Source organism: Camelus bactrianus, chromosome 2 (assembly GCF_048773025.1).
Source record: "Camelus bactrianus isolate YW-2024 breed Bactrian camel chromosome 2, ASM4877302v1, whole genome shotgun sequence".
Taxonomy (NCBI): domain Eukaryota; kingdom Metazoa; phylum Chordata; class Mammalia; order Artiodactyla; family Camelidae; genus Camelus; species Camelus bactrianus.
The window spans coordinates 36,435,844-36,507,932 of NC_133540.1; the positions used below are offsets into that span (position 1 = coordinate 36,435,844).

The following is a 72,089-nucleotide window of genomic DNA, read 5'->3' on the forward strand; positions in this document are numbered from 1 at the left end:
CTGGCTGCTCACGTATTCACTGTGGGTCCTCCTGACACACACTCTTACTTCAGTCTCCAGGTTTTGCCCCATTTAGCTCCTGTCTTCCATCAAATCGTCCAGCTCCGCTGTAGCTCTGGTCCTCCATGTCTGGGTCACAGATTCCTCATCTCCACTCTGTCAGTCCCCATTCTTCCATCAGTGTCATTAATGTCTCCTATGTTCAGAAACCCCATCCATTCTTTCGTCGTTTGGAATTACTCCCTTTTCTGTTCATTTATTATCATTTCCATGGAGTCCTAGCTGTCTACCACCTTGAATCAAGACTTTGGATATTTCATTTCAATTTTTTTCAATTTGTAACTTTATTGAGTAAAGTAAGATTTACATACATTGGCCCTCGGAGAGATAAATGTCACCCTGTTTTTTTTTTTTAAATGGGACCAATAAAGCAACCTTTTCATTGCTGTTTTCCTTAATATTTATTCCTTTAAGTCCTTTAAAAAACCTTTATGTAAAATTTGTTCCTTAACCAGTTAAATTATATGTTATAACTCTCATAAAACTTTTTATAATGTAAGATAAATTATCTATAGTTCATCAAGTAGAAAAGTAATTTACCTTATCTCTCTATTCATCTAGCTTATAGTTAAAAAAAAACAATTTAATAGAATAGAAATTCATCTTAGTGATGAATTTTCTCCATTTAAAAATTTTTAAAATTTTGCCTTTCAATTTAAATGTTTTTTATCATTTCATGTTCTACATCTATAATAAACATAAAGAATTTCAACTAAAATATTTCAGTATTAATAATTTCTGAAAACTCAAATAAAATACTTAAAGATTTTCTGTTAGTTGATAAGCTAGAGAATAGTGTGTTTTATAATTTGCTAGTGCTTCAGCCTGCATGAATAGCCAGTTTCCTTTTACTGCAGTACACTGGGCATAGGGCAAAGTGTTTCAATGTGTTGGAGGTAGGATTGCCAGATAAAATACAGGACACCCAAATAACTTTGAATTTCAGTTAAACAATGACTTTTTGTGTATGATGCATTTGTTTTGTTGTTTTACTAAATGTGGTAAGCCTAGTTGGAGGTTATGGAAGGAGAGAGAATAGACAAATACTTCCCATCAAAATACATTAACTGAATTATTTTATTAAATACTTTTATTAAAGAATGATATACAGCATGTTTGTATTTTATTCAAAATTATTATTTAAAGTTTTATGTGTCTATTTTATGTTAAGATACAACAGAGGGAGTTGATACAACAGAGAATAAGAAGAGTATTGTCAAGAAATTTTCATGAAAATAATTACATCCTTATTAATTAATAGTATGTTATTTAGAGATGTTACCGATTTCTTATTTTCATTACAGAAAATATGAAGAAAAAAGCTTAACAAGAAGAAACTCCGTAATACATGGAGCTTCAGATCACCATGATTTCTAATGGCATCTTTCAGAAATTGTAATAATGAAAATACATAGTTATATAGAAGAGGAGAAAACAATAAACAGACTAGTAGACTTGAAAGTATTAAACTACGTCTTACATCAAGAAAAACTAGAACATTTATTTATGATATTTGTACCTTTACGATTCCTTAATATAAAAATAGTAAAGGCAGGGAAGTTTTTAAAAATTAAGAAATATATTTTGTTGACTTAGGGATGCTATCATATACTCTCAATAAGTCATTGAAAGTTCAGAAACTTGCTATTGTCATGGACAGGTTCTGTGTGAACTGGTGTATATGCTCTTATCCATTTTGTTAAGACATTTAAAATAGAAATTTAAAAAAATTTAAAAATAAATAAAACAGAACAAGTTTAAGCAAGTCTGGGTCTGGCAGTGCCACAGTATCTTCTTGTCTTTTTAGTATATGCATTTAAAACTCTAAAATTACCCCTAAGTGCCATTTGAGCTGATTACCAAACATCTTGATGCATATGTATTCTGATAGTCCTTCAGTTCTAAAGGTTTCATATTTTCTGTTACTATCACCTTCTTTATGCATGGGTTATTTGGGAGTGTGTTTTTTTTTAATATATTGGTTTTGCCATCTTTTATTGTTGATTTATCATTTAGTTACATTGTTGTTAGAGAACTTTTTCTGTGATAAAATTTGAGAATTGTTATGAATTCTTGTGTTTCATATGAATTTGAGAAGAATGTATCATCTCAGTATGCTCCCTTTAACATATACTTCATTCGTTTCTTTTTTAATTGAAGTATAGTTGATTTGCTTCTTTTCATTCGTTTTTATAAATGTTAGTTTTGTGCTTTAAAATGTCTTTAATATTCCTATTCAGGTTGACAGGGGCTGCATCTCAACATGTGCTTCCACAATCACTGTGGCAGGAAAAGGGTGGTTAGAGATGAGCACTGAGTTGAATGCTGACACCTGGAACTGACACACATCACATTTGTTCACATTTCATTGGCTAAAGTAAGTCATATTCATCCTTAAATTCAAATGGGCAAAAGTGCCATCCGGCCAGGTACCCAGAAAATAATTACCACAGAAAAAGCTAAAGTTTCACAGAATTATGTTGAATAATATAAGTTGGAAAGCCTGAAGAAAGAAATTAAGAGGATAATATTGTCACAAAATACCTCAAATAAAAATTGTCTTTTTTAACCAATAAATTAAATGCTATCCAAAAACACTCCAGAAGATGACAGCGTCAAAAGTCTAGAAATAGTGGCCTTATTACAGATGTAGTGTGAACAATATTCAGTGGTCGTGACATCTAGCTAATAATCATGTCTTGTGCATGGAGCATCATAAACTCTGTTAAGCTGAGACTCTAACGGGGATATCACAAGTCAAACATTTTATTCTTCCAATAAAATTGAAATCGTGAATATCATAGTCAAAGTCAAGATTTACTATCAAATACAAGTAGTAAAAGCTGCATGATCCAACATCTATGGGGCAAAGAAGCTTGTGACTGAATATTAGGTTTATGCTATATTTTTATTTTTAGTGTGCTGGTTTAAACGATAGGCTCTGAGGGAGATAGACCTGAATTTGACTTTGTTTCCACCATTTACTAGTCAAAGGCAAGTAATCATCTTCACCTGGGTTGTTGGGACGGTTAAATGAGATAATGTAAAACCGTTAGAGCAGTGAGTGCAATAAAACGTTATCAATTAGTAGCATTTCGAAAAGAAAACATATAATGCATTTATTATGTTAACATTTAATATACCTATATTTATCATCCACTTACTGTCACCAATTAGTAAGCCTCCCTGATGACCACAATGACCTCTCATCAGAGCATTCAGAATTCTAGGGAAGGCCTAGGTACTAACTGGATGCCGTTCAAAACGTGATTTACATAAAATTCAGGACCCAATTACGTGCACTAGGAGGCAAAACCTCACTGGTTGTAGAGGCCAGGCGCTCCGCGGGAGGGAAAAGTCTTCGGACGGATAAGGAGGAATTCCTCCAGGGCTCGACCGGGAGCCGGATCGGCGCTGCGATTGGCCGGCGCGGGCGGCGCGGCGCGTGGTCGGGAGGAAGCGCCTGGTGGGCCGCATCGCGGAGCGGCGCCCCTCCGCGGCCGTTGAGCCCCTAGTGCGCGCGGCACGCGCCTCAGGCCGCCGCCTCAACCCGGCCAGCGGCCGCACGCGCATGCGCAGTTGGTAGTTGCGGCTGCGCGGCTGCCGGCGGGATCGGTCTGGGAAGACTCACGGACCAAGTGGCAGCCACTCGGACATCTGAGCTGCCCCTGCCGAAAACAGCCCGCAAGACAGGTACGTGGGCAGGAGTCCATTTCCTCGCATCCTTTTGCACTCGGGCCGAGGTGAGGTGAGGAATCGGAGTCCTCGCTCCTTCCCTCAGGGCGGGGGTGCCTGGGTCGCGCCCCTTTCTTCGGCGACCCGTCGGGCGGAACGAGTTGGGGCTAGTGAGGGGTGGGTGTTGAGTTCGGGGATGGGGGTGCCGCCAGCGAGGTTCTTGGGCTGGAGTGGGGAAGCCAGCCCCGGGCGGCGGGAGTTTGATGCCACCTCAGGTCGGTTGGGTCCTCCAGAACTGCTGTGCCCACCTGCTGCTCCGGCGCGGGGAAGGCCGGGCGTCCCCCCGCAGCCCGGCCCGTCTTAAGCGGCCCCAGGGAGCCGAGGCCGTTATTCCAGCGGTTGACATTTCAGCCCCGTTCCACTCTCGAGCCGGGCTGCCGGCTCCCGAGGGGTGGAGAGGGGGCCCGGGTGTCCTCGGCGCTGCTCGCCCCGCCGGCTGCTTCTCACAGAAGCTCGAACACCACCCAACTAGGCTCAGCTTATCCCACCCCCGCCTCTGTAAAGGCCGAGGGACCTAACGTTACCTCACAGCGGGGACGCCGGTGCCTGGCGGCGGCTCCCTCGAGGCGCTGCCTGGAGCCCCGCGTGCGCCGCTGGGGAGGGAGCCAGAGGGTTGTGTTGAATCCGACGAAACCTTAATGAGTAGAGACTCATTATCGCCGAAAGCCTGTTTACGATCAGATACCTTAGCTGATTTTATTTATAGCATTGGCCCAAGCAACGAGGAGGAAGCGTTTTCTTGGAATTTAAAAGCGAATGGCAGCAGATACACATTATTATATATAAAATAGATAAACAGCAAGGATTTACTGTATAGCACAAGGAACTATATTCAATATCTTGTAATAACCTATGATGAAAAATATGAAAAAGATTATGTAGGTATAATTGAATCACAATGCTGTACACCAGAAACTAACATCGCATTGTAAATCAACTATACTTAAATTAAAAAAAAAAAAAAAAAGCAAAATGCGAGGAAGCTCACCAAGGGGAAAGTAAATCGAATGACAATGGGACGAACTCTGAAATTAGAAGAGAGTTAATTTATATTGAAAATTTTTGATGCGTAAGAGCCATTAAAACCCTGATCTAGCCTCATGATTGTGCTTGCTTTAAAAAATTTCCATCACTCTAGGTCATTTAATCACTCTAGGTAGCCTTCCTTTTGGCAATCATTTGACTGCTTTTCAGTTTACTGTTTTGCCTTTACATAAAATTGGTTTGACTTTCCAGTCACATTTAGGTCTTATCCCTAAATCCTTAGAAGATAGTCAATATTATTTATCTAGTTGATAAAGTTAATTATTGTGTGTGAATGGTGTATGTTGATGGATCCGTAGAAATTGAACAGTGCTATTTAGTAGCCTCATTACTTGTTTTCAGTACCTAGTAAGTTTTAGTGCTCTTATCCAGAAAGCTAGAATTGTCAATTTTAATGGACTTTTAGATCATCTAGCTTAATCCTTTCACGTGACAAATGAAACAAAACAAAACAAAGACAAAGATAAAGACAAAAAAACAGGCTTAGAGCAGTTTTAACCCCTGGCCTTTTAAAAATAATACTGGAATCTTGGTGTGATGGTGCCAAGCTCAGTGTACCTTCTATAATATTTTGTAGTTGAGCTCCTAGTCAGCATGACAACTAGAACTTTTAAATATTGATTTTTCATACACTACTTTTGAGGCATAATCGTGCTGAGTGAGTCCTCAGCCATTAAAACTGGATAGCTGAAAGGCATCTCAGTTACAAGAAAGCATATAGAAAAGCATGAATATGTTAATAGGTGAGTGTTGAGAGTGAAAGAAATGAGTCTTTTAAAAGGGAAGAATTTATGCTGAAAACTATTTAGCATTTTTATAACAGGTAGTAAAATAAGACTTTTGTTTGTTTTTTAGAAAATTCATGCTAGAGAGAAGGTGGAGGATAGATTGATTGGCAAGTCTGGAAGTGAAGAGGCAAAGTGGGAGTTTACTAATCTTTTTCAGAAATGGTGGATTCCTAAATTAAGACTGTGGCATAGGGATAGAAAGAGACATTCAAGAAATACCCAAATGCATTTAGTTACGAATGATACGGAATATCAACAAGAAGGAAGACTTTAAGATAATGGCAAAGTAACTTGGTCAATTTAGTTGATCAGAGGTGTAGTTAATGGGAGAAGGGAATTGAGGAGATGGAGAAGGGGTTTGGGAGGAAAGACCAGGTTCAAATTAATGGAGGGCTTGGGACATCCTTAAATATGGATAGTGATTTGAAACTAAAGAGTGATCTCTGTGCTATGGATAAGATATGGGAGTCCTTAGCTAGCGTTTATAGGTAGAAGTCAAGAGTATACGTTATGTAAGAAGGAAGCCTGGGGACAGAACCGTAAGGAACAGCAACATTTACAGAAGATTACAGAAAAAGCCTGTGAAGGAGGAGGATAAAATGAAAAGAATCAAGAATAGTGTCATCGAAACCAAGGGAGGAGAGGGCATCAAGAAGGAGGCAGTCAGCAAGGTCAACAGGGAGCAGGAGGCAATAGGACTGAAAAATGTTATTGATCTTACCAACTAAGAAAAGAAGCTAGAATTGAGTACAGGAATGATAAAAATGTTAGTTTTTCCTTGCTACCATAACAAATTACAATAAACTTAACAGCTTAATGCAACACAAATTTATTTTCTCACAGTTCTATAGGTCAGAAGTCTGACACAGATCTCAACCGAGCTAACATCTAGGTGTTGGCAAGGTGCATCATTCCTTACTAGAAGCTCTGGGGAGATCTACTTCCTTGCTCATTCAGGTTGGTGGCAGAATTCAGTTCCTTGTGTTGTAGACTGAAGTTCCTATTTCCTTGCTGACTGTCAGCTGAAGGTGGTTTTCTGCTTCTAGAGACCACCCACAGGGGCCCCTTTCCTCCATCTTCAAGGTCCCTATGGTAGATGGAGTCCTTCTCACTATTCAGATCTCTTCTGCTCTCACTCACTTCCTCTTCCACTTTTAAGGGTCCATGTATTATATTGGGCCCATCCATAAACCAGGATACTGTCCCTATTTTAGGGTCAGCTAATTAACAACGTTAATTCCATCTAAAAGCCCCCTTTGCCATGTGAGGTAACACAGGATCCAAGGATTAGGGTGTGGACATCTTTGAGTCATTGCTCTCTCTATCATAGGAAGTTAAAACAAGAAGGGAAAAGTATTAACAGTTAATGAAGACAGTATTTCTAGGTGCTTCTGTTAAAGAAAGGTAATGCCTAGAAACATTTACATTATCTAGCATGTGATATAGTTCCAATAGTAAGCCTTACTGTTTATCCTTGAGCTTTCTAAGAAATGCAAGTAACTTCTTACATATCCTAAAATTTGTGTGAACACTGTAAAATTTTAAAGTGTCATAGGAATATAAAGTAATACTATAAAGTTTTTAGTTTTTTTATTTTTATGTAGCTTTAAGCTGCTTTAAAATCTTTGCTGGAAGGATTTTAAAGGCCATTTAACCAGCTAACTATATGTACATGCTGTATAACTTGGATGCACATCAAAATATGGATTTTAAAATATAAACCCCACAGAAATTGGAATGTATGTGTAAGGCATGAAATATACTAAGAAAATATTGACCTTATTTTATAGGCCTATAACCTTAATGCCATTTAGTGAAGATTAAATTGTTAAACCTTCTAACCTTAGAGCCTTAATGAAAGGAACGTAGAGTTTGAAGCTAGACCTGACTTTGAGTCTTGCCTTTTCTGTTTAGTAGCATTCTGTATTCTTAAGTAAGTTACTTATCTCCCTGAGCCTCACTTTCCTTATGTATAATGGGCTACTAGTATCTTCACTACAGAGTAGCTATAATGGTTGGAATGAATATGCTTAAAACACAGTCAGTACTCAAAACAGTTCTTTCTGTTCTCCTTCTTCCACTCTTCCCTTTTCAGTGCCTTTTCTCACATGCAGCTTCCTTTGTCCTTGGCCTAAGGAAATCAGTCCTTTCCATCCCTTGTACTTCACTTTGTAAATTTCTCAAGGAGGTTTTTCTCCAACCCTTCTCCCACCATGTAAGTTCAGTTCCCCAGTTACCAACTATTAAAATTTCTTTGTCACTCATTAAAGTTTACATGTTATACCTGGGTAGTTTGTTTAATATCTGCTTTCCATCCCAGACTCTAAGCTCTTTGAGATCAGGGCCATTTATGTTTTGCTAATTACTGTAAATTCAGTATCTGACATCATGCCTGGCACATAATTGACAACCATAAGTATTTGTTAAATGAATTCATGAATGATGAATTATATTGTCTACTGACTAACCTCCCCTGAATTTCTGGAAACATGAGCTACCACAAAATTTATAAATCTCTGGTGCAGCTTATTCTGAAGCATGCTTGTTTTTTCTGTGAGAAAGTACCTGCATTTCAAATGGAATCTTGGAGCTTCTTTGGAAGGAGGCTGCTCTTTAAGATGCCACTATTACCTACCTCTTCACCTTACTTGTGATCCTTTTTTTTTTTAATGTGCTACATAGCCAGATATTTCCAAGAATACCCTTTTATTTTGGTGAAAATTTATCCAATTTTATTTTTGTGATGTGGTAACACAAAATTTTTACTTTTGTTTACTAGTAAATTATGAATTAGATTGTTAAAATGCAGCATGTCTATAGCAAGATTCTGAAATAACTCACAATAAGAGATGTTTATTTATAGATATAGAGTAAAATTGAAAAATATTATTAATTCCCCCGTATTAAATTGGATCATAAAGCTGCAATTCTAGATTGTTACCTCATTTCTCTATAGAAATGCTTTAACTGTGTTAACTTTTAACAATGTTCTAAAAAACTTCAGGGGGCCAATGTTAGAAGCATTGACATAACCATTTCTCTCTCATAAAACCATAGTTAAAGACATTTATTGTGTAAGGATTCAATCCACAAATTTTTCTAGGAGTTAAATTCTAGAAGAGGATTTTTCCCTCCAAGGATCTTGTAGACTTTTATAGACAGTGACAACTCCTTCATTTTATTTCTGGCCTTCCCCTAATTGCCTAGAACCATCTTGCCAGATTTATTGTTGCTATGCAGCTATAGCAATAAACTTATTCTGCTTGGTTGCTTAGTAACATCTATTTCCCTCCCCTCATAACCTTTTTTACTGTTATTTATGCATTCATTCATTCATTCTATGAACATATATCTGTCCCTATTTATCATGTACTAGTACTCTTTGGCTAGCACTGTGAATACAGAAATGAGAATTCTAGCTCTCGATGAGCTTGTATTTTTGTCTGTTTTTTGTTTTGCAATTTGCCTCAAGCAGTTCTTTTGGAACTATGTAGAGGTAATATAAATCTTAAATAAATATTAATGTATCATTATAATGGTTACATAACCATTATTTTGAAAATTGTGCTATTTAGTCAGTTTGAACTTTAATCTGTAGTGATCGTTTTAAAACTCAGTGCAGATTTAATTCATTCTTTCTGTAATTACTACAACCAAATAATATTCCCATATCCAGTATTTCAGCTAATCTCAGACTTCAGTAGTTTCTCAGTTTTATAGGATCTGGTGGTTTGTTGCCTAAACCATATTTTCATTGTTTCTGGGTACTTATGATTTAGAAAGAAATACCCAGTTTTAGTTACCAGTATGTATTAATTAAAGTAATACCCAAGTAGAAAATTAAAAAATCTCAGAGGCCTAACATAATTCCAGGTGTCCTGAGGAATAGATGGCTGTGATGGTTAATTGTATGTATCAATTTAACTGAACCACTGGCTGCCCAGATATTTGGTCAAACATTTTGGGTATGTCTGTGAGGATACTTTTTGACAAGATTAACATTTGATTGGGAGACTGAGTAAAGCAGTGTAGAGAACATACATAAAATCAAAGATACATGCAAATAGATGTACTTCTTCACTGCCTCCCTTCTTCCTGATGAAGGGACAAATATTTTGTGATACAGCAAACTGTATGGAGTGGGGAACACACAGGAAACTTAGAACCCTAGGCTTGCTATCTTTTATACATTTGTAAGGAGGGAACAGGGTGAGTAATAATTTTGTATATTATACCATATAAACAAATTCTTGCCGCACTAAAACTGTATAACTTAGGACAGCTACCTAGACCAATGAGGAATTAGAAGACTTGAACAACACTATAGAGCAGTTGGACCTGATAGTCACACAGAACACTTTACCTAACAATGGCCGAAATAAAAATTAATGCCAGTCTTCCTCAAACTCTTCCAAAAAATTGAAGAGGAAGGAATAATTCAAAATTCATTCTATGAGGGCAGCATTACCCTGTATCAACAAGATACTCCTAAGAAAACTTCAGACCAATACCCCTGATGAATATTGATGTAAATACATATTTTCCTTAAGTACATATGCAATATTCTCTAGGATAGACCATACATTAGGCACAAAACAAGTCAATAATTTTTTAAAAGTTGAAATTATTCAGAATGTCTTTTCCAGTTACAGTGTAATAAAACTAGAAATCAGTAGCAGAAAGAAAGCAGGAAAATCCACAAATATGTGAAAATTAACAGACTTTTAAAAAACAAAAAGGTCAAAAAAGAAATCAGAAGAAAATTAAAAAGTACCTTGAGACAAATGAAAACAAAAATGCAATAGACCAAAACTTATAGGATAGAGTGAAAGCAGTGCTAAGAGGGAAATTAATAGCTGTAAACACTTACATTAAAAAAGAAAGATCTTTAATTAACAGTCTGACTTTACATCTTAAGGAACTAGAAAACCTAAAACTAGCAGAAGGAAAAAAATAGTAAAGATTAGATAACAGATAAATGAAAAAAATAATAGATAAACAATAGAGAAAGTCAGTGAAACCAAGAATTGGTTCTTTGGAAAGATCAACAAAATTGGTAAACCTTTAGCTAGATTGAATTGAAGACTCAACTAAAATCAGAAGTGAGTGAGGAAACATTACAACCAATTCTATAGATATAAAAATATTATAAGAATACTGCTATTATTTTATGCATTTCTATTTTACTTAAATGTTATTGATAGTGAGTCTAGAAAAGCACCTTTTACTACATTATTAAGTTATGGAAGGCTCTTAAACTTTTAGAACAATGAAGCTTTTAGGGTTATTAACAATTAATAAGCAATTTGCAAATATACTTATTCCTGTGCCAATAAGGGAAAAGTTTTTAAAACTCAACCTTACTGTTACTGAGTCAAATTGATCCCTTTACACTTACTTTCTATTCCAGTTACACCTTTTCAATGACTCAAGAGAGATTAAACTCTTCTAATTAAATTGTGATTAGTATGCATCATGTTTTTTGTTGCCTGGGTGCATAAAAATGATGGCATTAACACACCTTTTAATATAGAATGTTCATATTATGGTAGAATGGTGTTAATTTTTTTAAATATGCATTTTCAAAGTAAACTTTAGAGTTGTCACCAGTGGTCTCTAGAAGAAATCAAGTCTAACTGACCCTATATTCATATAGAGATTTCATCTCATTAAAAAGAGTTAGTTGATAGATAAACAACAAGGTCCTACTGTATAGCATAGGGAACTATATTGAATACCTTGTAATGGCCTATAACAAAAAAGAAAATGAAAAGGAATATATATATATGTGTGTGTATAAATGAATCACTATGTTGTACACCAGAAATTAGCACAACATTGTAAATCAACTATACTTCAGTTAAAAAAAAAAAGGTTAGTTAAACTAACTGTATGGAAAAATACTTTTTATAGTCTCATGTTTCTTTTCTAAAAATAGCTTTATCGATATTGATTAAAAATAGCTTTATTTGCATACCTGCAAGTTCACCTGTTTAATGAGTGCAGTTCAGTGGGTTTAACATATTTACCAAGTTATGTAACCATTTCCATATTCCAACTTTAGAACATTTTCATTACTCCAGAAGGAAACCTTGTACTCCCTAACCCTTTCTTCCGACTCCTTTCTTTAGACTATCACTAACCTATTTTCCAATATTCTATGAATTTACCTATTTCTTTTAAATGGGATCATAGAATATGTGGTTTTTTTAATGACTGACTTCTTCTACTCAGCATGATGTTTCACATTCTTGTAACACATCAGTACTCATTGCTAAATAATACTCCATTGTATGAATATTTCACATTTTGTTTATCCACTCATCAGTTGATGGATATTTGGGTTGCTTCCACTTTTTGGCTATTATTAAAATGCTTCTTTAAACATTTATATTCTAAGTTTTTGTTTGCACATCTGTTTTCGTTCTCTTGGGTAGACATCTAAGGAGTGGAATTGCTGGATCATAAAGTAATTCTATTTTTAACATTTTGAAGAACTGTCACACTATTTCCAAAGTTCATTTTATTTTCCTGCCAGCAGTGTATGAGGATTCCAGTTTCTCCACATCCTTCTGACACTTGTTATTGTCTCCCTTTGATTGTAAGCATTCTGGTGGGTGTAGAGTGCTGTATTGTAAATGCAGTGTTTCTTAAGTAGACTCGTATAGGTCTGTAGATACAGGTTCTAGAGGATCTAAGAGTTCTAAGAATTTACTTTTTAAATAATTTTTTTCATATTGTTGGTAATATAACTATACTCTGGATCATCTGGATAACTGACCACCTTATAACCAAGGACTGTCACAGTATTTCAGGATTCAGATTTACTTGTTTAAAAGTCCACTGTCAAAGAAATAAAACTTGAATTTTTAAGATGCTAATGGGAGTAGAGGAGGGTGTAATTATTTAAATAGTATTTGGCTTCTACTCATCTCAATTAATGCTGTAAGAAACAAATTTTGCAGTATTTGAATAGAGAAATGGTTATAAAATTGAGTCATCATAGTGTTATGAGGGTAATAAATGCAAAAGAAGTTTGTTTATAGCAGTCAGCCTGATTGCAGTAAACCTATATTTGCTTGATTTTTTTTTAGCTGTGATTTGATTTCAGTAAAAGATTTAACACATTACATTGTGATAAAATTACTTTTCTGGGTTTTTTTGGTGTTTATATAATTACTTGGTTTTATAATTATAAAATTTCCAATTGTATGTTTATATACACTTAAGCAACATTATAACAAAAAAGTAACTTGAGCAAACATTTAGGAATCATGATCCTTTTTTCCTTTTTTTTTTAAAAAAGGGCTCCACATATTACGAGTCTGGTGATCACTGTTATCCATATCTTTAGGTTTGTGCTGTTTGCTCTTTGCTTTTAGAAGCAGGCCTTCCTTCAGCTGTAGAATCCTGTGAGATTTGAAGTTTGTATTATCACTTGTTCAAAGCATAATTTAAGTAATTTTGTTAATGATTTGTTTTAAAAGCCATCCCAGGAAAAAGAGAAAGGTATTAAGGAGAAATTATTTCTTTATAAGTATACTTACACATGTTTTTCACTACTTTGTTTTACTTTCACTGATTACTGTTAATTTCACAGATAATCAATATGCATTTCCAAGGCTTTCAGCTATGTTTGGGTCTTCTATTCATCTCAATTAATGCAGAATTTATGGATGATAGGGTTGAGATGGAAGATTTTGATGAAAATTCAGAAGAGATTGATGCTAATGAAGATGCACTCTCCTCAGAGGTAAGGTTATTGAGAAATAAGCTTTAAGTTATTCCTTTACATAATATATAGCGGTGACTAATCTCTTAAGATCCATTTCCATTTCAGTAGTCTTTAGTTTTTACGTAAGTAGAAAAACATTGCTTTTTTCCAACTCTTTGTTGCCGTGTCTTTTAGGGTGCCTATGTACTAAAGAAATTTGTGCATGGCAACTAGCAGAGTTTTATTACTAAGTAAATACGCAGAAGGTTTTTACTGTTAAACTAGGAGTATGTCACTGGCTAAAGGGGACTAAATACTTTAGCTAAGAGAACGGTTTTTAGTCTTATTTCTGACACAGCCAGCCTTTTTCAGATAAAAGAAAAAGTAGCATAATTTTCAGTTCTTCTAGAAGTAAAGTAAGTAGCTTTTCTATATTTCTCTGAGAAAAGAAAATGCTAAATAGCAAGATGAATTAGAAAGGCGAGTAATGATGAGGTAGACATTTAGTAAGGCTCACAGTGTTTCTGTCTCAGCCTTCAGATGTGTGTTTTGAGGTGGTGACTGATAGGAGTCTGTAAGACTTTATAGAGGTTTTTGTACATTCTGACAATCCATAAGAACTTTCACATTGAAGAATATTCATATCTAATATTGGAACAATCAGAAAATTTTTTCAGAAATATTGTTTGTGAGAAAACATTAATTATCTTGTGCTAGCTGCTGTTTAAAGGCCAAGGAGAGAAACATAGCTGTTATAGACTTCTTTGCCTCACTTCCTTTTAGAGTTCTTTATTTGCAAATGCAAGTGTTCTTTCTCCTGTTGAGTTTTAAGCTCCACAAGGACATTTCTTTTAAAACTTGGTTCTGTGATCCACAGAAAGTAAGTAGTAATCAAAGTGCTAATAGACTGACTTAGATACAGCTACTACAAGGGTTTCTGGGGATTAATACTTTAAAGAAATTGACAGATATCTACATTCTTAATTACATTTGGTGATAATTTGAAAAGATGATAAGGAATGGAAAAGGATCATTTTTAATGCTTCTAATTTTATAGCATGAATAATCTAGATATGGTAAAGTACAAGTAAAGTATAAAATGCTGGTGATTGAAAGGGTTGTCTAACAGATGGAAGCCTCTTGTGATACCACTGCCCATTTTTGCATAAATCCATAAAAATACAGACAACAGTAAAATTGTAATTCAGTACACTTCATAGGAGATTGGCAATTTTGGTAGCCGAATCTTGACCCTGTTAGTAATTATGTGGAATTTTGTTTAATTATTGATTTTCCTTCCTTAAACAGACAGGAAATATACTATTATGGAAGAGTAGGGACAATGAATACAGAAAAAGTTATTCTGCATCCTTTTCTCTTAAGACTGAGAGACGAAATCTCATAATCATATAGGTAAAATCACAAAGGCTGACTCAGAAAGGACAAAAATTTATTACTGTAGGTGAAATTTTATACATTCATCATCAATTTAAATTATCTTTTGATAATTTGTCAATAAATGTAATCTTTTAAATTCATTCATTGGTGCTTTCTGTATAGTCCAGTGATTAAGTATATAACTTTTAGAACCAGACAGCCTAGGCTAGTATCTTTAAGTCCTGTAAGTGTCTAACTGTGCAACAGTGGGCAGATTATCTTGCCGCTCTCTCACAGTTTCATCATATATAAAATGGGAACAATAATAGTACTTCCTGCATAGAAGTATTATGAGGATTAAAAGAACCATCATATCAGCGCCTCCACCACCATTATCATCTTTGCAGTTAAGACTTACATGGCACTTGAAACAATGCTTTGTAGGTAATTGCTTTTCAATCCTTTCTTTATTGAATCTTTTTTCCCCCCTCTGGGTTCCTAATTTCTCAGAATGGTGTCATTGTTCTCTAGGCATATAACATGCAAAATTTAAGAGTTAATTTTAAACTAATCTACCTGCTTACTAAGTTTTTCATCTTATATGCTTTGGATCATGCTATTTCTTTTGCTTCTAATGATTTTTATCCCCCAGTATTGTCACCTGTTAGAATCCTTTCAAGGCCATGTCAGCTGCATCATGAAGCCTTGACTTCCTTCCATTCTTCCGGTGTTAGGAGACAGTGTATTCTCTGTTTGTATATACTGTTTTTTCCATCATGTATCTCTTATATTCTGTATTTTATTTTGAGGTTAGAGACCATGTCACCTTCTATCTATATTATCTATATGTGCATTCCATACTAAGTTCTTAATTAGTGAGATTATTTAATTAAAATATTTGTAAGATGAATAACTTTAGCTTTTTAAAATCTGTTTTCTAGATTAAATATAAGACACCTCAACCTATAGGAAACGTATATTTTACAGAAACTTTTGATAGTGGAAGGTTGGCTGGGTGAGTATTCATTCAAGAGAATTTTTTCCTTGATTAGCTTTTTCGAAATTATTGGTTGTTAGCCTATGAAAATTGCTTCTACTGCAGAACTATAAAAAAATGTTAAATTGCTTTATTCGACGGTATAAACCAGTACCTTAACACATTTTTGTTATTGATAGAAATGTTTAATTTGAATTGTTACTCATTTATACAAAGAAAATATACAAATGAATTATGAATGCAAAGTGAAAACTTATTTCTTCATTTCTTAGTACAGATATTAATAATCTAATTTCAAATGACAAATTCAAGTTAATGTTCAATCCTAAATAATGGTTAAAAAACAACAAAAGTTATTATTTATTATTATGTGCCAAACACTGTCCTAAGTAGGTAGGTGAGTACTATCTTTATCTGCCTTTTACCAGTGAGGAAACTGAGGCTTATTGTACCTTATCAATGATCATACAGCTAATAAATTGCAGATTCCAAATTTAATTTAACTCTAGCCTTGCAGGATTATGTATAGACATCCTTATTTAGCCTCTAAGTATTCATTTATCTTAGAATGAAAAATGAGTGTTAGATAATATTTTGTTGTGTTTCTGATATGCCTTGTATCTGTAAATTGTTAGTTTTATGTTAATGATATACTTTTTTTCAATTTTATTTATAGGTGGGTCTTATCAAAAGCAAAAAAAGATGATACAGATGCAGAGATTTCTATATATGATGGTAAGATATTTATATAAATATCAATATAACCAGTATGACCCAGAGTTCACTAGCTTTTTAAAAATAGATTATATTTTTATTAAATATGTATATATGGGGCCTGAGTCCTGCCGTCCTGCTTCACAATATTTTTTCTTGTCTCCTTTCCAATATTTCTAGATGTCCCTGGGTAATCCATACTTAAGCCACCAACTAGTGTTCTAACTCTGAACAGTTGAATTTTCATTCCTTTGCAGTTAGGCTTTTACATTTCCTGAAGCAGGATTTCCCAGGCCATAGCTATTCTCTACTGTTTCATATCAAACATGGGCCTACCTAGACCAAGTTAAAACTTTTATAGCAAGATTCTCCTAGAGAATGCAAACAGGAAATTTACGAGAGCTGCAAGAAATGTGGCTACTCCTGGAGCATGCATCTCCTGGCCTGCATCCATTATCACTGGGTCTTTAATAGGATTAACCATAGAAAGAAAAGTCCTGTGTGCAGGGGTCATATTTTCTTCCCTAACAGGACTCTCTTGGAGTATGACCAAAGAATTTCTTCCTCCTCCTAGTCTAAAACCAGCCTTCTCAGTTGTTAAATCCTAAAGCAAGATCAGCCTCAGTCAAGGTAACAGATAGGGGGAATTTCCTCTCTCTCAGAGGACCTCAGACCCATGAGGATATGACCTCACACTTTGACCCCACTAGGCATTACATGAGACAGACAATAAAACAAATAACAGCATGTGTAGGATGCCAGCCGTCTACTTCCTTTTCATAGTGTTCTAGTGTGAGACAAAGATCATTCCTGCATGTCTTCCTTTGTAGTGTTCTCCATCCCAACAAATCCTCTGAGCCTGTATAAGCCTGTATACTCAAACAGAACTCTACCATATGCACAGAACAGCAATACTGTGTTCAGTCTAAATCCATTTAGAGAAAAGAAAAACTTCCCTTGAAGAAGCAACAAGTATACAGAGATACAACGCTACCTAAAGTGATACCCACAGAAATGTACACCATCAAACAGAATGCTAGACTTAAAACATCTGTATTTATGTTACTTTTCAGTTGTCTGAAACAACATTGGGTAGATATTTGCTTTCCATTTGTTAGAAGGATCCATTGATGGAATTTTCCTAAAATTAAGATACAGTCTATTTTATGAGTGAGTTTAAGTCTCTGTTTCCTTCCAGACAAATATGAGTCTTGGTGTTTAAATGAGTTTTCCCCAGCTTGAAATTAGAAATCAAACTAGCAAGCAAAAAACAAACTTTGTAACATCTAAGTTTTTTCTGTAGTCTTACTACCCAAATAGCCACAAAAATAATTTTTAGCATAATAAATTTGGTGTGGTTGGTTGACTGTTTTTAATTTCTTGAAAGCAACTTTGAAAAATATGAAATCCCTCAAAGTTTCAGGTCCTGAAAATGGCATTTTGTGTATCAGTTTTAGGAGTGTTGTTTACATAGTGGTTACTTGAGACCAATATCAGTTTATTTGCATGAATATTTAATATTTGTAGTCTTTAATCACAGCCTCTGTCAAGAGCCACTTGAGTAAAACTAATTCCTAGGTTTTCAGGAACAAGCAAATCTGTGTAAAACATTGTGTGCTGGGGAAGAAGTTTGCATTTGGAGGAGACTTATGTAAAATTTTGAGATTAAATTATTAATAAAAATATAGAGGTTTAATAAATCACCACTTCTTTAAGTGACTAACTCTCAGATATCTTATAAAATTGTGTGAATTCTTTTTGAAATTTCACTTACATTAGAGTTTATATAACCTGGCATTGTGTAGAATTTGAGTAAATAGTTAATGAATAGTTATTGTTGATTTGAGATTGGGAAAACTTGTCATTGAGGTATAATCACCTTGTCAGAGATTTTCTAAAATTAAAGTAGTGCCTTTAGATAGTACCTTTTCATAGCTAATAAATGTATGCACAATTGCAAAAAAGGCAACATAGTTTTAAAAGTCCTTTACTATCAATATCCTGAAAACCCTAAAGTTGTTACTTCTTAAAAGAAGACCTTTTTGATTTGGTCAAACCACAGGTTAGTAGTGATAATACAATTTATCATTCATGTGAGAGAAGAAAAACCAAATGAGTTCATCTTTTTAAGAAAAGTATGGTATAACCAAGTTAGAGGACAAAAAGGAAAAGAAACCTGAAAACTTTAAAAAGTGATTTTTTAAAAGACCAATAAATTAGGCACAATGATAGACCAAAAAACACCCCTCTCTGATTCATAAGTCTGTTCAGGTTCTTGCACTGTTGTTTTTTAGGAAGAAAAAATATATATAAAATACATTAGTAATTCAAAAGTGCCCATTGATATTTCATGTTGGCACAATTCCGGAAAATAGCTAATTTTCCCAAAATTGAGTTTTCTTGGAATAGGCAGTACCTCTAATTTTCAAAACTAGAACATTTTATACAAATTAAAGTAAATTAACTACTTTCTGTTTGTTTAAAACTCTTACTCTTTTAGAGTAAAGGAGGAGAGTCAAACCTACAGCTTTTGGGCTGCAGGTAACCTCCACCTAGCTTTGCACTGTATGCAGCTTGTGATCTAATTTCAGGAGCTTCCTGATCTTTTTTTTTTTTTTAATTTTATTTTATTGAGTTATAGTCAGTTTACAATGTTGTGTCAATTTCCAGTGTAGAGCACAATTTTTCAGTTATGCATGAACATGCAAATATTCATTGTCGCATTCTTTTTCATCAGAGCTTCCTGATCTTAAACACGGGAAATTGCAGCCCAGAGAGGGCCTACCTCAGCTTTGCTGTGCTACAACCTAGTGCTTATCCCAGCGCTGTGTGCTACTTTCTTGGCCAGAAGTTTTGAGAACTGGTTGGCTTAGCCTGGGTAGGGTGTTCTTTGGGCATACAGTTTTCAAAATAAAATTTAAATCCCTATGATAACTTTTGCAAAGTAAGAAAAGTAGCTGATGAATACCTTAAAAATAAATAGACTGAGGCAAACTGCTCATTTTGTATTAAGGATGTACTTTGTCTCATATGTAATTTTAAAGTATCTCATTTAAAAAATACAATGTTGATAGATTCTATGAAAAAAATCACATTTTGTAATTTCACTGATTTATAAATCTTTTAGAGAAATCTTAACTAAGCCAGCTAAGTGCCTTAATCAAATATTGTAGTGTCTGTTATTTATTAGTTTCCACAATTTTAGCTAAGAAAATGAAACCATTCTCTGATAAGAGAAAAAAAAAAAAGAGCAGACATACATACAGGTGCAGATGTTATTTCCTGATTTAAAATCTGGTTTTATTTTTCCCAAATCAGCCTTCATGGAAAAATCTTATTGGTCACCCCTGCTGATAAATCTTTTAAGTCAGTATTTTTTATTTTATTTAATTTGCTTTGTTTTATATTTTAGGAAGATGGGAAATAGAAGAATTGAAAGAAAACCGAGTACCTGGTGACCGAGGACTGGTTTTGAAATCTAGAGCAAAGCATCATGCAATATCTGCTGTATTAGCAAAACCCTTTGTCTTTGCTGATAAGCCTCTAGTAGTTCAGTAAGTTTTTAATATTATGTTTTTAATATTTTTTCTGACATTTATATTTTATGTAATTTGGTTTCTGAATATAGGTATAATGGGTATAAAATGGGCAAAAATTCCAGAATTTACTTTTCCGTATTATTTACTTAAATACACAATGTGTGTATATACACAAACAGCCTCAGGTTTTGAGTGAGTGAAAAGAAGGTTAGTTGAAAAATTATATAATATATGCTATAATATGTAACATTCCACTGCAGTAAACTGTGTAATGCATACTAAAATCACCATTTTAATTTTAACTCTTTTCTTAAAATTACTTGCTGTTAAGATATATAAACATCATTATATTCAGAATGTAACCATAAATATTGCTGTTAAACCAGTGATAAGATTCAAAGGGAGCAAATTTATTTTTAAAAGGAAATGCGCTTTTAAAGGGCACACGTTCTCACAAGACAGTTCTCCCCTCCCATGCAATGTGACATAAACTAGTTTTATTGTGATGTTGTTTGCATGTGTAACTGTCATAAAATCAAGTATAAATTCCTCAAGCTTATTTCACCTATAATGATATAAAACCATAGTAGATCTATATGAACACAATTACAAGACCAGTGAAACTCAAAACAAAGAAAAGGAAATGTAGAAATGTTACTTTCTACCTTATATCAAAAGATTGTCCAAAGTTAATTACAGTGTAAAGAAATACCATTAACTGTAAACTTATCACTTCAGAACCCCTTCAGTTTTTTGTTAACATGTTAAATATGTTCCTACCTGGTTTAACTAAAATGGCATTTTGTATTTTAGAAATTTAAAACGATATGGCATTTGGAGGGCAGGGTATAATTCAAGTGGTGGAGTGCATGCTTAGCATGCAAGATGCCAGGTTCAATCCCAGTACCACCTCCAAAAATAAATAAATAAACCTAATTACCCCACATACACACACACAAAAAGCTTAAATAAATAAATAAATAAAGTTACCTAGAAAATGTAAAGAAAAAAAGCCAATATGGCATTTGGTATAATCAGCTTAATTTTTCAGTTGTAATGCTTTCTTTGTCTCAGTTGCCTTGTTATTTCAATAAATTTAAAATATCAAATAATATCAGAGTATACACCCATTTAAACAAATTAAAAATACTGTAAGTACTTACAGGGATTAATATTTGAGCTCTGTATTATTTATCATTATTCAGAGTTTGGTTTCTTTTTTCTTGAAAATTTGAAAGTAATCTTACTTGTTGAACTTGGGTGAATATAATATTTTCTATTTTAATTTTTTGTGACTTGAATGAAAAGGTAAAGGAAAATAAATTGAGTTTAATTTATCCAGGGTAAAATGAATCAAATTTGGTATTTTCAGAAAGTAGAAATCACTGCTAGACAAGTAAGCGAAAGATAGCTTGCAAGATTAGAAGCAAAGATTGGATAACAAGTCTAAAAAATTATTAAAGCAATTATGAAATTATTATCCTGAAAAAAGAAAAGGAGAATCAAGAAGAATTGAATAGCAGTCTTTGATATGCTTGAAAAACAATTCATAGGATAGTGAATATTTGTATTTCTTAATATCGATAAATAAAATGAATTTAAAAAATGAAATGGGATAAATGAAGAAATTTTGTATTAACTACTATAAATACTATAATTTTACTCTAAAGCTGCTTTTCCCAAATTATGTACATATTAATATGCATTATGTGGTCATATAAGTTTTAGAAATTAAGAGTATCTATACCTTAGAGATAAGGAAGCATATTTGTCCATTAAAGACTGAGAAGTTCTATGTATAAAAACCTGTTTTTAACTTGAATATTGTGTTTCTCAAACATATTTGACCACAGAAGTTCAAATATATACAACAATAATTACTATTTCATGGGACAATTTAGGAAATGATAGTCTAAAGAAAATAGGGTTAACATATACTCTTGCATTCGTCCTTATTTTTCCTGTGATTTAAGATTAGCAGCTGTCCAGCTCTATGACATACATTTCATTGATCCTTGAATCCACTGTGACTATTTATACTAGGCACAAGATAATGATTTGAAAACTTTTGAAGTTTGCAGTGTATGAAATAGACATAGTGATTGAATCTAGTCATCATAGGACAGCAGAGCTATGTTTACATGTAAAGAAACCATTTACACAGTGGTTCTTTCTAGTTCTTATCTTTTCATAGAACCCTTTGTCTTAGATCACCTATAATAAAGTTGTATCTCTTTTTATTTTATTTTACTTAGAATAGCGAACATTTACTTTTAATTCAGATTGTGCACCATTTCTTTTACTTTATAGTCTTCAAAGACATGTTTCATGAAAAAAAAGTTTCTTACCGTCTACTGCTTAAGGTATTGATAAGGCTTTGAAGAAAATAAAATTTTTTATTTAGAGAATGAGAAAGAACAAAAGAAAACTTTTCTTCTGATTATAACAGAAGCTAATATTTTTGAGCATTTATTTGCCCATCATTCTGCATGACAGTCTCTAATCATCATAATAGTCCTTTGAGGTGTAGCTGTGGGCAGTGTCCTCCCTACATTATAGACAAGCAGATAGATTAAAGCTTTAATAAAGTGCCTTTAGCCAAGGTGTCACCAGAGTCAGTGGCAGAATCAAAAATAAATCTCAGGTCTTTCTGACTCCAAAGCACATGTTTTTAACCACTATTGTAGACACCTTGAGATATAAAGCAGGGTAGGAAGTAGGAAGGGGAAATCACCATAATCTCCAGCAACTCAGAGATGTTCACTTAGAATTTTACTATATTTTCTCTATTCTTTTCTATGCAAAATACATATACTAGTTGGGCTCAAATTGTCAAAGTTTTTTTTTTTTTTTTTAACTTTGTCATGAAAGTTTCTTCAGAAACACTTTAAAACTACAGTCCTTTATTAAAATTACCAATATTTCTGTTGCTTCTCTGGTTTTCATCTCTTTTTGTTTTAATTTTTTAAACCAAATCATAACCTTTTTGGTTTTCACTTTGATGGCCATTTCCTCGTTGATTTTTGTCATACTTAATTCACCAATTTACTGAAAATCTCTTCTAAATATTGTTCACTAAGTCTATCTCATTGCCTAAACAAGACAACAATAACAGAACTTTTACTGAGAGTTAGTGTTGTAAATCCATGAAAAGACTGCCATGTCAGTACACTCTTTTAACTGTTACACTGTATTTCACCTGTCTCCTGGCTTTTAAGATCTGAAATGTTTCATATTATTGACTAAGATTATGAAATCTCTTTGCTGGTGGTATTTAATGTACAACTTACTTAACATAGTTTAGGTATAGCTGAACTAAAAGACAAATTAATAGTGAACTGGATATCTAAGATCATTAGCAATTTCTTAGAAATCTATATTGTAGCTATGATCCCCATACTCTTTGTTTTGTAGTTTATAAAGAATATGTATAGTGCATACCTTATTTCAATTTGAAGTTTCTTGTTAACAGTTTAGTCAGAGTAGCTATTCTTAATTCAGCAGTTTTGATAAAAAAAATTATTTCCACAGATTGGTTGGCTTTTCTATAGCTGATTATAATCATTCTATTTTTAATATGTCAAGGATGTGCATAGAAAAGGCATTTCTTGCTTATTCCCTATAGGTTGTGGATATTCTTTGTATGAGCTTTCTGGTAATGTAAAGTGTTTATGTTTAAATGAATTAAAAGTAATACATTAGATTTTGAAGAACAATTAGTATTTTTTATTTATCAGCAGTATGATTCTTTTTCCCTTCATTTAGATATGAAGTAAATTTTCAAGATGGTATTGATTGTGGAGGTGCATACATTAAACTCCTAGCAGACACTGATGGTTTGAATCTGGTATGATATTTTAATGTTTAAGAAAACATTGTTAAAGTTAATAAGTATTTTTAAGGAGTAATTGACACAACTGAAATTTTCATTTTCAAATGAAGTAAAAAATAACTTTGAAAATTTTAATTCAACATGAGTTTATATAGCTTTTACAGTGTGCTTTCAAGTTTCGTACACAGCTGTTACTTGATAGCCATCAGTTTTGTAATCTTTGGCGACATAAAAAAAAAGTTTGCCATGTCTAAATAAAAAATAACATGGTGCTTACAAATGTCACTGAAAGATCAGCTTACAGTTATTTTCTTTACAAAATAATGTCATAAGTTTGTTCAGAGGAGTAAGATAATGGAGCAAAGCAGTAAAAACAAAATGACCAAAGAACCAAATAAAAAAGTTCAGGAGTTGGCAGTCTGCAAAAATTAACTAAGTTAAAAATGTTTTCATAGTGAAGCAGGTTATATTAGGACCATTTGAAGTTTGGAGACATTTCTTATAGCATCTTCCTACAGGAGGCTGTGTCAGGGTTTCCGCGTATAACAAAAGTAAGATAAATGAGACAAGACATTAATGAGATATTTGTCAGAACACGTGGCTATGAAGCAGATTAAAGGATTCATGTATTATTATTAGGATCCGGTAAAGGGGAGGCCATTTGTAGTATATGGTGAAGCTCTAGGTATTGTAAGGTGATGATCACTGAAGCTACAATGACAATGGTAAGGTCAAATGCCAAGTCTTTTTCTGAGCACTTTATCTGATTAACTCAGTTAATCCTCACAGAAACCTTATAAGGTACATACTATTATTATCTCCACCAGAGGTGATAAAACAGAGCTACAGGGAAGTTAAGAAATTTTTCTCAGAGCCGCATACAGCTGGTTTAAAGGCAATGGTAGGATTTGACTACCAAATATCTGACTTCAGATCTCCTGCTCTTAACCAATAGGCCATGCCAAATGAAGAGAAATTAGTAGTAAAACAGGGAGCATGTCTCTGTATCTGTTTTTGAGTCTGAATCTCTTCTTCACTCTGTGCTAAGGAGTGCCATTTTCTGGTGTCTTACTGATTAATAGTAATGGATAAGTAAGCATTGTAGTCTTAAGGTTAGAGTATGCTTTTCTCTGTCCTTAATTTTCTTAATAAAATATTAATAATGTAGATCTAAGTAAAGTAATTAAAGCTTACTATGATGTTGCTAGGGTGGTTCCAGCTTCTCTCCTACGTCTTCAGGATGGGAGTAGTGTGTCTGTTTTTAAAAAAATCTATTTTGAAATAGTTTGTCATATTTGACAAGTAGAAAAATTTGTCAGGTTTCCACATCCTTTACTGTCAACTGTGTCAACTAATTTTTTAGTAAATTAGCATTTAATACATTTTTATACACTCTACCCAATAAGATAGAATAGGGAAATTCACTAAATATTCTAATTCTGGACTAATCCCAACACTCATCTCTCTTTGAAGGAAAACTTCTATGATAAAACATCCTATACCATTATGTTTGGACCAGATAAATGTGGAGAAGATTATAAACTTCATTTTATCTTCAGACATAAACATCCCAAAACTGGAGTTTTTGAAGAGAAGCATGCCAAACCTCCAGATGTAGACCTTAAGAAGTTCTTTACAGACAGGAAGACTCATCTTTATACCCTTGGTATACCCTTTTAATTAATTAATTCAGAATATTTGCTGACTACCAGTGTTTTCATGGCAAGTGCTTTGGGAGAAACAAACATGGATCCTTTTGTTACGGAGCTTATCTTTTTAAGAAGATGAGACACACATACTTATAGCTCAGGTAGAAAGTAAAATGCAGTGTGAGATGAGGTATAGCTAAGAGCTCAAAAGCAATATTACTTCCAGTTTGGAAACTTGGAGAAAACCTAGTGAAGGAGACTATATTTGGCCTAGTCTTGAAGTGTAGATACAATGTGAAAGACAGGAAGGGAAAGGGATATTTTAGACACCCTGACATTAGTGGTGCTGAAAGAATAGAATACTGGAGAATAAGGTTAAAGAGGAAAGAAGCCCCTAATGTTAGACTTTGTTTACAGGCAGTTGTGGTCATTTTTGGCTCCTCCCTTGGTTGTGGCACATTTCTAAACTTTGACAGGGAAAGCATTGAGCAACCGTCTATTAACATACTTAGCTTTGCTTACATAACTAGGAGTTTGCGTAGATGTTGATGGGGAGAAACATTATATGGGATTGTTTCTCCTTTTCCCAAGAACATATGGTTATAGAGCTTTGGTCTGCTCATGATTACTTAAAATCACAGCATGTCAGAACCTAACAGGACAAATCCATCCAAGACAAAGATATTTCAATTTTCTTTCCAAAGACTGCAGTCACAGAAACATTTATTTTGTCTGCCAAGGCAGGGACCAATTTTAATGTCATCATTGATATCAAAGACCTTTTTCTGAAATAGCAAAATAGTACCGGACATTTTGGGGAACATTATAAACTGTAGAAATATAGAGATAATAATAATTAGAACAGAACAAATGAATTTTAATTAGACTTTGTTCAGGCCTGTTCAAAAGCAATTTGGTAATGTATATCAAAAGCTATAAGAAGTTTATGTCCTTTGATACCACAGTTCCACTTTCAGGAATTTATCCAAAGAGAATAATCCAGAAGAAAGAAAATTACCTGTGTATAAAAATATACTATACATTGGAAGCAACCCAAGCATTACAATAGGGGTTTTCTATACAATACAAAATGATAGCTATGAAAATGTTTAGCAACAGGAAAGAAATGCTTATAATATTAAGATGGAGAAACAAAATAAAATTCAAATTGGAGGCACATAATGATGACCACTAGACAAGTTATGCAAGCAAATAGAAAAAGACTAGAAAAAAACTAATTTTTATCAGTCACCTGATAGGTACTGTGCTCTATGCACTTTACTTAGAACCATTATATGAGGTGAGCAGTTTCTATTTTGCCTTAAGGTTAAGTAACTTGCTCTAAGAAACAAACATAATTGGTAGGACTGGAATTGAAGTTCAAGTCTGACTTCTAAACATTTGCTTTCTTACTGTACACAAAAACTTTACTGTATTAGGATTATTGAATGACTTTTTTCTTTTTAAAAAAACTTTCTGCAATAGTATTATATTTTTATAATATTATTCTGTAGTTGTTCTAAGAACCTTACAGGGTATCTTAGAAGACTTTGTAATCCAATGCCTTTAATTGTAGATTCATTTAAAATATTTAATAGTTTTCTAAATGGAAATTTTTTTTTGGCTGAAGATTTTGGACAAGGATGCCTTTTCACATGTGCATAATTGTTGTGTGCTTTATTTGTTTTATTGTAACTTTAAAAAATTTCATTTGCAAAATTTATTCAGAAAATATTCTTTTCAGGATTTCTCTTGAGAAATACCTTTTTTTTTTTAATTAGGAAGGATCTAGTACTTTTTTGCATTTAAGATCTTACTGTTAGTTCTACTTTAGTCTTAACTTTTTTCCTTTGTATAGTAATATAGTTTTATAATGTCAGCTGTAATAGAAGAGAAAATAGTGGAGAAAAAATAAAAGGGAGAAAATACCAAGTGTTCATTTACATTATTTGATTTTGTATATAACTGGCAGTATTTAATTTTGATATAAATAATTTGGTATTTAAAATTATTGTGACTGCAACCTCTGGAGATTGTTATTCTTCAGAACTATTTTTTTTAAGAAAGTGGTAGCCACTTACCTAGTTAAGTCAGAATGAGTCTGACATTTATTGACAACTCCTACTTCCTTAACTTACTGAAAGCACATGATAGGCAGCTGTTTCATCTATTGTTCTTTCCAAAGGTAGAAATTATACTGACTCCCCACCCCATGTTTACAGAAGGGAGAGAGAACTTTTATTTTGTCATTACAATGATAAGGGAGTGTTTTATAAAACTTCTGGCTTAGGGACTTTTAGAGCTAGAATTTACCTCAAAGCAAACATACTAAAGTCTGAGCTTGAATATTTTCAATCATCCTTAAGATATTTGACACTACAGTGTATGAATCATTGAATTTGAAATGCCAGTGAGCTTTATAGATTTCTAGGAAGTAATAAGAATATTAAGAAGTAATAAGTATATGTTAAATTCCTGATTTTGGTGCCTAGATTGGGGTTATGAAGGAGAATGTCCTTGTTTATAGGAATTATATGTACATTAAAACATTCAGGGATAATATGGATGAGGTTAGTAATTTACTGTCAAGAAATTCAAGAAAGAATAGTTCTTTATAGTATACTTGCAACTTAGAAAGTTTGAGATTGTTTCCAAAAAATTATTTTAAAATATTGAAAAAGATTGGGTTGTATTCAGTAACCATAAAAGAGTTAAGCTGACTGGTCATGTGAGTCCTAAACTGAGGTATTGAGTATTTTTTATTTGAGAAGTAATGAAGCATTTTATTAAATTATTATTATTATTACTTAAAACTTCACATTTGATTTTAGAAAGCATTATATCTAGTGATTTCAGCACATTTTGACTTAATACATTGATAATTTCTCTATTCTGGTTACAAGAAAATTTTACCCATGAAGTTTAAGGTAGTTTGATTATTTAGAAGATTATCTTTAAAATGCCTATCAATATGATAAGGGTAATATGTTTAAATTGGTCTTTAGTGATAAATCCAGATGACACATTTGAAGTATTAATTGATCAGACAGTTGTAAACAAAGGAAGCCTGTTAGAGGATGTGGTTCCTCCTATCAATCCTCCCAAAGAAATTGAAGATCCCAGTGATAAGAAACCTGATGACTGGGATGAAAGAGTGAAAATCCCTGATCCTTCTGCTGTCAAACCAGAAGATTGGTAAGCAGAAAATTTAGTAGCAAAACATTATTCTGCATTAAGTAATGAAATGTAACATATAAGTAAAATTTACAACCATGGAACTTATTCTTTCAAACATCAAAACTACTTATTTTGACTATTTGGGGTGTAATACTTCTCTAAAATGGATTTTGTACTTCCCTGCTTTTTAATTGTCTTAATTTTCTTTTAAATCAGTATTTTAGTTTTGTTGCCTTCAGTAAAGTATTTTTATTTTGTATGTTTTCAGTGTTGTGGGGGAAAAATTCCATGAATCTACAACGCCAGTACTTTAATTCCTAGTTTGATCTTTATCATGTCTGTATGTGCATACTTAAACACAGTTGCAGTCTTTTCAGTTATTGATTAGCTGGATTACAATAGCAATATCCTCTCAGCATCTTTTAAAACTCTGTAGGAGTCACTCATACCAGCTTGCTTACTCATACATTTTTCACTAGCTCAGTACTTGTGTGCTTTCCATTCTACAGGATTATGAATATTTTCCTTAAAATAAATGTATTCAGTTCCTGAGTTCCCATAGTTTAAGTTCAGATGATTGGAATTACCTTTGTATATCTCCATTTACTGAGGTATTCTTTGTCCTTCAAATATGTTTTGTAATTTCTCCATAAAGACCTTGTTACCTGTATTCCTAAGAACCTTTTTATTTTAACCTGCTGATTGGGTAACTCTTAATTATGGTTTTGCTAAGTAGGTTATCTGTCTTTACATATTTAACCCACCCCTATTAGTTACCTAATGCGGTGTAACAAATTACCAAAAACTTAGCAGCTGAAGACAACAAATAAGAACTCAGTTCCTGAGAGGCAGGAATCTGGGAGTGGCTAGCTCACTTGTTCTAGCTCAGGCTCTCCTGAGGTTACAGTCACGCTGCCGTAAGAGCTGCGTGCCTCGGAAGGTTTGACTTGGGTGGCTGGAGGATCCGCTTCCCACTGGCTTTTGTGGCTGTTGTCAAGAAATTTCAATTCCCTGCCACCTGGATCTCTTCTTAGGTCTGCTCATGACAAGGCAGATGGCTCCCCCAGAAGGACTTACCCAAGAGGGAGAGAGAGAGCACAACCACAGAAATTGCATGGCCTTTTATAACCTATTTAGAAGTGACATGCCATCACTTCAGCTGTGTTCTGTTTGTCACACAGACCAACCCTGGTACAGTTGGGAGGGGACTAAACAAAAGTATATGTGCTAAGTATGAGTAAAAAATGTTATGTGTGGGTTCTGACCGGCAGAAGTCCCACCAAGACGGAATGAATTGCTGGAGACTCTGGAAAGTCAAGAGAGCTAGAGGGACTCAGGGACCAACTCCACAAGCCTCTCAAATGCTCTCACATTTATTGTGTACAATCAAAGGAAAAATCACTAACAGTTGTGTGATGGAATGCAGGAATTTAGGGAAAGACAGGATGGGATAAAGATTGTAGAATCCACAATGAGTACAAAGGCTTAATTTATCTTCAGGGAAGTCATGGGGAGAGGGGAACAAGATACATTCTTTAGATATGTGAATTACAAAGCAGACCACCAGACCAGCCAGTTCCTTGTTTTGGGGATAACAGACGATTTAAACAGCAAGCACGCCCAGCATTTATAGCTGAGGGCCTGGGCCTTTGCTTTCCTAAGGGCAGAGTGCTATCTAAAACCTCAACTATACACACAAGGCATCATTGTCTCTACTTTTTAAGGCCAGGAGACAGGAGTGTGGAGGCATAGGTGCCTGCTAGTAAAGCAGTTACTAAGCACATTTGTTCTTCTTAAGGTGACAAGCGGCTGGAGTCTGTTACAATTTGTTAACCCAACCATGGGCTCCCACGGTGTTATGTTCTTAGTTAGCTAAGAGGGTTTTTTTTGTGTGTGTCTGTGTGTGATTGGGTGTTGGATTTTGTAAATAGCTTTTTTTGCATTTTGAGATAACCGTTGGGTTTTCTCCTTTATTTTCTTGGTGTAGTGGATGGACTACACTGATTTTCTAATGTTGGACTAACCTTGCAATCCACTTGGTCAACAAGTATTGTCCTTTTTATATTTGCTAAGTTCTGATTGCATGTTTTTTCTGTCAGATTTATTGAAGTATAATTTTTGTACAGTTAAATCCATCTATTTTAGATATACAGTTCTGTGAATTTTGACAGATATGTACAGTGATGTAACTACTACTACAATCATGATATAGAATATTTCCATCAGTCCAAAAAGGTCTCTCATATCCTTTTGTCATCAATTCCCTCCTTCCACCCTCATCTGGAAACTACTGATGTGATTTCTGTCCCTTATAGCTTTGCCTTTTCAAAAATACCGTATAAAATGGAATCTTACGGTATAGCTTTTGTTTTTGCTTTCTTTCACTCAGAATAATGCTTTCTGAGATTTATCCATTTTTATTTTGCTTGTGTCAGCAATTAGTTTTGTTTTATTGCTGAGTGGTGTTCCATTGTAGGAATGTATCATAATTTGTTTATCCATTCACATGTTGATGGAAGTTTTAGTTGTTTCCAGTTTGGGGCAATTATGAATAGAGCTGTTACAAACATTTGTGGACAAGGCTTATGGGGACATAATTTTTCCTTTTTCTTAGGTAAATGCCTAGGAGTGCGATTGTATAGTAAGTGTGTTTAAATTTATAAGAAACTGCCAAACCTTACCAAAGGGCTGAATGATTTTGCATTCCTACCGTTATATCAGTTCCACATGTTATACAGTAACAGCATTATCTGTTTTTTTAATTGGGATATAATTGACATAGAACATTGTATTAGTTTATTGTGTAATGTAATGATTTGATATATGTAGTTATTGCAAAATGATCACTACCATAAATTTAGTTAACATCCATCACTTCACATAGTTACAGGTTTTTTCTTGTGATAAGAACTTGCAAGGTCCACCCTTTTAGCAACTTTCAAATATGCAGTACAGTATTGTGAACTGCAGTCACCATGCTGTGCGTTATATCCCCTGGACTTACTTACCTTATAACCGGAAGTTTGTACCTTTTGACCTTTTGGTATTATCTGTTTCTGTTTTTCTTTGGCTATTCTAAAAGGTTTATAATGGTATCTAGTTGTAGTTTTGATTTGCATTTTCCTAATGACTAATCACTAATTTCCTTGATTTTCATTTACTTGCCACTCATATCACTTTCTTTGGAGAAATGTCTTTTCAATTTTTTTGGCCCATGTTTTAATTGGGTTATTTTTTATATTGAGTTATGAATGTTATTCTAGATACAGGTATTGTATTAGTTATCAAATTTGTGTAACAAATTACCCCAAAATTTAGCGGCTTAAAACCACATTTATTATCTCAAAGTTTCCGTGATTCAGCATTCTGAGTGCAGCTTGGCTGAGTCTTCTGGCTCTGGGTCTCTTAGGCTTCAATTAAGATGTCAGCTGGGACTGTAGTCATCTAAGGGCTCAAGTGGGAATGGATCCATTTTCAACCTCACTCAAGTGGGTGCTGGTAAGATTCAGTCTCACAAGAAACTGAATTGTTGTTGGACTGAGGGCCTCAATTCTTTGCTAGATGTTGGTCAGAGTCATCCCTTGGTTCCTTGCAATCTAGCCCTCTCCATGGAGTATCTCACAATATGGTAGCTGTCTTCAAAGGAAGCAAAGGGAGGGGAAGGGAGGGAGAAGAGAGTGCGAAGAAGATAGAAGTGACAATCTATACTGGATCAACACTGTCCTCCCAAAATCCATGCCTACCCATACCTGTAATTGTGACTTTATTGGGAATTAGGATTTTTGCAGATGTAATCAAGTTAAGATGACGTAAGACTGGATTAGGGTAGGCCCTAAATCCAAAATAACTAGTGTCCTTTTAAGAAGAGGGAAATTTGGACACAAACATATAGGAAGAACACCATGTGACAGCTGAGGCAGAAATTGCAGTGATGCATCTACAAGCTAGGGAATGCCAAAGGTTGTCAGCAGCCACCAGAAGTAAAGAAGCAGCAAGGAAAGATCCTGCCCTAAAACTTTTAGAGAGAGCCTGTCCCTGCCAAAAACTTTGATTTCTGATTTCTAGTCTCCAGAATTGTGAGATAATAAAATTCTGTCATTTTAGATCACCCATATTGTGGTATTTTGTCACAGCAGCCAAGGGAAACTAATATATAATCTTTTATAACTTACTCTTGAAAGTAACATCCCATTACTAATTTCTGTTCATTAAATAGCAAGTTATTAGGTCACACTCACTCTTAAGGAGAGGGGATTACACGTGGGCGCATGGGTACCAGGAAGCAGGATCATTGGAAACCATTTCAGAAGCTGCTTACCTCAGTCCAAGATGACTACAGTACTGGCCAGTGCCTTGATTGCAACCTGCCAGAGTCCCTGAGCAGAGGACCCAGAGCGGTAACCAGATTTTGCAATACAGAAACTGCGATAGTAAATGTTACTTTTTAAGCCCCTAAGTTTTGGAGTGATTTGTTATGCAGCAATAGTCAGTAAATACAGATACGCAGTATGCAGGTACTTCATCTCGCTCTGTTACTTGTCTTAATTTTCTTAATAGAGGAAGTTTTAAATTTTTATGAAGTCTAGTTTGTCAGTGTTTGTCTTTGATGTTTTATGCTTTTATGCATCTTACTAAGAAGTCTTCCTAAATGTGACAAAGATTTTTTTTTTGTTTTCTAGAGAAATAATTTTGACTAAAGCTCTGTTCTGAGTTGTTATATGTAGTGTGAGGTATAAATCAAGATTAATTTTAAAAATATGAATGTCTAATTGTTCCAACATCTCTTATTATCTATTTAATGTCTGTGATTGTCTGTATTGATGTCTTTCATTTCTGATGTGGTAGTGTTTTTTCTTGAATTGCTTAGCTAAAGGTTTATCAATTTTATTGATCTTTTTGGAGAACCCCTCTATTGGCCTTTTTGTGTTTCGTTATTTCCTTCTTCTTCTTACTGTGGACTTAATTTACTTCTGTTTTCTGCCTTATTAAGGTGGTAAATCATTTCTGATTGAAGCAGCTGTAAATTTTCTCTAAGCATTGCTTTAACTATACTATATAAATATATGTTATTTATGAGAACATTGAGTTCATACTGTTTTCCAATTTCCTTAGTGATTTCCTCTTTGATTCATGTATTTTTAAATATATTGCTTTGTCAGTTATTTATGGATTTTCCAGATACGATTTTCATTTTGACTCCCAATATAATTCTGTTGTGGTCAGAAAACATTCACAAATGTCAGTTACATCAGATTGCTTGAAAAGCTTTTATATTCTTAATGATTTTCAGTCTATTCTCTTACTGAGAGAAGAGAATTAAAATCCTCAACTATGTGGATTTGTCTTTATCTCCTTTGAGTTCTGTTAGTTTTTGTTTCATGTGTTTTGAAGATCTATTACTGGATCAATTCAAAGTATTTCATGACCTCTTGAAGACTGACCTTTTTATTATTATAAAATATCCTTCTGTTACAAACTCTCATACTGCTCTGTCTTGAAGTCTACTTGGTCTCATATTAAATCAGCACTCTCATTTTCTTTTAAACCTTGTTTCCATTGAACAGTATTTTGCATTGTTTACCAGTAACCTATATATATGCCTTTATTTTTCAAGTGATTTTCTTGTAGGCAACTGCATTTGGGTCTTGCTTTTTAATTGGAGTGTTTTAAACCATCTGCATTTAATGTACTTACTGATATGGTTGGTTGTAAACCTACCATCTCATTACTTGTTTTTTGTTTGTCCTATATATTCTGTGGTCTTCTATAAATTTTTTTCCTTTTTTTATATTGAGTTATTTTATTTTATTTGAGTCTTCTATTTTTTCTTCTCTATTGGTTTATTGGCTTTTCTTCTGTGGTTTGTTATTTTAGTGGTTGCTCTTGGGTTTACAATATACATCTTAAACTTATTTCAATCTACTCTCAAATCATTATGCCACTTTATGTCTATGTTAATAGTATGAGTCTTATGTTTTCTCCCTTCCATCCTTTGTGCTGTTATCATGCACAGTAAATATATATGAAGACCACACATATTTATTCTTCAGTATCTTTTAATCTGAAAGTTATGAGGGGAAAAGTCCTTTTATTTACCCACATATGTATCATTTCTGGTACTCTCCTTTTGTGTAGGTAGAAATTCCTATCTGTTACTTTCTTTCTGCCTGATAAACTTGTCTTAACATATTGTAGTGCATGTCTGCTGTCATTGCATTCTCTCAACTTATTTTTCTGAAAATTTCTTTATTTTGCCTTCATTTCTGAAGGATTTTTCACCATGGGAAATAGATTGATAGTTATTTTGCAATAGCCAATCCTTGTCACGAGGCTCACACTGATTCCGATGAGAAGTCATTTGTTATTCTCATCCGTATTCTCCTTTACCTGATATGTCATTTTATCTCTTTGGTTTTAAGATTTATTTTTATTATTACTAGTTTCACCAGTTTGATTTTGTTGTGCCTTGGTGTCATTTTGTGTGTGTGTGTGTTTGTCTTGCTTTGGGTTCTTTTAGTTTTTTGGAATATGGTTTTATAGTTTGTATTGATGGGTAATATTTGACCATTATTTCATTAAATATTTATATAAGCCTCCCCATCCCTTTTTTGGACGCACCTTAAATGTATGTTAGGCTGCTTAACATTTGTGCTGCAAGTCACTGAGGTTGTATTTATTTTTTAAACCAGTTTTTCTCTGTGCTTATTTTGGGAAGTGTCTGTTTGTATTTCTTCAAATTTTTCTTGTTTGTAAACATTGGGATTACCACCTATTCAGAACATAGACTGTTGCTCCTGGATAACCAGAAGTGTTAACTTGTTAACTCTTGTAGATGAAGAGGGGTAATGATTAGCAATGAAAATGTCTTTGCCTTCAGGAAAATAATATAATATGAAAGTAACTTGTGCTAGGAATAATAATACTTTTTTTAAAAATTAATAAACCACTTATTAATGCAGCATTTCCATGAATTCATACTATCAGAAAAGGTAGGATGCAGTCCCTCCATATGGGCTTTCTAACATTGCTTCGTATTTGTTTGCCCATAAAGGGTAAGGCTGGGAAATAAGTTTGTCCTTGAATGAGAGAAACTGCATAACAACCTCAGTCTGGTTGGTGATATGTGTCAGAATTTATTTTCTGAAGTGCTGAAAGAAATGTGCCTTTAAATTTTAAACTCTACTTACTTTGAGCCCTCAGAGACTTTAAGATAACATTGATATCAGGCAAATACAAGTCTTTATATATAAAGAGTTGATTATTTCAGTTTGTTACTCAGTCTTTACATATAGAGTTGATTATTTCAGTTTGGTATTCAACTTTTGTTTGGAACATCATGATGTAAATTGTTGTTTAAAATTTCCGCTTTTCTATAAAGATGAAAATTATATTAGTAATTCCATTTTGTACTTACTATGACTATGTTTATATACTTCAGAATTTACTAAGTATTATTTTTAAATGAAAATATGAAAAATTACTAGAATTAAATATGGAGAGTTTTTAAAAAATAACTTTGGAGTAGGGAAGACCTTTCCAAATATGACAAAATTGAAGAACCACAAAGAAAAATATTAATACATTCCAAATACATGAAAATACGTTTTTTTATATAGCAAAAAACCCCACCATAAACTACATAAAAAATACATGAGAAACTCGAAAAAAAATTTCGATTCATGTAGCTGACCACTAATTTCTTACTGATTTCTAATATATTCCAGGATATTAATTATAGCATTATTTGTAATAGTAAGATTTTAAACACTAAATGTCCTCAAGAATAGATACATTAAATAAATTATGGTATATTCACAAAATAGAAAACTATGCAACTGTTAAGAAGAATGAAGTAGATTTATATTTTTATAAAATAGAGTGCCTAGATCAGTGTTGACACGTAGTAGGCATCCCATGTATGTTTGTTGAAGATTGAGTTTTTAAATAAACGAAAGCAAGATCTAACATACTCTGTATAGAATGCTATCATTTATGTAAATTGTATAAATCATTTTTGTAAAAAAAAATATACATACACATAAGTGCTTGTATGAATAGAGCATAACAGGAAATTTATACAAAAAAGTGTATAGCAGAAGATTTAGGTAGATGAGAGGTGGTGGAGGTAGTAGGCACAAAGACAGAAGGGTCAGAAATATGTTTTGGTACCTTCTGAATTTTGTAATGTGCATTTTTAAACAGTTCAAATAATTAATAATTAGCATGGAATATTGTATTTATAGGGATGAAAGTGAACCTGCCCAAATAGAAGATTCAAGTGTTGTTAAACCTGATGGCTGGCTTGATGATGAACCAAAATTTATTCCAGATCCTAATGCTGAAAAACCTGAGGATTGGTAAGCATTCTTCATATTCAAATGTCAATTTCATGTTTCTTACTTGCTTTTTTGTTCCTAGTTTACATGACTGACAGGAGAGACTTGAGGTTACTATATTTGCTTTGTTCTAATATCCTAAGGAATGAAGACATGGATGGAGAATGGGAAGCACCTCGTATTTCTAATCCAGCCTGTCGGATTGGGTGTGGTGAGTGGCACCCTCCCATGATAGATAACCCAAAATACAAAGGAATATGGAGACCTCCAATGATAGATAACCCAAACTACCAGGTAGTAACCACTTGTTCCAATCCCACAGTAAAGTTTAAAATGTTGTGCTATTTGTATTACATGTCTAGTTATTGGTAATGTTATATTAACTTTTAGGAATTTGATTTGTAATAGTGTGCCTTAGCTATCTTAAGACATCAAAGAAAAGAGACTTCAATTAATTTATATTTAAAAAGTAAAAGTAAAAAAAAAAAGTAAAGTATTCTTTATTTAATTTTCTGGTGGAATAAAATGAAGAACTAAAGATCAGTCACTTTATACTATATTTTTCCCTAGTAATCAACTGATGATCACTTTGGAATCAATTTTATTTTAGAATTAAATATAAGAAATGAGTTCTGATCAAGAGAACTCATATTATACATTTTAGTAATTAAAATCTGTGCTTAATGTGCTCCTTACTTTCTGGTGTTATTAAAATTGTTTTTTTCCTAATATAAATGAGATATTTCTTCAGTATACCTAGTTTTGGGGGTAGAAATCCTTACATTATCCATTTAACCCTGTAGATTTATCTAATTAGTCATTGACATTTTCTAACATTTATTTTATATGTACAGTTGTATATTCTAATGGCTCATTGTAGTTCTTCTTCATAGCATTTATCACAAAATGCTTATTTTAGTAACTTTTTTGTTTAACATCTGTCTCTGTCTTTAGACTTTAAACACCATAATGCAGGGACCATGTTTGCCTTGATTATCACTGTATTCTAGCATCTGGCATAGTGCTTAGCACAGAATAGATATATATGATGGCAGAATGAATCAGTGAGTGATCCTATCGTCCAGTTTGATTTGGTTAAATTTAATCACGTAAGATCTAATGGAACTTATGTGTTAAATAATTGTTTTGAGATTCAACTATGATTGACTATTGATGCCTATCATGGATATATGTTAAAAGGCACAGTTCCATATAGTGATCTCTCTGGTTTGAACAGTTTTAATGACATCTTGCCTTCAATATCTTTACTAAATGTGAAAAAAAATTATCTGAAATAGTGTCACTTGTGAAATTTCTGAAGCTTCTGTGTGTGTTGGATTTTCACTCTGCCTCTTTTTTTTCCCCCAGAGTTTAAAGTCAGTGTTATTCATAGGGAACATCATGTACAGGATAGGAAGAAACAAGATTTTACTTCCAGTGAATTCGTAATAAATTAATTATGAGTTTAAGTTTTCTTTTTTCCCAGTTAGTGTTGCTAATTTCATTCAACAGCAGCTCTTCTTGAGGAACATTTATAATGAAATTATTTTATTTGAAAATATCTTTAAATTATTTTTTCTTCCAGGGTGTCTGGAGTCCTCGAAAAATTCCTAATCCAGATTATTTTGAAGATGATCATCCATTTCTTCTGACTTCTTTCTGTGCTCTTGGTTTAGAGCTTTGGTCTATGACCTCTGATATCTACTTTGATAATTTTATTATCTGTTCAGAAAAGGAAGTAGCAGATCGCTGGGCTGCAGATGGTTGGGGAGTGAAAATAATGGCAGAAAATGCTAATGAGGTATAGTATTCACCGTATAATAACAATAGGACTTGGTCCTGGTTATAGGTTATACAAATGGCCTTAAAGGTAAATAAATGTGCAATAATTACTAAATGCTAAAGAAACATATTTAAATAAATTTATGTAGGCAGAATATTTAGCTTTACCAAATTATGATATAACTTCATTATAAACTAGGTAATGAATGTAAGTCTTTGTTTCATTTATTAAAATATGATAGCATAATGGGATTTAATGCCTTTTGGTGTTTATAGAAATGAGACTCCTTAGTATCTTTGTCACCTTGTCAATTCAAGGCCTAAGTGAGAACAGTAACCTAAATATTCTTTATTCATTTTAACTACTTTTCACTTAGAGGAGTGCAGAAACTTTTTAAATTTAATATTATTTAATTATGCTCTAGTTTCAAATTTTAACACTACTTAGAAAAGATTAAGCTAAATATTTCTACACAATGCACCTTGGAGAATATAACTTTAAAACTCATTACTATAAAGAAAAATTCATACCTTATATTTGGTTTCTTTGGATATTAGCAAAAACCATCAAAAGAGTAAGTAAAGGTAAGGGAATTCTAATTTAACTAAAAGATTTAATGATTTTAGTTTTATTTTAATAAGAGAAACAGTTTCCTTCCTGAAGGTTGTGTACAAAATTTGTTAACAAGAAAATGAAAACACAGTAATTCTCAGGTTGATTTTTTTAAAGTAAGTCCTTTAAAGTGCAGAATGAGTTATCAGAGAGTTGTATAGTTCTAAATGAACCAGATAAAACATCCATAAAGAGTAGTTCTATTGTGAACCTTACCAAAAAAGAGAATTGTCCTAATTCTTGCTGGTAGGTTAGCAATATCCACCTATGTAGTATAACATACCTCCTACTATAAAGTGTCAAGCAGTGATGCATGCAAATAATTAAAGATTGTTTAAAATTTATGAAGTATAAGACAGGAAAATATTTTTAGCTTACAAATTCATGACTGCTTAATATAAAACATCTAGGTGAAATTCTTGTTTTTGTAAGTTGTATTTCTGATTGAAGGTTTATAAAATCTGAATTGCATTTTTGTGCTTGTTTCTTCTTTAGCCTACCGTGTTTAAACAGTTGATGGCAGCTACTGAAGATCGCCCATGGCTTTGGCTCATTTATCTTGTGACAGCAGGGCTTCCGGTGGCATTAATTACTTTATTTTGTTGGCCAAGAAAAGTAAAGGTAAAGAAAATGAATTTCCTTCAACATTAAAAAAAAAAATGTCTTAGTGTTTAGGAGTTCTGTGAATAGAGCAGGTAGTTCTTAAAAGTAATAAATTGCCTGTAAGCTTTTACTGATAGTTCACTGTATATGGTATCAGTTATTGCAAAAACTTTTTTAGTAGTGCTTTGCTTTTAGTAAGAATAGCTTGTGTTAAATTGCCATAGAAAAAATATGAAGATGCGGAGTTCAAAAAAACTGACATATGTAAACAACAAACAAAGGGAGCACTAGAGCAAGAAGTGAAGGAAGAGAAAGCAGCCCTGGAGAAACCAGTAGACTTGGAAGAGGAAAAAAAGGAAAGTGATGGTGAAATTCTTGAAAAAGGTAAGATGATGATGGTGATTTATAATGGCTACCCTGGGCAAAGCTCATTAAAAATAGTAGATTGTCTGGTAAACCCTAGTCGTCACACTTGTTTATTGTCATATTTATACCATCGGAATCCCCAAGAATGCGTGACTATGGCAAAGAGGATCCTTGCCTGGATTGGTCCTGAGCAGGCATCCTACATATGATTTTTGTCTTCTAAGGAGAAAGAATTGTAAAAATTATTCAGTTGCTTCAGAGCCTAGCAACTATGAATCTCATATGACATAGCTTTTTGCAAAGATTTTTCTTGCCTCCAAGAATGTAGTTTAGGTGGGAGGTGCAGACTAGACCATGGCTTCTGTAGAGGAGTGATCAGTTTAAGGAAGGTGATTGCAACAGAGTCCACACCAAGTCTTCCAACTGCTGTTGTTTATCAGATAGTTTATCATATTGAACAAATAGTACTGTCTTTTGAAAGGATTGCTGAATCATGTCTGCTTCCCATCTTCTATTAAATTCCAGAAGATGTTAAAACTGAAGAACTGAGGCTTTTTGGTGACTCCATTGAGACCTCCTTATACACATTTAGGTAGCAGTAAAACTATTGATGTTTGCTAGATATCACAAGCCAAGTTCCAGATTCAGCCCTTTAAAACTTAAATTATATCTTGAGCACTATTTTTAACTCAATAGTTGATGAAACAATTGACTTAGAAAAAATACTGATTCACAACACACACATACATATTTACATATATATGTGTATACATATACACATACACATACGTATATATATTCTTTGGTTTTCATTCTGCATACAGATTGAATGCCTTAAAAATTTCTAAATCTGTCCCTTTCCTCAGATATGATTTGTTTATAAAATGTGGTTAAATAGTGAGTATTTGTATTTCATTTAAAAACATTTCTAATGGAAATTGCTTTTAAATATTGGAATTTAAATGCATCCCCTGACTTTTATGTAATACTTTTCAGTAGCAAAATGCTAATTCATCAAGTCTTTGCCTTTAATAAAAATCTGTGTTCTAGAAGAGGAAGGTGAACCTGAGGAAAAGAGTGACGAAGAAATTGAAATCATAGAAGGACGAGAAGAAGGTAATAAATCAAATAAGTCTGGATCAGAGGATGAGGTAAGCCACTCTTTAACAGAAAATAAACTAGTTTTCTATGTATGATTGTTAATCCATAAAAAATTATTTCAATAAAAGCAGCAATCTGGTTTGTGACGAATTTTTTGCTGTATTTCTCCCAGCTTTCTTTAGAGTGCCCATATTGTTTTAAAATGTATCAATAAGGAAAGCATGAAAATACTATGTTATATCATCTTAATGCCTGATGAAACAGTGTAAAGTAAGTTTACACTATAGTTTACAAAATATAAAGAGATCTGTGTCTGTGAAAAAATTATGATTATCATTAAAGTGTTGTGTTGAAAGGTATAATAAGCAGACCATCTGAATTTTTAAGGTAATTCTGTTTATTACAAGACAATTTTATTTATAACCATTGTGAAAACATTCTCATTGTCTCAGTAACTTACTTTCAAAAGATTTCATTCATTGGGTAGTTGAGTACTATCTACCTGATAATGGTGTTTTTCTCAAATCTTTAGTAAACTAGTTTTCCCATTAACTTGGTATGTCTGCCCCTTTTTCCATTCTGAGGTATAGTAGGACTTTCTACAGTGCCTCTTTTTTAAGTTGGATATTATGGAATCAGAAACTATTCAGGATATAATTCAGAACCAGAGCTTCCTTTTTTTTACCCAGAATATACCCACAAAAGCCCATTTTCTCTACCCTTCTAGCCCTGTAAGTACTTTATAATCTTACTCTCAGAAGTCACCATCCTCACCACTCTCATAGCTTAGAGTTAGGTAGGGTAAAGATACCCTGGCTTGATGCATGTGATAAAATAAATTTTCTATTTTGTCTGTTTGAAGAAATCTCCCAAATAAACTTGTTTTATTATTATTGTTCAATTGTTTTCTAAAGTTTATGCAGTACATATACCTGGTTACTGGTTCTAAGTGCCTTGTGAGATATTTAAATGTGTTTTGTGGATCATTATCTAGTATGAATATCTTTATTTAGAGGGAGTTGGGTGAAGATAATTTTTTCCAGAACAGAGTTTTAAATAGTCATTGTTTCCTGCTGTCACTGTCTTAATAATAATACTTGGAATCATTCATTGAATGTATACTCTAGTTATATTTTGCTTTATAAAATATTTTGTGTATCTTTAAAAATGTCTTAATTCCATCATTTAGTCTTATGTTTTTTAGTCTTTTAGTCTTACATGCTTGTTAGTGACCTAAAATAAATCCATTTTTATATAATATATAATTATAACTATCTTGTATAATACCTTCATTATTTAATTTTGTTACACAAGTTTTTAATTTATGTCAAAATGATTATTCAAGAAAGATAAGAATTAAAGGAAAGAAAAACCCCAAACCATAAATTTGATGTTCCCTTTTCTTCTCTCCTAATTTTTCTCAAAGCACTACATGCCAGAAATTCTGAAAAAGTCCCGGTAAAACCAGCTCAGCAATTTATTACTTACAGAAACATTGTAATGTATAGTTAACGCTTAATATCCCACAATGAAAATATCATGTAACCTTTAATTAACTATGAGATTAGATTAAGTTCTAAATCATAAAATCATGAATTGAGTTGTTAGCATTATTCCTTGTCAGATGCATATTTGACAAGCAGAGTTACTCTAAAAATGTAATAAAACCCAAAGATGAACAAATTGAAACATATCAATGTATATACACATTTTTGATCAGTTATTAAGCAAAGGAACATAAAGATAAAGCATGTGATTATTTGAACATATATTTTAGATAGTAAGAAATACATTATTTACTACTATTAGTTGCCTACTGTATGGAAATGGACATTTTCATAATTTTTTTCCTAGATGAAAGAAGCAGATGAGAGCACAGGATCTGGAGATGGGCCAGTCAAGTCAGTACGCAAAAGAAGAGTACGAAAGGAGTAAAGTATATTTAAGTATTTTTCATTCCTAAAAGAGAGAGTTGGCATTCTAAAGTTGGTGTGCCAGAACTGAACTTGAATCAATCTGCACATCCTGTTTCTTCTATCTAGCAATGTTATTCTTTCAGACATTTGTTTTAGTCTTCTTTTTCAGGAAAGAAAAAAAAAACACTTTGAAGTTACCTGGTCTTTGAATTTAGAATAAAAGAAAGGTGCATGTTACATATCAGATTTTAAGAGATTAATATCATTAGAAGTTACACAGTTTTAATAGTTTGGAGAGATTAGTTTCTACAGAGCAAAATAATATGCAGCAGCTTCACCGCTGTTAGAAGAGTCAGTTATTGGAAATTCCTCTTAAATGGCTATACTATAATATGACTGGTAGTTCTATAAATAAATGACAGTTTGTTCTGTTGTACAGGGCTAAATGCAATAAAGTTCCTGTATGGTTGTTTGATTCTATCAACAATTCAAAGTGTTTGTATGTGACCCACATTTACCTAGTTTGTGTCAAATTATAGTTATGGTCCATTGTTCACTTAAATTATAGAATTCTTTAAAGAGGTGCTTTGTTGACAAACAGGTCAACAAAACAAATGTCTATATGTCATTCATAGAATCACTGGTTAATAGTGCAGCGTATTTACATTTGAATACAAAGAAAAGAGGTTTATCAAAGTGAAATGGTGTACAAATTTTTTTTCAAACTTTTATAGTTGTTTTATGCCAGAATGGCTTACCCTATTCACAAGATTGCTTATGCCTACATTGCTCTTGAAAATAAAATTTAAATATTTTCTCATCTTTAAATGATACCCTCTTTAATAGGTAGATTATTATTGGAGAGTCTTTATTTTCTTTGATTAAAGAGATTCTAATGGCTGATAAATGTCGATCATCATGCTTTGTATTTTTATCTTTTTTCCTGACAAATTCAAATCTGTTTTCAGTCTGTTGTCTCATCTAGCTTCAAAACCGCCTCTACGGTAGATAACAACTATGTCGTTCCTCTTTTTAAAGTACAGTTGACCCTTGAAAGCACAGGTGTGAACTGTGTAGGTCCGGTTATACACTGATTTTTTTCTTCCCAATAAACTCTAAGGTTCTATATGATGTTTGGTTGAATCCTCCAATGCAGAATCTGCAAATATGGGTGGTCAACTATGGGACTTGAGCGTCCGTGGATTTTAGTATCTGCCACGGGCCCTGGAACCAATCCCCCATGGATACCAAGGGAAGACTGTAGTTACCAAAAGCCACAGAACTACATTATAGTGGAGCTGTATTGTTCCATTTAACATATACTAAGAGTTTTTCATGTTTGGGTGACAGACGCTTTGGAAGGTGATGTAAATCTTTGAGACCATGGAACTACTTCACTACTGTCTAGAGAAGTCTATACTAGTTGGGTAATGTTTCGGATTCCTTCATAGACATACAACTGCATCCTTGGGCCCCTTCCCATCCAGCCCCCTTCCCAGTAGTACATTTTAGAGCTTATGTATAAGGAAAATGAGTCTCTAGCTTCTCCTCTGACTAAAGGAAGCCAAATATAGCCAGTATAGTCACTATTCACTCTATTTCAGGGAGTGAATTGAAAATGAAAATAAGTGCTTTATTCCATTGCTGTGTTCTGAACTTTCCATAAATTAGTGATGGAAAATCTTAATACACAGTTAACCATACTTTGTATTTAATACTAACTGAACTTAATACATCTTGCAAGGATTCCCTTTCTTACTCTGCATTTGGAATGTCGAAGTGAACTAGACATTGAGTAATTCTAGATGAGAATGTTTCTGAAAGTAAACTACTACTTCATGGGGTAAATCCGTTCTTATTTTTATGGAAACCTCCTTTCCTGGTAAGTGTCTTGTAAGTGATCTTTTTTTAAAGATTTATTAAAGCTCTTTTTTACTTTCTTGGTTGCAGATTCATTTTAACTTTAACATTTGGTTAAACTCCATGAGCCTGCAGTGGTAAAATCTGAGCAACCGGTTTTGCCAGTTCACTGCTCCTACCTGTGGATGTCCCCTCTGTGGATGCACCATGGCTGAAAAGTTTAACCCGAACTTAAACTTTATAAATATGTGTACTAGGTCCATGTAGTAGACAAAGCATTGTCTTCCTTAATAACAGGATGGCTTTTTCCTTTTACCACCCTAATCTGACTTTATTAAGATGATTTAAGTTCTATCCTTTTCTCTAAAAAAGGAGAAAATGAATGTATTTTGCTCTTTATTTTAGTTGGCTTTTCTAGAGGCTTTTTAATTTGACCAAGCAAAGTAGCTTCCTTTTTCTTGAACATTTTTTTAAGGTAGCCTTGCTTTCATTGGTCATTCTTTAGAAAGATACATATTACAAGAACTAAGAGCCAGTCTACATTTCCAAGAGACAGAGGATGAAATTGCTTATTACATGTTTAAATTAACTATTAGCAATGAATTTAATGTACCTTAGCAGTTCAGAATACTACTTTAGAAAATTAATAGTTTTCATTGAAAACTATTATGAATAGTTTAAAATATTAATATATTACACTCTAGGCATCTATGAAGTTTATTCATTCTCTTTTCAACTGTGGCTATGTTTTAACTTCAGCAGGATTTAGAGATGAAATATCACATGGCTGATACCAGATAACTATTTAAATCTCATGTAAAGAATTTATTTAAACATAATAATGGCATTTCTACATTAATTTTAATAATCTCTTCCCAAATTATAGCTCTTATTCCCTTAGTATGACAGCTGTGAGGAGTTTAGGAAATAAAATTACCCCTAATCTGACAGGTCAGATGAAGTAGGTTGATGGAAGAGAAAATGTATTTTTGAATGCATTTGGAGTTTGCAGCGATCCAAATGCATGGAAGAGCAATGGTAATTTTAGGGAAAATGAAGAACAGGATAATTTTTAAAATTATCGTTTAACACCTAACAAAGTATCTTACCATTTATTTTGTGTTTGTTAAATAAATAGAATTTTACTTTCTTTGTAAAATTTGGAAGTAATTTCAAGTTTTAATTACTTAAACATTTGATAAGCCATCTATAGATAATACAGAAAATTTAAAACAAGGTAAATACATTATACAAGTGATTACTATATATTACTTTAGCTTCTGTCATCACTCCTCAACACCCCCTTCAATATATGGTAAATTAGGTCCTAAGGCCAATGTAAAGACCTTGTTATAGAAAATGTCCTTATATACAATTCATCTCTATGATTTAAGTGAAATAAACTGTAGCTTTTTGGGGGGGTAGATTAGCTAAGAGGTAGTTAACTCACTCTTCCAATTTTGACCTTTCATGTAATCACATTCTCTATTCTTTAGTGATTTACAAATTGTCTTAACAGCTAAAGTAATCTCAGGTCTTTGTTGGTAATTTTGATTATATCAGCATTAAAGAAATACAACAACCATTAGAAGTTGTTAACTCAAGATAGGAAAAAACAAAATTATTGGGGAAAGTAAAGAAAGACTCCATTCTAAAGAATTAAGATCAATTTTGCTTTGTTTTGGACCATAAAATTCTAGAATATGTAATTCACCTTTCATCTTTCTTTTGGAAAAGGGACTAGATCAGAGGGAAGAGTAATGGACAAGGATATAAATGTGGTATCATGAATTGGTTGGAACTGCATGCTTAGATGATTTTGGTTGCTTTTCTGCAAATTTTCTTGTTACGTGAACAATTCCAAATTCCAAAAATCTCTGAAAATCGAAAGTTTTTTCATGTTTGACATCAAAACTCATTTGGCAGCCAAACCTGACCTCCCTGATAGGCTATATATAGTGTATTTATCACACTTAGTACTAAATTAATATATTTTGCTACAAAAATGTTAATGTATTTGATTACAGGTGTTGCCCAAACTGTATTGGTGTTTGAGTCATAATACTTTATGAAATCTGAAAAATTCCAAATTCTGAAACATCTGACCCCAAGAGTTCCAGATAAGGGATTGTGAGCTTTATTAACTTGCTATAAGTAAAGTCCAAAGTGACTATAGAGGACAGATTTTGGATGGAATGCTAATGTATGTATTGAGGGAAGTTCTACAGGTAGACCCTGAGGAAAAGGAGTATGGTGATTTTCCCTGCCAATTATCATTCCACCAGCATTTGGAACTAGGAAGTATTTAAAGAAAAATTTATTCTGACATTGGTTAAAACAGTAAGAAAGACTATTCAGGGATGTTGCAATAGGGGGCAAGAATATTGCAACAGGGGAGAGAGATGGGGCGCACCTCCAAATACAGTGAAGACAGCTGGGAATTTTTAGTTATTGTGCAGAGTTGGGGCAGGGAGGTGGATAGAAAATTACTAAGAGGAGACATCAGGGGTAGGGAGATGCTTGCTATGCTGATTTAACAGGATTCTTGCTCAAGACAGGCAGGGTGATCAGATTCTGAGGGTGGGGGATTTCTCTAAACTGACTCAGCAGGATTTTTACTAAAACTGGACTAAGCAGGCTGAAGACAGGGCCTAAGATGAGCTCTAGTCAGAAAGAGGACTCAGAAGAACATGGCTAAAGTTTGGTTGAGGAGTCTTTATCAGAAGCTACGCACAGTCCCTGTGCATACTGTTTACCGCCTGTATTTCTATTATAGAAATTGATATCCTGAAGGACATTGCTGTAATGAAAACAAAATGTGTAGCGCTGGTTTACCATTCATATAACAAGCAAGTGGGGCATGTATTTCGGGTAACATTTTGTCACCTTCTGATTTAACAGCTGTAGGGGTAGCAGCTGGAAAAGCCAGAATGTGAAATAAACTGGCTGTTCCCTTATGCTTTTTAGCAAGGTATCACAAGAAGGAGCTTTCCAGTTTCCAAGCAGAGATGGAAGGAAATAGAGAAAGATCATTATATTAGCTACCTCACATGATTAGAAAAGCTAATTGTTTCTGTACCCTGAAAGCAGAAAAAAATTCAAAATGGTTTTATTTTTGAGGTATGGGAGGTGGAAGGGGAAGCCCAGTTAAAACTTTTCTGCCAAGTGTTAAGCCAAAAAAAAGAACCCAGCCCTGCAGTGATACTTGGGTGTTGCATTCCCAGTGCAGTCTTATTTTCAGTTGACTTCAAAGTAGCCTTTATTAGAGGGGCAGAAACCTATGAGGAAGGAAAAGGAAAAAGCATACCTTGAGAATTTGTTCTAGAAAAGAGCTTGATTGTGGTTCCTAGCATATGCAACTGAAGCATATAGACAGCAAGGCTGTTTTTGAGGGAATTGTACTGCCAAAGAAACGTGAGCTTGGCCTTCCAATGATGGGCACCAAAATCACATCAGCAAGAAGTGGACTGTTTCTGCAACTCCCATAATAAATGGAACACTCCCAAACTTTAGAGTTACAGGAGGGTCGGGGTGTGGGTAAATAAGGAATAACTTTCCAGACAGGGGAAGCCATGGAGAGCAATAAGGGAAGTCCTTTGCCAGAGATTAGAATCAGGGTCAAATCAAGGAACTTTATCCACTATCAGGGACAGAATCTTCACAGGGTCTCTCTCCTAGTATTCCACAATTGCTTTGAATTGATGTTTCCCTTTATTCCATATTCCAAATTGAGAGTTGTTATTTGGGTATCCTATCCCCACTACACCATTACAAATGGGCAGAGCAAATAGTCTGTCACTAGTTTAGTGGTTGTCAGACTACTAGAAGCCACATCTACAACTGACAGACCTTGATAGAGACCCTGGATTTTGAGCTGAATCAGTAACTGGAAAAGGAGAGGTTAAGTATGTTCTGTATATGGGAAAAAGGTTGGGCAAAGATACTTAACAGCAAGAGAAGGGGGCTGTGGCTGATGCTTCTAGGTACCACCAATATCCATTTCCACAGTAAATTTATAGCTGGAATATGGCTTCCAGCTAGGAACGACATTTCTCAGCAATTCTTGCATCTAGGTGTAACTAAATCCCGACCCACTGGAATGTGAGAAGACATATGAGCCATTTCCAGGCAGGCCCAGCCCATAAAACCCTGCATATATGCACCATGCACTTTTTCTGCAAATTATAATGGTGATAATTAGTGACTTGGAAGCCATGTTTGAAAATGGCAGGGCCATCCTTAGCTCACAAAGCCTACTGGTTTACCGTGCTTACCTCAGAACCATTAGTTGGATGAGAAACATTAAAAAATTTTTTTTAATTGAAGTATAGTCAATTTACAATGTTGTGTTAATTTCTGGTATATAGCATAGTGATTCATTTATACTTACATATACATAGAGATTCCTTTCCATATTTTTTCATTATAGGCCATTGCAAGATACTGAATATAGTTCCCTGTGCTATACAGTAGGATCTTGTTTATCTACTTTATATATGGTAGTATCTCCAAATCCAGAACTTCCAGTTTATCCCTCCCCACCCCCTTTCTCCCCTGGTAGCCGTAGCTTGTTTTCTATGTCTGTGAGTCTGTATTCTATATTATTTTATGTTTTTTTATCTCTGTGTCTCATTGCAAGAGCTTAGCCTAACTTAAAAAATGCAACCACCATTACTTTGGCAATCTTGGATCCTTTGAATTCTTTGCTTTTATTTTTTGAATTAATATATAATATCCTATATTTGTTTTAATAAAAAATAGTATTCCCTTAAACATCTAGCAACTGGTACTTAAAAATAAGATACGTTACTTATCTTGTGGCTTTGAACAACCCTGAATACACCACTGCAGCCAGTTACTTTGGCAACTATATCAAAACACACACAATTTTTGAAACAGCCTTTTTATTAAACAGCAAAGCATAACTGCAACACAATTTTAAATGTTTGAAAATTAGGTCACAAAGGGATGCAAAATGTTTGCGTATGACTATTATATATTCATACAGCTAAAGTCATCAAATCTTATACCAATACAAACATAAGATTACTTCATGATTAGCCTAAATTTAGTAACCATAAGCTATATTAGTGGATCTCTTTTCCTGTGTAACACTTTAACATTACTCGTGATACTCATTTCCTTACCAAATGGAATCTACAAACTAAATTTAAAAAAACTGTTAAATGACTAAAACTTTGCAAACCAGCAGCTGGGTTTACAGAAGATTCTAAGTAGTGAGATAAAATACTGAGAAAGCATCAATTAATATACATGTAAAACTCTCCCATTTTATTCATGACTTTGATACTAACACACTCTTAAGGGATTTTGCAAAGTTGATCTGCTGGGTACTACAAATAAACCTGAGAACAAACTTTGTTCTCTTCCAGGTCTTGTTTACATAATGTTAGCCAAACAGTCCATTTTCTTATATATTCCCAAATCTAATCTGTGCCAGAGATTAACACAAATCTGAAGTAGAAACATTTGGAATCCGTTACAAGTATTTACCAAGTACTTTTCACACCCTATTTCTATTTTTCCTCAAATTTTAAAATTTCAAACACACACACAACCAGAGCACATCTTTTCAGAAAACCAAGTGGGTAGCTTTGTGCAAGGGAAGTCTTTAACAACAAATCTTCCCCATTTGACAATTCAAAGAAAAATCTTCATTTTTATAGCCTCCGTTTTCATTGATTAAAGAGAAACAACTATCCTATCTTACTCCTAAATACAACAAATAAGCCCTAACTGAGAAAGTATCTTATTTTGGTTAAGTTTACAGTTAGAGTTCAGATTACTCCCTATATGATTAACTATAGAAATTACTTTTTACAAATGTGAAACCAATTTTTTCCTTGGGGAAGGAAAATGAGAAGAAAGCAAACGGAGAAGAGGCACACAATGGTGGACAGGGTACATAAAGCTGTGCACTCAGTACATGATTTTGGTCACTTTTTCACAACACGGTGGTTATTTTCTTGTATCTCTAACTATGCCTATAATAAAGTCAGTGCTAAACCTGTAAGTCAAAGCAAATATGATAAAACATTCATTTTCAAGTTTCATAAATATATGCATTTCTAATTATAAAGTCTCTACAGCACATTTGCACGTTTTCATAGACTAACATAATACACAAACTCATGGGAGTTTTCTGTTATGCTCTTAATTTTGCCTAGATCTGACATTATCTTCATAAATACTCAGTGAAGCCACAAACAAAAGTATTATAACGTCTGGAATCTATCCAAGTTTTAAAGAAAAAAATGATCAGCAGCAATTCCATAAAACATAAGGGATAATCCCTTACTTTCTTTTGCTTTTTGTGTCAGTTGTTTGAAAAACACTAGAAGCTGACATGAGGTTTTCTATATATTGTCCAAGAACTTGGTTTTCTGATTTTAGCTTCAGATTTTCTTCCTTAACTGCATCTACTCTTGCAGAGAGATCTATATTAAAAATAAAAAAGCGTATTATCAATAAAATGATGGCAATGATGCCACATTATAAAGTGCTTATTAAGATTCATTCTTAAAAGAAATACCACAGTCCTTAAATTTTCTGCTTTTAAATTCAGGCTAATTTAGAAGTTAAACAAAGTGAACTGAGTACCAATCAATAGTCAAAATTCCTACAAAGAGATGTCACATTAGATTAAATGTTATTCTTTGTAAACAGCATTTTTGTTAAGTAGTTAATTCTTAAAATGGTTATTTTTAAAAATACAGTTTTAAAAATGTGAATTTTGGTCCATATCTTACCATCATAAAACCATAATGTCTTTACAGAAATGTTTAAGAAAATGTAGTAGGTGAACATACCTGAATTCACATACTGGATATAGGCAGTCAGTTTCCAACTGATCGTTATGTATTTTCACATTAGCAAGAAATTCAAAATAGCAGTTCTTGATGATAAAAAAAGATATTACCTCCATTCAGTAAGGATTGGCTGCCTTCTAAGTCATTCAGTAAGTATTAAGTGCCTGTAACAGGCACTGGTCTAGAGGCAATAGTAACAAAAAAGAAAGGTCCCTGCCCTTTCAGAGTTTACATTTAATGTGCATGTGGGCACAGGTGCATTAATGGGGCTCAGGGCGTGTAAGGGATCAGGAGAAAAAACAAGAAAGGTAAGGGTCATAGGAAGCAAAAGGAAAGCTGTTCTTTTATATAGTATAGTCAGGGATAGCTATTTTGATTAAGGAAATTTCACCAGAGATCTAAAGGAAGTGAGGGAATGAGCCATACTGACATGCAAATGATCAAGGGAAAAGATTCAAGCACAGGGAACAGCAACTGCCAAGACTCTGAGTTAGAGGCTTAATGAAAGAATAGCAAGGAGGTTGGAGTGTCTGAGGCAGGATGTATGAGTCAGAGAGTGTGACTGGAGTCTGAAAGTAAAAGGAAAGTAAGAGACTTCTACAGAGTAACCTGGCTTTCATTAACTGTGAAACGGGAAGCTACTGGAGTGACATGATCTGTTCAATCTGATTTCAAAAACAAACAAAGCAAACCACAATCCCTTAATTTCCTTAAAAACCAAAGTATATTTCAGTGGTAGAATTAATTTTATGCGAGACATTCAGAAAATGAAAAAACTCAGATCAATTCCCTTTTCATTTTTGAGGCTAATGTGCTATTCTTACTTTCATATAAGCTTTATTAAAGTGGACTTAGTATAACAGTGAGGGGACTTAAAAGGGCTCTCATATTAGGTCAGACCTTAAAGAGGGAAGCATAAGAACACTGACTTTCTTATTGAAACATCTCTGTTCTTTAAACTGACCAGCCAAAGCTACTGGCAGGAGGGGAAAAAAACTATTGAAGTAGACTCTGAAGTTTATACTTTTAAAAACTGTGCACAGTAAAACACAAAATTTAGCAACATAAATGCTTACAATTTCAATTACCTGGATGTTAGTCAAGAAAACTACAAAATACAAGCTAACCTTCAAGTGTGTGTTGGAGTTCCAACACTTGATTAATAAGTCGTGTTTTTTCCTCCAGTTCCACCTGATTTTCAGCATCAACTGCTGTAATAAAAAGGTTCAGATTTACTATTAATTAACATTAGCTACCATTTGCGTAGTATAGCACTTAAAAATCTGTAAAATGTTTTACATTCATTATCTTATTAGACTTATACAAGAGCCCTATGAAGTAAAAGGTTATATCCCACATTGCAGATAAGGACACCAAGGTGAAGGCAAAATGTTTTGCCAACATCTCACAGTTAAGGAATGGAAGTTGCCTTATATCCTTTCTAGAACTATATGGGATTATAAATAGGTAAATTGCACAAGATCCAAGCCTTCTAAATATTGCTTCTCTGTTCTTTCCATTGCTTAATAAAGCAGTGTATGTTCCACAAAACCAGGAACATACAGAAAGGAAAACAAAGAACATACCATCCATGTCAGCATTCATCATCTTGGGCCTTGGATACAAAATTCTTGATAAATGGTCTGCAATAAGAAAGTCAGAAACACAGGCATACATAGCAATGAAATATAAGCTTGTTTTTCAAAAGAAAATTAAATGACCCAGTTGGACCCTTTTCGCATACTTTACTGTGTCTAAGAATAAAATACTCAGTGGGTAAATAAGCAAAGAATATGTACAAATAGTTTACAAAGAGAAGTATTCAGTAAACAAGAGGAAATGTTGATTTTCTTGGTAATCAAAGAAATGCATAGTAAAATACCACTGTATATTTCTCAAAATATTTCTCTAAAAGAAGATAATGGTCAATGCTAGAAAAATTATGGAAAAGCAAACACAAAATATTGGATACAAATTATAAACATGTAATCTTTTTGGAAGGCAGTGCAGTAATAAACAAGATTCATAAAAACATTTAAATATTTTTTACAAAGCAATTTTACTCTTGGAAATGTAGCCCAAGGAAAATTATGAAGGAAAAAATTATATCCATAAAAATCTTTACTTCAACCTTATTTATAACCCAGTAAATTGGAAACAACAAACTGTCCATTCGGAGTCTGGTTAATTGTAGTTGCCATTTCTAATAGAGTGGCTACTAAAAATAATTATGATGACTATAATAACACTAATGTAAATTATTTGAAATATAAGCATGGATAAAGAGAATACAGCAAAATGAAAAAATCTAACATCATTATGTGATGGTAGCAAGGAAGACATCTCTTAAAATAGTCTTCATTATTAAAGCATTGTTTTATATATAGCAATTAATACTTTTTAAACATAAAATTCTAAAGAAAAATACTAGGTATCTGAAACACTAATATGGATTAAATGAAAACACGTCCATTGTCACCTCCTGGTTATGGTTAAAACAGATTAATTAGGATATAAATAAGTAAATAAATATTAACATTTTGTTTCTATAAAAGGCTCCAAAATATTAGAGCACAAAATTCTTGTGAAACATGTCCTGCTCTATAGCTAACATTCATTCACATGCAATGTGCTCAAAATTTATAAATAATGCTACCAGATTATTACTGAAAACAGATTTGTTAACCAATCTAATCTACTCACTGAAGGAACTTAGACCTGTCAGTTTTGTTACTCTTTCAACAAGTATTTATTGAACATCTACTATATCCAAGGCATTGTTATGCCTCCAAATGCTGAACAGTAGAACCCAAACCTATTGAACAAAAACGTCTACTACTAGAACTATAATCACAATCAAAACAGTGATCAGTGTGTACTACCTCACAGTTTCAGTTAATATAACTGTGTGACACTTCAGATACTAGTGTGAACATGGGAACAGAATGCTCTGTACACAGGTATAAACTACATCTTGGTGAAGATATCAGTCTAAAAAAGAAAGATATTAAACTTCCTTTACACATAGCATTATTAAAGAATTACTAGCTACAAACAGTATAAAAATAACGCTTAATAAATCTACCTCAAGTATTCTGGCATCTTTCCACTGATCCAGCATAAGCACTGCTCTCCCTCATATCTTTTTCACATGGTTTTAATTCTCAGGTTCTTTGTACTTCAGAGAAAGTTTTAAGTAGGTAGGTAGGTAGATGGGTGGATGGATGGATAGAAAGAAAGGAAAGAAAGAAAGGAAGATATAGATGCAGAGTTGACCGCTGAACAGCACAGGTTTGAACTAGAATTTTTTTCAGTAAGTACTACTACAGTACTACACGACCTGCAGTTAGTTCAGTCTGCAGTTGTGGACTGCGCATATGTAAGGCCAACTGTAAAGTTATATGTGGATTTTCAACTATGCAAAGAGTCGGAGCTCCTAACCCCCTTGTTGTTCAAGGGTCAACTGTGTAAATATGTGTGTACATATACACACACACATCTACATAAATCCAAATACACTGATTATGAAAATTTTTTCAGAAGTTCTTCAACCCTGTGTAGTATTTGAAAACTACACTTCAAAAATTCCTCTGCATTCAAATAATGTATCTTTATAATTGAAGAGGAAGAGTGTTAGCAGTGAAAACTTTATTTGGCACTTCCCCAAGAGAAGAGCATTTTCATACCCCTTCAACTACTGATCTGGCTAAAGTCTGGGAAGAATAAGAGGTAACAACCAAAAGCAAAAGTAAGTGATCTTGGGAATACTCAGCAACAGTAGACTTCAACTTGGCTATTTACTCTGCTACATAATACAGGTATCCCCCATTTTTTGAAAGTTCACTTTATGCCACTTCATTTGTATGAAAGACCTACATGAGTACCTGTTTTTGCTAAACAAAAGTCTGAAGCAGATTTTCGCTTTCATGAAAAATGGCAAAAAGCAAAAATAGCATTCGGTGTTTGTTTTGCAGCAAGCTATAATAGAGGCAGCGTTCACTCTGAGCAGTGAGAGTGATACCACCAAGCTCCTTCCCTGAAAACACACAGCATCTCAGCATCAAGCCACCATAGCTTTGAACTGTGTCTGTAAGCTCCTGTGCTTTTATCTCTATTTTGTGCATCTGTTCACAAGATATGTCTTAAGATAATTGCTTCTTCACTTTACACCAATTGGCTTATAAAAGGTTTCACAGAAACACTTTCAGATAGTGGGGTAAGCCTATATATTAAATGCTTCAAATTTCTATTTATACAGTGTTTTGAAGACTACAGAGGAAACAGAATTTTCATGACAGCTAAGAAGGGTTATATAATATTCAAGCTAAAGCAACAGAAAACGACAAAATCTATGCACTTGATTTTGAAATTAGATCGAGTATAGGGATGGGTTATACTTCTTTTGCCTGTGTTTTAGCTAACACTAAAATTGAACCAAAAAGTCTTCTACAAAAGTGAAGTGTTCCAGATTAACCAATATAGTAGGTAAGGAAAGAGAAGCCAGTTTCTGAAGTTTTGGCCACATATAACCAGAACAATAGACAATTTATGCATGGCTTATCAACAGTTTGAATTCATCTGAAAAAAATAAAAGGAAAAAAAAACCACAGTAAAACAGGGTGAAGGGAGCTTATTAGAGGAAAAATTACTCTTAGAAAAATACATTCAAGGTTGGGGTGGAAGAGCATGGTGCGAGGACAGTGCTATAGGATACACCACGCAACCCGAGAGAGGACTACTCACACATAGTTACACACATAAGATTACACGCTAATGGTTGAACAGTGCAAAACCTGCCTAACTAGCATGGCAGCCCTGTGCAAAAGGGCAATACCCTTCACTAAAGTAGACCCGAGCACTACCAGCTGCCTCTGCACAACAATGATAAAAGACAATTTTTTCCTGTTGTGGTGTGATAAAATAGACTGACCTGAAAATGCTGCTCTTGAATATATTCTAAGAGTTTCAGGAAATTTAGAGTAATAAACTGGTTTATTTTATATATGTGATCAAAAGGTTTGTTGAGCTCTTTATGTCAAAATATTTGAGCCACGGATTTTACTTTCTTCAAAATAGGATCAATCTTCATACTCTGCAATGCCTACGTTAGCACAGTACTATGTCAGAACGTGCACTCCATGTAAGATTGAATTTTTCAACTATAAAATTTTTTCTCAAACTACAGTTGCTATCAAACCACTTCTACGTCATATGTGCTCTTAAGAGTTCATTTTCAACTCCTGCTCCTACACATAAAAGCAAATATGACATAAAAAGAGAGAGAATCCAGACCAAAATATCTCAAGTGTGGGAACACTGAAATAAACTTAGGATGCTAAGATTGATCTATTTATCCAAAATCGGCCTGAGTTCTGAAATAGATATGGTTGTCTGATATTCTTCAACTCTGACCAAAGCTGAGGTCAGATATCATAAAACTTTTCTCAAAAATCAGTCAATTTTGGCAACTATCTTCTTCATCTAGCCTTGGTCAGTGGAAGAGAATCTAGACTTACTTTGATAATTTAAGTCCAAGAAGCAGAAGAATGGAGACAGCAAGGATCAGGAAGTGTGGCACACACCCAACTGATCAGAGATTATCATTTGTATTACCAAATACACATCCACCTACTTTGCTAGTACCCCCAGCAGTACCACAACATCCTTCTTCAGAAGACGCAGTTTAGCACAGTGATTAAGAACATGGATTTAGATTACCTGGATTCAAACCCTAGCTCTGCTGTTTATAAGCTCTAGAATTTTAGGTAAGGTTAGTTAACATCTTTGCCTCAGTTTCCTCATCTGTAAAGTGAGGATAGTAATAGTACATACCTTATAGTTTTGTTGTGAGAATTTTACGAGCTGATATCCATAATGTGCTTGCAACAGTACACAGTAGGTGTTTTATAGTATTAGCTATTATCTTCTCTACTTTTTAGCTGTAATTAAGGTCATAAGAATTTTAGAAAAATCACCTAGTCTAACTGCTTCAATTTTACAAATAAACCAAGGCCACGATGATAATGGCTTACCCAAGATCAGAGTCAAGACTGAGATTTTGAGACTTTTCCCTGATACCCATCCAATCTCAACCACCCAACTTTTCTGCATCTAATACTAATTTTCATCATCTGTCATCTACCTATTAGTGAACTAGTAATACTACTAAAATAATACCACTATGCATTAATATACTAAATGCTTTGCATACATTATTAGTTTATCAAATCAACAGGACATTACAACTTACAAATGGAGACGCTGTATCTCAGACAGGTTATGTATTTTGCCTTAGATTTCACAGGCAAAGTTTGTACCAAGAATTTGAACTCAGGTCTACCTATAAAATCCCTGCTTTTTCCATTATGCAATGGAAGATACTTTAATATGATCCTAATCTAAGTTTGTCAAACATTTTGCAACCCCTGATACCAAATTCCTTTGATATTTCTACTATCTAAGCAACTGAAGGTAAACTTCATTCCCTTCAAGCCGCATCAAACTTCAACATGGTTTGTTCAGGTTCCTCAAATTCTGACTTGTCCTGGTTAGATAAATCCCAGTTTAAATTCCGTAAGATTAAGAAATGTTTGGCCAAACAAGAATTTGATCAGAAACTAGATCCCCAGAGTGGCTAGCTATATTGAGTTTAATCAATGGGTTCGTACAGGCACAGAATATATAGGCATATCTTTGGAACCTCAGGTAGATACAGTGTTGAGAACATAGCACCACATCTGTTCTTAATATTACGTCATAGTACTGGAATCAATACGTTGAACAGCAAAAGTCCTGCCTTTCAGGAATGTGTCCTCTTTCTCCTTTCTAATCCTAACCCTGAAAATTGTCCAGGAGGAACTCTGAGATATGCCCATTGAAGAAACTGACCCGGACTGCTTTCAGCGCCTGGAAAGATGTCGCCAGCCCTTGTTTTACCGCTCACTCGCTTCCCCCCCCACCCCCGCCTCGGCGTCCTCTCCCCGCATCTCCGAGTTCTCGGCAAAGCAGCCACGGGCGAGTCCAGGCGTGCCAGGGCCCATCCCACCCGAAAGCCCCTCCCGCAGCCCCATTTCAGGGCGGGCAGCTGGACTGAGGCCTTCGGCTCAGGCGCTGCGGGGTGAAGGCGGCAGGAGGTCCTGCCAGGGACCGCGGACGACCTTCCCCAAAGGAACCTCTGGGCCAATGAAGAGAAGATGAGAAAAAGAGGTTGCGCAGGGGTTCTGCAGAGAGCCAGGCCTCAGCCGCCCACCAAATGCCCAGGCCCGGGGACGCTCTTCCCCGGTCCCCGAAGCGCTGGGCCGCGTCCAGCCCGCCCCTCCCTCCCGGCTTTCGGCGGTACCGAGGCCACAACTCCAGTCGCCGGGAGCCAGGCCCTCCGCGGCCCATGACTCCTCTCACCTGCCGTTTCAGACGCCGGCAGGGGGAGGGAACAGGAGGACGCCTCAAGCCCCGACTCTTGGACCAACGGGCACCGGCAGCCCCGTCCTCTCCGCCCACAGAGCGTGCGCCGAGATGGGAGTCCCGCCCCGTCCCGCCCGCCGCCAGCCAATCACCACTCAAGGAGGCACGCATGCGCATTAGCTGCCCTATGTCCCAATCGTCCTATCTCAAGCCCCGGGATCCACCTTTTGCCATAACAAAAGGAAACTGGCATCCAATCAGGATTGAGGCCGTTGTGGGCGGTTCCGGGAAGAGCAACAGCGAATGACAGTTCAGAAGCTAAATTAAGCGCGGGAAAGCCAGTCCGCGAGAAGCAGCTCTTCAGTCTCAGGAGGACCCTGAAAATGGAGTCAGAAATCCAGTCTGGAAAATTCTGACGGCTGACAGGAAGGAGGTTGGTAAAACTGAACGCTGAACGAGAAACAAATTCAAGAAAAGGGCATGTGTGGACGTAATAACAGGGAATGTACAGTGGTTCTTCAATTCTGAAAGCAGACTTTTCCCTATTTTTAATTTCCCAAATTGGAAAACCCGTAAGTGTACCTCTAAGGAAGTATACCTCTCCGCATCTTCCCCAAACTATTATAAAATCCATAGTGCTCCTGACCATTTCATAATATTTTAGAATTGAGAAAATACCTTAATACTACTTCAGTATATAGTGCTTTTGTTCACTTTAACCCGTTCGTTCCTCACAGCAACCCACAGAAAGAGGCTTAAAAGTAAATTAATGTCCTGCTCGAGGCCATAGGCACAGTGTGAAATGCTATGTGTCAGGCTTTGGGATGTAATGTAATCTTGCTTGATATCTTTCACAGTTACCTAGCACTTTACACAAAGCAGCATCCTGTTTGTTTTTAACATTTGTTATTGTTTTGGCTTTGGCACACTCTCCCAAGTTGTAGAGGTGAGCCCTATGTCTCTGTTTCTTGACTTTTTACTTCTAGCAGTTTCCTGACATAGGGTCTTACTTCTTTTAAGGAATATTTTTAAAACTTTGTTTCAGTGTTTGAGAACTACATATTTGGAGCTAAATTACACAGTATGAGGACATTTGCTAGACAGTAGTGCAGGAGCTAAATAAATGGAAAATAAGAGCCAACATAAATCTAATAGTGTCAAAAAGAGAGACTAGAGAGAATGGGTGTGAGCAGGATTCAAAGAGTAATAGCCAAGAATTTGTCAGGGTTTTAGAACATTTGAATTAGCTTCAAGAAGCACTTATTCTTGAGCAGGATTAGAATAAGGAATTCCATAAAGGGACACATCATGGTGAAGCTGCAGAATACCAAAGACTAGAAGTATTAAAAAGCAGCTTTTTTTCCTAGAAGGTTTGGGGTGGGTTTTTTCTTTTAGTTTTAAATAGAGTAAAATACACATAAAAGATCTGCCACTTAAACTGTTTTAAAGTGTACAGTTCAGTAGTGTTAAATATATTCTCATTGTTGTGCAACCAGTCCCCAGAACTCTTTTCATCTTGCAAAACTGAAACTCTTTCCCCATTAAACAACTCCCAGTTCACCTCTACTAACAGTCCCTGGCAACCACCACTCTTTGTCTCTATCAATTTGACTATTTTAGGTACCTCGTTTAAGTAGAATCATACATATTTGTCTTTTGTGGCTAACGTATTTCACTGTGCATAACATCCTCAAAGTTTATACATGTTGTAGCATGTATCAGAATTTCTTCTTTTTTTTAAAGGCTGAATGTTATTGCATTATATGACATACCACAGTTTAGCCATTCAGCATTCAGTGGACACTTGAGTTGCTTTTTGCTTTTTGCTATTATGACTGCTGCTATAAACATGGTCTGTGCAAATATCTCTTGGAGGCTCTGCTTTCAATTCTTTTGGGTATGTATCCAGAAGTGGAATTGCTAGGTCATACGGTAATTCTATTTTAAAAAGCAACTTTTAAAAATGTGATATTAACACAAAAATAGACAAAAAGAAAGTTAGAGAGAAGCTGTACCTGGAAGTTGGTATACAATAAGGGTGTCTGGTAAGAAAGAAATGTTGGTGAGGTTGTGGGACAGAATTGTTATTCATTATTCTTGGGAGTAAAACTGGTACAATAACTTTGTTAATAGAAACTTTGTTTCTATAGAAAAGACAAATCATGGTGGTTTTAGTTAAGTTAGCTATTTATATAAAAATATGAAATTAGATCCTCATCTCACACCACAAGTAAAATTAAACTCCAAATGAAGTAAATGTGAAGTGTGAAAAACAAAACTAAAATTCTAGGGAGAAAAAAACAGATGTCTTTGTGACATCACCATGGGGAAGAATTTGTTAAATCAGACAAAACAGTGCCATTCATTAAGGAAAAGATTTTAAATTTTGATTATTTTATACACAGAAGAGTTCTAAGTTTTATAAACAGAAGAGAAGACAGTTTAAATCAGGTTAAAAACAATGTACAGACTGGGAGAATATAGTAAAGCTCTGAGAATATAAGGAATTCTGAGAAAGATAAAAGTTCAAATAACATAAACAGGCAACTCACAGAGGAGGAAAAATGGCCAGACAGATTTCTTTACTGTTTACCTTCACTAGTGATCAGAGGAATTGATATTAAAACAAGATAAAGGAGCCAGTTCATTAAGAAGATGCAGAATCCTAACAGTGCTACCAAATGGCACTGAAGCAAAAACTGATGGAACTGAGATAAAAAGAAACTAGCCCACAACTCTAGTTGGAAAGTTCATCACTCCCCTCACTGTAATTTGTAACACAAGTATACAGAAAATCTGTAAGGATACAAAACCCAGGTCCCTTGCTTGCCTTCACATGAGAATCACCTGGGAATCTCCTAATAACGCCAAAGAACAGGCTACATCCCAGACTTATTAAATCACAATCTCTAGGGTGGGATACTGGCATTAATATTTTTGGAAAATACAAAGATAATTTCAACAGAGTACAGGCAAATGTGGAAACTATTGATAGAGAAGATCTGTATGGAAAGTTCTATCAACATATTTGACCTATTTGACATTTATAGAAAATTCCACCCAATAGCTGGAGGACATGGCTTCTTTTCAAGTGCACATGGAATGTTCACCAAAGTGGACCATATTCTATCATAAAACAGCATCATCAAATTTTAAATGATCGAAGTCATAAGAAAATATTTTCTCTGCCCACAAAGGAATTAAACTAGAATTCAATAACAAAAAGATATTTGTAAAACCCAGGTAGTTGGAAGTTAAATTACATGCTTCTAAACAAACTATGGGTCACAAGAGAAATTAGAAAATATTTTAAATTAACTTAAAATGTTAACATGTCAAAATTTGTGGGATGCAATAGAAGCAATGCTTACAGAAATTTCTTTACCATTAATTGCTTATATGAGAAAACAAAATAAGAATCTACATGTTCACTTTAAGAAATTAGGAAAAGAAGAACAAATTAACTCAAAGCAAGCAAATGAAAGGAAATAATATAATATAGAGCAAAAATTAATTATACTGAAAAGCTTTAAAACAATAGAAAAAATCAATGACATCAAAAGGTGCTTTTTTGTCTTTTGTTTTTTTAAGGAACAATAAAATTAAAGGCTCTAGGCAGGCTTGTCTAGGAAAAAAAATAAAAGACACCGTAAAATACAGGTAGCAAGAATGAAAGAGGGGACATCTTTAGAGAATCTGTAGACATTAAAAGGCAATTAAGGGAATATTATGAACAACCTTAGCCAATAAATTTGAAAATTTAGATGAAATGAACAAATCCCTTGAAAGAAAAAAAATTAAAAATTCGCTCAAGAAGACTAGATGTTACGAATAGCTCTATATCTATTTTAAAATGTCATTACTAGATTACCTTTCCCACAAAGAATGCTCCAGATCTGAATGATTTCACTGGTAAATTCTTCCGTATATTTTAAGAAATTTTATCAGTTCTCCACAAACTCTTCAGAAAATAAAACAGGAAAGAACACTTTCCAACTCATTTTGAGAACAGCATTACCCTGATGCCAAAACTAGACAAAGACATTAAAAAACATAAAACTGAACATAGATACAAACGTCCTTAATAAATTACTAGGAAATCAAATCTAACATTTGCCCCTAGGCAGAGAGCCTGGGCCGTTGTGATTCTGGCCCCAGGAGTTTCATTTCTTCAGGGATTATGTTCTCAAGCTGATTCTAAAATTTGTATGGAAATACAAAGGATCTACACTGGAGATGTTCTATAATATCTTGATTGGTGGGGTGGTTACACAGTGTATCCAATTGCCAAAAGTCATCTCCTGTAACTTAAAATGTGTGTATTTCATTATGTATTATTTTTCCTCAATAAAACTGTTTTTTTTCCTTTAAAGAGAAGACTACCCAGGATTTCTTTAAGATTTGCAATATGCTAGGTAAGCTACATGTGATATTTTACTCAGTCCTCAAACAATCCAGTGATCTAGGTATTATCAATCGCATCTTACAGACGAGGAAATCAAGGCTCAAAGAGTGTCTTGTTCCATAGCAGATAGCTAGTGACAGACTGAATTTAAACCTATCTTTTTTACCTGGGAAATGAGTATCATAATACCTACTTTATTTAATTGTTATTAGGATTGTTAGAATTAAATGAAAATAAAGCACTGCAAAGACTTTAAAAATTGACTTGGAACTGCAGCCCAAAGAAAGTGGGTTAGAACCTGCATCCTCAACCTAACCAACTGAAGTTCCTACTAAAACAAAATCGACATTCTTCATAGGGCTTAAACAAGACCCAGGGACCCCTAATGTAATAGTCGAAATGTCCAGGATCCCAACCACAGTTTTTCAACTTATGAAGAATCACGAACATCTCAATTCACATGAGAATAACAATCAACACAGCAACTCTGAGATGTCACAAATGTTGAAATTGTATGGAAAAGATTTTAAGCAGATATTTTAAAATACTTGAACAAGCAATTATGAAAAATCCTGAAACAGAAGTTATAATTGAAAGTAGAAGCAACATAATAGAGGCTATAAATAAGAACCAAATGGAAATTTTATAACTAAAAAATAAAAGAACTGAAATTTAAAACTGTCTGCAAAGACTCAACAGCAGAATGGCAAGGAAAGGGGAATTAGTTAACTTGAGGATACCTCAGTAGAAGTTATCCAATCTTCCAACACGGAAAAAAAATATGGTAGAAATGGAATAAAAAAAAGTAAACTCAGGAGGAAGGGATAACAAAAAAGATCTAGCATTTGTGTCATCAGAATCCCAGAAGGAAAGGAAAAAGAGTATGGTACTGAAAAATATTTGAAGAATTAATGGTTTTTCAAATTTGGCAAAAGACAGTTTCCTAAGGGGAAAGGGTGATTAGGAAAATAATGTCTAAAAAGCTCTGAAGGTGGAGCATAATGGAAGACTGTTGAGAAATGCTGATCTGGACTCTGGGCACCAATGTCGCTAACATCACACAGAGAACTAAGCAGATAGCATTTACTGTCTGATGACAAAAGAATGCACCACTACCTATAAAGGTCTTTCAGAAAAACAGCAACAACAACAGAAAGCAGCCTGACCTGATCACGCCCATAAACTAGCAATTTAACAGGAAATAGAGAGGACTGAGAAATATGTTAAATCTACCATCTGGATAAAATTAGCAAAATCTGACAACAGAACAAAACAACACCAGGACAAGAACAAACAACAACAAAAGTAAAGCCCCTTTCTTTCCCAAATAAAGTGCACTGGGCATAAAAAGGATGGAAAGAAGATCTATAGATTAAAAGACACAAAATGTATTTTTAAAAACAGATCAAAAGAACCTATGGCTTATTTTGGATGCACCCTTGAATGATAAAACTACCTTTAAAGTGCAAGAAAATGATTGCCATTAAGTAGGATATGGTAATTTTAGAGCATTCACCTTTTTAAAAATTCAGAATCAAACATGTATCTTGCTAGAGAATTTAAACTTTAAAGAAAATCTTTAGACAAACTATCTGAAAAAGATAACATACAAAAAGGTAACCATAACATTAAAAGCAACATATTATTCACAAAATTTTGCAAATTGGATGAACAGTGTTGCTGATAATTAAGATGTGTCCTTGAATAGAAAAAAATTCTTGAAATGGCAAAAAGGTGACAAGAAAGGACAATAAACCCAAGTGAATATTGAAAGGGAGCAGAAACTTTGGCACACTCGGCATGAAGTGAACATTCAGTAAACTGTTTATTTACTTTATACAGTATTCCATATTTGCATTACATTTTTCAATAAAAAATGGTTTAAAAATAGCCACAAAAATTCCCTTCTTCTGAATAAGGAAAACATACTAGTACAAATAGGAAACACTGAAATTGCATAGAAATATTTGATTATAAAATGGACATTCATGTGCTCTGGAATGTGCATATATTAATATTATAAACCATCTAAATAAAAGCACAAATTTAAATATTCATCATAGAGAATGGAAAACTCCAAATTGAACACCATTGTTACAAGGCAAAGTAGTCTATGAGGAAGAAATGATAAATAATAGCGAACTTCCAAGATCATTTTGATGTTCTAGTCTGACATTCTGTCATCAAGAAATAAAAACTTTGAGCTTGTTTTCAGTAATTAGAGGGTTCTAAACATACTGTGGATATTTTAAAGTGAAATATGCTAACTGGAGACATTTTGATAACTTTCAAGTGTAACCAGGTGCATTCTCTCATACTTCCATGCTCATTAATTTGCAAAATATGTTTCGTCTCATTCCTAAAAAAGAACTCACTTTTTCCTTTTTACTTATTTTTTTTCCCTTGAAAGGTTATTGAATTCATTGGAGAGTGAATATTGTCCTGAATTTGGTGAGTGAAGAATATATTCTGCCTGTTGAAACTTGATTTCAAAACTAGACTCAATAGTATACTACACTGCTATTTGGTGAATTAAGTTGTGCCTGTTTACTTTTCTAAAGATTACAGTTTTTTGATAATAACTAATCATTGGCTAATTTGAGCAGAATCATTTTCATTCGTTTGTTCAATAGACAAAATGTAAGAAATTACTAGTGTATTTTTAGTGTTTCTCAAATGAAAACTCAGAAGGATTTCCAGGTCTCCATGGAATCAAGCTTTGAAGATTTTGACAAAATTGAAAATAATGAAGAATGACTCTGCAGGGTCTTGATGCTTATTTTTCTCTAGACAAAGTATTGTCTTAATCGATGTTCCTCAAAGATTGGTGCTTATACCTCTGGTTGAACATTATGAGCTTTTAAAAATAGTTATACATTTTATCATAATAAAAATATGAATAATACAGCTAACGCTCAGTTTGCAGATGTTGTTGCTTAGAACAAGAAGCTAAGTTCAAAAGTAACGTTAAGTGAATGGTTAACTTAATGTGGCAAAAAAAAATTGCAATATTGATACGCAGATGAGTGGTTTGGAAACCCTGGTCTGTCAGCAGTGCAACAAGCATTGGTTTGAAGAAGAGGGAACCTGGGTTCCAGTTCTGGCTTAATGTATATGTGTTCATTTACTTCTTCATTTCCTAGTTCAAAAGTTTCATGTAGTGTTCATTATGAGCTATATACTGTAGAGGATCCAAAGATTTGATATTGACCGTAAGGCTGAGGGGGATGAATTACCATACACCCTTGTGTCTTTAGATGAGGGACTGGCATGAAGTTAATTCTGCTTCTCTAATATTCTATAAAATGACATTGAGGAATTTACCAAGTAACACTACCAGTGAGTTAGACTGGATGGTTCCCTTTGATGGTTTGGTTGTGTCAGACAGTCCAGTCCTTAGTACTGTGCCTGCCTTAAGATCTGAAAGGTTTCCTGAGTGAGTTATCTCTAAGCCCCTCCACTCGAACCTTTTTGATTTTGAGTTTCTGTGATTCTCTATACATGAATCTACCACTGTCAGTCATTTCAGCTGAGTACATGTTCTACTGAATTTTTATAAAATAATCTGCTTTAAAATCAAGACTAATCACTGGGCTCTGAGAACGTAAAAGGTGTTCTGTTTTAGTAAGACAGCATGATTCTTTGAAGGGCGTAGGAGTCAGGGTCACAGGGAAACTAATATTTTATAAAAGGCTGCACATGAGTTGCTAGCAAGGTGCTAAAATGCTTGGTTCCTAATGGATTTTCTTACTTTCAGTACACAGACATAATCCTCATAGCTTTGTGTTTCCCCGGTAACTGTTTATACTAATAATCACCTTGAGCGAGTTCTGTCAGGCTGTGTCAGAATCTGGGATTTTACACAACTTACAAGCTTATAAGTTAGCTTGATTTCACAGGTGCTGGGAGGAGACATGAGATGCCCGGGTCAGAGTCTATTACTCACAGCTCACAGCAGTGTGAGCTTCATGATGATTTGCTTCTGTTCCCCATCTCCCCCGAGTCCCCCAGGTAGGTGTCTGCACACACAGTGGGTTATTGTACAGGGAGGGAAGCTGAGCTCAGGGAATCTATTGTTTTTACAGCAAGTGGAAGCAAGTTCACTCTTCTACCAGGGGGAGAGGAATGACCTCATCCCGTATAGTTGCTCTTTGCAAACACACCCTAAGAAATGGCCTGAATAAAGGCCAGGCAGGACCTTGTGCTCTTGGCACACCAGAGACACTCGGGGCCCTGGCAGACACCTCTCCTAGGAACCTCTAACCTCTTTAGTTCTGTGACAAATTCCTACTTTCCCTCCTCCTTCCTTATACAGTAATCTCAAGGGAATTACTGCAGAATGTCTCATAAAGTGTTGGTGGGCTGCCTATCAGTCAGAAAGGAGGAGAACTACACTGGCTGGCATTGAAGAAGCATTAGTAGAAGTCAACAGCATAATAGTAAATACAGTTTTAAATAAATCAAGTCCTATTTTGTAGCTCTCCCCCTACCCTTTCTTTTTCACTGTTTTACCAAACATTGCAACAATCAGAAGAAAGGACAAGCCTGTCTGTAGTTCAGTTTTGTTTTTGTTTTGAATATAGTTCCCTGTGCTATACAGCAAATCCTTGTTGTTTATCTATTTTATATATATATAATATTTTATGTATTATATATATATTATATATTATATATACACATATATACTTTGTATCTGCTAATCCCAAACTCCTAATTTATCCCTCCCCCCTTTCCCCTTTGGTAACCACAAGCTTGTTTTCTATGTCTGTGAGTCTGTTTCTGTTTTGTAAGTTGATTTGTATTATTTTTATAGGTTCCATATAAAAATGATATATGATATTTGTCTTTCTCTGTCGGACTTACTGCACTTAATATGATAAACTCTAGGTCCATCCAAGTTGCTGCAGATGGCATTATTTCATTCTTTTTGTGGCTGAGTAATATTCCATTATGTATATACCACATCTTCTTTATCCAGTCATCTGTTGATGGACATTTAGATTTTTTCCATGTCTTGGCTGTTGTAAATAGTGCTGCTATGAACATTGGGGTTCATGTTTTTTTTTTTTTTATTTAGACCTTTTGTCTTTTCTGGATGTATGCCCAAGAGTGGGATTGCTGGGTCACATGGTAACTCTATTTTTAGTTTTTTAAGGAACCTCCATAGTGTTTTCCACAATGGCTTCACCAATATACATTTCCACCAACAGGGAAGGAAGGTTCCCTTTTCTCTACACCCTCTCCAGCATTTATTATTTGTAGACTTTTTGGTAATGGCCATTCTGACTGGTGTGAAGTGATATCTCATTGTAGTTTTGATTTGCGTTTCTCTAATAGTGATGTTGAGCATCTTTTCATGTTGTGGTTTGTTTTAAAACAAGTGCTTAAGATTAATAATTGCCAGAATAGTTAGTAACACTCATCATAGCAAAAGTAGATCAAGTCTTCCCCAACTTGAAGCAGAGATCTGACCAGACTCCGTTTCTTCTTCTTCTCTAGTGAAGGCAGAAAACAAAAGAATACCTTGCTGCTAAGGGATAGGGTCTTGCCTGTTATGCTCAGAAACAGACTTTGTGTCTGGTCTAAAGGCTGATGATAACTAATTTAAAATCCCCCTTAAAGCTGTAGAATAACTAGCTCTTCAAGGTATGGAAAGAGCCTAGAACCCCTTGCTATTCATCCTTGATGGTAGAATTGTGAGTTTTTCCATTTGCTAGGTTTTCTTTATGTACTGCATGAAGCAAAATATAAGAAAATGTAGTTTTCATTTTGGGAGAAAATTGATATGCCCTTCAGAGGCCTCCTGGAGTCTCTCTGTCTCATGGAAGTTTCTTCAGCGACCTCTACAGATCTTTATGTTTCAGGGCAATAATGTCTCTTAGAGCATTGTTTCTCTCATTTAAAGATATTAGGCATTATTTTTTTTTTCTAACAAGCATCATTGGCCACAACCCAACTCAGCATTTTAACATCTTCTCACACGTATCTTTGTGGTTCAGTTTTGGATTTGATGTAAAAGGCATCTAGTCAACTCTTAACTTCACCTCAGAAAAGTGTCATCAGCTTTAAAAAGTCACTGGCTTTACCGTGCTGCAGGTGACCACCTGCGCTCGAAATGGGACTTATATTGCTTGTCCTAACCGTCTCTGGGGGAGATGCGGGAAGAAATTCTGAGGGAAAGTTGCCTGGCATGGTGGTCTGTAAGTACTAAGAGCATCTGGCTAGAAACCCTCCTCTGCCCGATTTCTTAGATTCCTCGAGGGCACCAGCTGGTCTCCTTCATTAATGTGGCGCCATCGCCAGCACACTGGCTACATGTGAGCCCATAAATATTGGTTGAATGAATGAATGAACGTTCTTCTCTAGATCCTTACTTTTCCTGCCTCTTAAAAAGGAGACATGTCTGTGCTGCCTCAGAGGGTGATACAGTGTTTCCACAATGCCTTTTCACCTCAGAGCTCATGTATCTTTCTGTCAGATTTTCTCACTGCCCCTTAACGCATCCCAGTGAGAGGGCAGAAAAGCCAGAGAATTAATTTTCCTTTTGGTTCTGGTCGTGGCCCTTCACACTTACAGAACCCTAGGCACATGTGAAACATCATCTACAGTGATAACCGATGTCACCCCATCATGACATACGTCAGGAGATACTCTGAATACACTAAAAGACACCATGAACGTCATTTAGGGGCCATGGATAAGGAACTTGACGGCATTTATTCTCTTTGAGATGGTACACTAGTGACCTCTAGTGGCAAAATTGATTCAAGATAAGTTTCTGTTTCACCATAAAAAAATTGTCTTTATTATTTTCAGTCCTTAGGTTTTCCCTTCATTTAGTAACATTTTCTACTTGTAGAATAACCTTAGTTATGCACAGTGATTTGTAGCTGCTCATATCCAAACTTTATTTTTTTAATTTTTTGTGGTTTTTTTCAAACTTTATTTTTGCATTTTATAGAATCACAGGACTTTTGAGCTGAAAGAGCTCTCAAAAGAATTTGTTAGTTTTATCTCATTCTGTGTGGAAAATGAGACCCAGAGAAATAAAGTGACTTGCCTGAAGTCTCGCTTCATGCATAGGACTAAAAGTCTAATGAGTCTGAGGCTTTTCTAACCAGAGGACTGCAGCCTAGCTGACATCTGGCTGCAAGGGCAGCAGGAATTCTCAAGGCAGAACCGCCCAGCTACACCCCCTTGAATCTCTGAGCCACAAAATAGTGAGCAAATAAAGTGAGTGTTGCCTTACAACACTAAGTTTGGGGGTATGTTACACAGCGATAATAATCAGAACAAAGAATTTATTTAGGAAGTTTCTCTGCTTCTATGAAAAATACTGAATGAAAAATACAAAATAATGTAAACCTATCAGGTATGAGTAAAATCTGTTAATCTTCTGTTAACAGTCAAAAATATCAGCTGTAATAAATCAAAGAGCTCTCAGTCCAAATGAATACATATTCTAATTGAGAGAAATATAAGTTCTTCCATTAGACTACAGATATTAGAGATATGTACGTTTTGAAATGAGGGACCCAAAAGAGGAAATGTGTTCTACATCCTGTAAAAATCAAATGAGTCAATCTCAATCAAAAAGCATAGTTTGAACTCCTCATGTGTTGGTCACTTAAGAGAATACAGAGGTCTCGGAGGGTTCACAATCTAGCTGGTAAGACACATAGTGTCCACGTTAGAACACCGATAAAGCAGGACGGCACTAAGTGTGATAGAGCTTTGGAGAGAGTTGGGCTATATTAGGAACACATGTGGGGGTGAGGACGTGACAAATAGACTTTCTGACTAGTGTACTTGCTATTCTCCCAGCAGTAATATTTATGAGAGTGGCAGCGTTTCTCTCTTAGTTTCTCCTGTATCACCAATACTCGGCCTATCACGGGGATGCAGTGTGAGCATATTGAAGAAATGGCTGAATGATACATGTTTGGAAATAGTAGGAAGTCAGTTGGATATTTAGAGTTTGAACCAGAAAGAATTAATAAATTAAAGAGTGAATGAATGAATCAGCTGAGAAGAACATGGAAAGTCAAATAGGAATTTGATACACTGGATTCCTAAGGTAGTGAGGGACATGTTTTCTGGAAAGATTTGTGTAGAGCTAGTATCCATTTGTAGGAAGAAGCCACAGCGGGTGAAGGTGGGACATAAATAACAATAGTAATAGCTAACATTTATTGAGTTCTAACTATTTGTAAGGTGCTGTACTGAGCACTTAACATAAAATATCTCATT

At 34.4% G+C, this 72,089-nt stretch overlaps 2 protein-coding genes across 3 annotated transcripts; one reads left to right on the forward strand and one right to left on the reverse strand.

The window, feature by feature from the left end:
- Positions 1-3,598: 3,598 nt before the first annotated feature.
- Positions 3,599-45,282, forward strand: CLGN (calmegin). 2 transcript variants are annotated; one of them, XM_074378265.1, is made up of 16 exons: positions 3,633-3,753; positions 6,471-6,584; positions 13,228-13,380; positions 15,660-15,733; positions 16,392-16,450; positions 19,842-19,983; positions 23,734-23,815; positions 25,274-25,466; positions 28,455-28,644; positions 36,870-36,983; positions 37,106-37,256; positions 38,548-38,763; positions 39,853-39,978; positions 40,185-40,344; positions 41,377-41,477; positions 43,282-45,282. In XM_074378265.1, exons 3-16 carry the CDS (start codon positions 13,237-13,239, stop codon positions 43,360-43,362), a joined length of 1,833 nt encoding a protein of 610 aa, XP_074234366.1. In that variant the 5' UTR covers positions 3,633-3,753; positions 6,471-6,584; positions 13,228-13,236; the 3' UTR covers positions 43,363-45,282. The 2 variants fall into 2 exon arrangements, with proteins under 2 accessions (XP_074234377.1, XP_074234366.1); XM_074378276.1 differs by lacking the exon at positions 6,471-6,584 and having other exon boundaries at positions 3,599-3,753.
- A 4,808-nt stretch (positions 45,283-50,090) lies between these two features.
- Positions 50,091-59,626, reverse strand: SCOC (short coiled-coil protein). The gene is given in 5 exon segments (XM_074378289.1): positions 50,091-51,661; positions 53,161-53,244; positions 53,620-53,676; positions 59,432-59,566; positions 59,569-59,626. Coding segments are annotated over 5 exon segments (462 nt in total). The 5' UTR covers positions 59,612-59,626; the 3' UTR covers positions 50,091-51,518.
- Positions 59,627-72,089: the final 12,463 nt, after the last annotated feature.

Coding starts and splice junctions, on each gene's coding strand:
- CLGN (XM_074378276.1), top strand. CDS start 13,237: ATGCATTTCCAAGGCTTTCAGCTATGTTTGGGTCTTCTATTCATCTCA. Junction 23,816..25,273: donor ACACTGATGGTTTGAATCTG/GTATGATATTTT, acceptor CTCTCTTTGAAG/GAAAACTTCTATGATAAAAC. Junction 37,257..38,547: donor TAGATAACCCAAACTACCAG/GTAGTAACCACT, acceptor TTTTTCTTCCAG/GGTGTCTGGAGTCCTCGAAA.